Below are 72,089 nucleotides of genomic sequence, written 5' to 3' on the forward strand. Positions count from 1 at the left end.
CCGAAATAATGAAACCTCCATAGCTAATTGGTAGCTTAAGGTGACTACAATTAAAGAGATTGGTCGACTTTGAAGAAACCATCTTTGACGTAGTCTTAGTTTCAATTAATTCGAAGATTGCTAGCTACAACTAAATGGTGATTCAATGTTTGGACATAAAATGGGTTTCCGAAAACATTATTAAGATAGTCTTGATAATATATGTCTAAAACTATGAATCACAAGACATGTAAGTTGTAGAGATCCATCCATCATGGATCTTAGCAAGCTAGTGGGAGCTATAAATGTCTTATGAGAGAAAGATCAAATCATTTGATTTCTCATAAAGATGTAAACGAATCTTTTGTTTACTAGGTTTACAAAAGATTAGTGGGAGTTAATCATATTCCTAAATTTAAATATATATATATATATATATACACATATATGATATATTAATTTTGGAAATGAAAAGAATACTTCTTCATTAAAGTTATGACTTTAAAACATTATATGAAGATAGAATGTTTATGGGAGACATAGTCTATATACATGGGATGGAAATCTATATTGATAGATTTTAGGATATAATTGGATTATATCAAGCCCTAAATATAGACAAAAGATGATAGGAAGTTTCTCATATGATGATGAACTTCAATCAAAAGGACAACTCTAGTGAGACTAAGAAGTTGCTCTTCTCAAAGAGAACGTACTCTTTGACTCCCAAAGAAATAATGCGTAAATAGAATCCTTTATGCATACGCAGAAAGGTGATTTATGTATTTCATATTGTATGAAAAACATTGATATGAGTTGTACCTAGAACGGTATAAGACGATATCAGTGCAAGCCCAAGATCAGAACCATGGCAACTGTCAAGTGAGTCTTTAAGTATTTAAGAAATACTAAAGGATATATTCCTCAAAGATCAAGGAAGAATTAGAGTAACGTAATGGAAGTGTAAATGTATTAGATTATGAATCTAATCCATCATTGGATGTTTCTTCATTATGAATGAAGAGATAAACAGATATCTCTTTATTATGACTAAAGAGATATTTGGATGGAAACATTAAAGTAATGACTTTAGTGTGTTCCATTATGAATGCAAAATATATTGCCATATAGAAGTTTACAACAATGTTGTTTGGATGGGAAAGTTCATTTATGAACTCTCTATTCGGTTCCAACTAGAAAGTGTCTGACACTAATGGGGCGATAGCTCAAGCCAGGGAATCAAGGTCTCATCACGATCCGAACTCAAATGAGAGACTGAACCACATGATTAAGAATCATGTATAATGGTGACGTCGTTATTCTCAAGGTTGCTTTTATGGATAACATATAGATATCCATTGTCTAGGCCTACTACTCAGCCATTTATGAAATGACTACAGAAGAGGTATCATCACTGATGACCAAGCTGATTGGCTCTAGTGCAAGTGGGAGATTATTGGAAATGTGCCTTAAAACCAATCATATGATGATACTTTACGGACATTTCACATGTTAAACTAATCTAATTTAATATCAAGGGCAAAGATTATTGTTTGAGCCGTCTCATATAAATGTTATACGCTTAAACGATAAGTCCAAGGAATATGTGATTGGGAGAATGCGATCTAAAGAAGTTAGATTCATGAGACCATTCTTTCGTAGACACATCCTAAACGTTCCTGATCATAGGATTGCCAATTGGGCATTGACAGTCCGTTAAGATCAGTACGTGCTGTGCTTCTCTCAGGGAGAGTGACTAGTCTCGAGTTATTGGTGTGTTTGACATCAAGACAAGTACGTAGGTGCACAATAGAGAATGAGTTCACTGAACACGATCAACAAAGAGTTCTCATATTCATGTCACATGAGAACTCATGGTTGGGATAATGCAAAGTAGTCCTTTGACCTGAGGCATCATAGTTGTCTTGTGGTTAGGTACTTGATCTTTGATTATGTCAAAGTCACCCCATCCGCGAGTGTCCACGGCATCGTCGGGGTTAAGCCATTTAGCCATGGAGGCAAGTGAATACGCAACAAGGGATCTCTAACCTTCGAACCGTTTGGGGGAGAATACTCTATGATATGATTAAGAATCTCTGGCCAGAGTATGAATGAGATTTAGGAAGTCGTTCCAAATCACATTCAAGGTAATCATATAAGCACACGAATCACATTGGATAGTAGACATGAATAAACTATCAAACCAAACAATGTGGTCAAGAGTATTGTATTAGAGAAAGACCGTATTGCATTTGTAATCCCAAACTGAATAGGTTCTCCACCTCTTCTGATTAGCTTGGGTAACCATGATATGCTGCCAGGTGTCACTCATGGTTTGTGGAAGCCCTAAACGTGTATAATCACTAAAGGGAAAATTGAAAGTAAGTTTCAATTCACAATCGATTTGAAATGGTTTTAACCGCCCACTACCTCGCTAAAAGGAACCTAATGGATCGTACACCGTGTAAGGTGGAGATTGAAGAAACAATGCAGATAAGTAAGAATAATTAAATGGTTTAATTATTTATGGCAATGATGAATTAATATGTTAATTAATCAAACGAATAAATTCGTTAAAGACCTCGGGATAGTTTTGGACCTTAAGGCCCAATGGGCTTCGAACATCAAGCCCATTGAATTAAGTTGTATGACAACTTAATGAATAATGATTCAGAAAGGCCCAATTAGCCCAATAATACCCTAAGGCCGGCCATTTAGAGATGGAGTGAGTTTTGGACTTATTTACAAGTTTGCCACTCCAATGAATTAAGGTATAAATATGACTTTATAACCAAAATTCATTTAGGGTTTTCTTTTGGGGAAAAGGATGAGAACATAAGCTCTCATTTCTCTCTAAAGTGGCCGGCCTCCTTGGGGGGTTTAGCTAGCAATCCTACTACTCCAAGGTCACTCATTTCTTCTCCAATCTAACCTTGGTGAAGAGACTTAGAGGTTCTCAATTTTGGGAACTTGGAGAACCATTTCATCCATCCAAATCCATAGATCTAAGATGCAAGGAATGAAGGCCCTCTCTTTGGGTGATTAGCCTTTGCTTATGCAAAGAGAAATCTACAAAGGTATAATTTCTCAACTAACAAATGTTGTTTTAAGTTGAGTCAAGGTTCACCAATCTACTAGGCTTTGAATTTCATGGTTAATGTTTTGTTTTTTAGTGCATGCAAGCATGATTCCGCCTTTTAATTATTATTGCATGCTATAGATGTTGCTCAAATGAACATGTTTTTCACAATATTTCCTTTAAAATCTAACCATCAAATTCCCGCAGCTGGTCGAGCTTCCTCTTCATGTTTGTAGTATAGTCATATGCGAGCTTGTGCAACTGTTTATTCTCATGCTTAAGCCCTCTGATCTCCTGTTTGAGACTTATCACTTTAGCCGCCAATGATTCAACTTGGCGGGTTCGAGCAAATAGACGTTGGGCCATATTAGACACAGAACCTGCACACTGAACACTGAGAGCCAGAGAATCCTTAACAGCCAACTTATCAGACTCTTTGGAAAGTAGTCTGTTATCTTTAGGAGTGAGAAGGTTCCTGGCCACCACCGTAGCTGTCATATCATTCTTCATCACAGAGTCCCCAACGGTAAGAAGATCAGTAGGGGATAAGAAGGATGGGCACCATATGTTGTCTTGAGAAGGCATGGCTGCCTCTTCGCCAAAGTTCAAGTCAAAACGACGGTCGGATGGGCCAGACATTCTCAGAAATGATGAAGGAGAAATGAGGTGCAATAAATCTCTGAAGTGTAAAAATGAGCGAAAAATTCATGCAAGCAATAACTCTCTGAACGTACTTCTTACACACAATTGGTGCCCCTATAAAAGAAAGGGCAACAGGACCGTTGGTTCAAAAATCGAAGAGGCATCACTCTCAGGATTTCGAGAAGCAGATTTTCCTGAGTAAAATATGTTGACAATCCCCACACACAACATCAACTCCTTGGGTACCACAAATAACTTTGCCAAAGATATCTGACAAAATTTAGACACTTAAATTTTACCCTACTATTACCCACAAGGGTAAAGGAACAACACCACTGCTTGATAACTGGAAAGTCCTTATGTGTGTCAACCTTCATGCTCCGTGGCAAGGCAGACTGGCAAAAATGCCCAACCTTCACTCACATTCGAGAAAATACTCCCAACAAGATTGCTTGCTCAAATATCAAAGACGCACCGCTTTCCGAATTTAGAGAGCCAGACTCCTAACAGGATTACTTGCTCAAAAATCGTAGAGGCACCGCCCTCCGAATCTCGAGAGCTAGACTCCCAACATGATTACTTGCTCAAAAATCGAAGGGGCAACGCTCTCCGAATCTCCAGAGCTAGACTCCCAACAGGATTACTTGCTTAAAAATCGATGAGGCACCGCTCTCCGAATCTCGAGAGCCAAAGTCCCAACAGGATTGCTTTCTCAAAAATCGAAGAGGCGCCGTTCTCCGAATCTCGAGAGCCAAATCCCCGATAGGATTTCTTGTTCGAACACCGAAGAGGCACCGCTCTTTGAACTTCGAGAGCCAGATTTCCTTGGATAAAGCTTGTCTGCAATCTTCACACGCAACATCAGCTTTCCAGATACCACATACCACTTTTTCAAAGTGCTCTAACAAAGTTAAAACACGTGAATCTTGTAGCTCCCACTACAATGCTATGACCGAGAAAGGTAAAAGAACAGCGTTACCACTCGTTTTTGGAACAATTCCTATATATGTCGACCTTCATCCTCCACAGCCAGGTAGACCTGCAAATAAAAAAAAATGCTCAACTTTTCTTCACATTCAAGAGGGAACTCTCAGCAGAGTCTCTCGAAATACTCAGCTTATTTTCCCCCCGATAATACCTCTGCAAACAAGCCACATCAGAGCAAGAGTATCTTATATCATAAAGGTTAAAAGCAAGAGCATCCCATATCATGCTTTTTCCCTGTCTTTTCCTTTAGCCTTGTTCTTACCTGCAAGACAAGGAGAAAGAGAGCAATCAGTCAGCACTTGGTATCAAGCTTCCAGTCAGCACTTGGTATCAAGCTTCCAGTCAGGAACTGACTGCCTGGAACCCCTTACCTGATTACTTATCTGGCATTGCTCTCGAGTACTCATCTTCAACATCTTATGCTTCCAGAAAAGATACCACATCTGCCTGAGGAACAGATAAGGTAAGTGAGAAGGATACAAGGAAGCATATGGAGACAAGCGTAACAGAACACGTGCCGATACATCCACTACTTTGTCAACAGCAAAAGTATCCCATATCATCAGGGTCGAACGTACTCTAGATTTGATGGACTTGTTTTGACCCTCAAATTCTTGATTTGGCCTTATACTCTAGAGGAAACCAAAAAACCCTCCAGCCCAGTTCAAGAATAAGCATGTGGAAAGTTACTTCTTCAAAAGCAAAAGTATCCCATATCATCTCTTCTCATTTTTCTTCTGTTCATCCTTCTTGCTGACTTCAAAATAGGGAGAATGAGAACAATCAGCTAGAACTCGAAATCAAACTTTTGATCTGGGACTGATTGCTTGGAACTCTAATTGCTTACCTTGTCTGTTACCTCTTTCGACAAATCTCCTAGCTTGGCAACTTAGGGGACTCCTAATACATGGTTTGTATCACGCTTGACCAAGCCTGAAACTACAAGTAAGCTTCAAGTCAAATTGAGACATTACCTTGTGCATCTCCACCGGTTAAAGTTACCACCCCTGGATGGAGGAAAAGTACTTCCAGAGAAGATGCCACATCTACCTATGAGACAGATAAGGCAAGTGAAGACGATACCACACTTCGGTACTTAGAAGTTTCGTGATTATTCAACAGCTTGGATCTTACAAGTCCCCGACCGAGGAGCTTCTCTCACTCAAGAACTTAAGGAAGCACTTTTTGTACCATACTTGACCAGTCCCGAAACTACTGAGCACGGGTCAACATTATACCGTCAAGGATCCATAAGAGTTTCCCTCCAACCATAAGGCCAATTATAGTGCGACACGTGTCGACATCAGAAGCCAATCATAGTGCGACACGTGTTAACATCAGAAGCCAATCACAACATGACATGTGTCAATGTCAAAACAAAGCTAGAAACTCTCTTCTATAAGAGGAGATCATTCTCCCACAATATTTCCTAATGTTATTTGTACTAAATCATTCACTAGTACTCACTAAAGGAGAGCTTGAACCTATGTACTTGTGTAAACCCTTCACAATTAATGAGAACTCCTCTACTCCGTGGACGTAGCCAATCTGGGTGAACCTTGTACATCTTGTGTTTGCTTCCCTATCTCTATCCATTTGCATACTTATCCACACTAGTGACCGGAGCAATCTAGCGAAGGTCACAAACTTAACACTTTCTGTTGTACCAAAGTCCTCACTGATTTTGTGCATCAATAACTATCACAATAACCAATTAAACAAGTTCTTCTTCCCTTCACATACTTCATGACATAATCTAGGGATCCCTTGATGTATCTAAGTACCTTCTTTGCAGTTCCATAGTGTTTATTAGTAGGGTAGTGCATAAATCTAGCCAATAGACTTGCGGCATACATTATGTTAAGCCTTGTTGTAGTGAGGTATAGAAGGCTTGCCATAATACTCCTATACATTTCCTCACTCACAGATCCACTTCTATCATCTTTAGTTAGCTTCTCAATTGCTATAAGAGGAATTGTAACAGACTTTGCTTCGTTTAAACCAAACTTACTCAGTAAGGAACTTACATACTTCTTCTGATGAATGAAGATACTTGAGTTGATTTGAATCACTCCCATCCCAAGGAAGTGATGAAGAAGTCCCAAGTCTGTCATCTCATACTTATTTTTCATGTCTTCCTTGAACTCTTCTAGCATTGATTTACAATTGCTAGTGTAGACTATATCGTCCACATAGATAGAGACAATCAAGATATCTTCTCCCCTTGTCTTTATGTACAGTGTTGGTTCACTAAAACTCTTCTCGAAACTACACTGTGAGAAATAGGTGTCAATTTCCCCATACCAGGCTCTTAGTGCCTATTTTAGACTATAAAGACCCTTGTGAAGCTTGTACACCTTGACTTCCTTGCCTTTTACTACAAAACTTTCAGGCTGCTTAACATAGACCTCTTCTTGTAATACTTCATTTAAGAAAGCCGATTTCACATCTATCTGATACAATTTCTAGCTCTTTTGTGCAGCCAAGGCTATTAAGGTTCTAATAGTATCCAACCTAGGAACTGGTGCATAGGTCTCATTGTAGTCCAAACTAGGCTTTTGTGCATAGCCTTTTGCAACTAGCCTTACTTTATTTTTCAACATTGAACCATTAAGAATTAACTTGGTTTTGTAAACCCATTTAACCCCTATAACAGGTTTCTCAATTGGTCTGTCAACAAGCTTCCAAGTACCATTCTTTTCAATCATGAACAACTCATCCTCCATTGCTTTTAACCAAGACTCTTCTTGTTTAGCATCTTCATATTTGTCTGGATCCATGATACACATATTACATTGAGCCAACACTTCATCCAGCTTCCTCCACTTCAGTGGTGTATGATCAAATGCTTGAGTGTGCCTTTCACTTAAGTTTGACATGTTCACAGATTCACCTGAGATAGGTGTCTTAGATTGAACTTTAGAGTCTTTAACACTCAGAACCGTCCTAGATGGAGGTAATGCAGATGATGTAGGAGATAACATCATTTTGTCACTTCTTCATGTGCTTGTGTCACCATAAGTAAAACTTCCAGTAGTCGAAGTAAGTGAATATGAGTTCTCTTCCCAATTTCAAGCAGCTTCTTCATCAAATGCAATATCTCTTGACAAGACTAGTTTCTTTGATATTGGATCAAACACCCTATACCCCTTTTCACATGTTGCATATCCCACAAATACCCCTTTAGACTTTTAGGCTCAAGTTCATGTCTGTGTTCACTTAGAACATGTACATAGCACAGTGCACTAAATACTCTCAGGTGTGCAATTCCTAGTTTCCTTCCAGAATAAGCTTCAAAAGGTGTGACATTGTTCAAAGCCCTTATAAGACATTTATTTGAGATATACACTAATGTATGAACTGCTTCTGCCCAGAGATAGTATGGCATCCTCTTCTCATGCAACATAGATTTAGCCATCTTAATCACAGTTTTGTTCTTCCTCTCCATTACTCCATTTTGCTATGGAGTATATGCAAGAGTGATCTGTCTTTGTATTCCTTCCTTTTCACAAAATAGATTGAATTCATATGACTTGAACTCCTCTCCTCTATCACTTCTCAAACACTTAACCTTGAATCCACTTTGTAGTTTTGCCATAGCTTTGAACTTTTTAAAACAATTGAATGCTTCAGACTTGTATCTTAGAAAAAAGACCCAAGTCATTCTGATAAGATCATCTATTAACATCATGAAATACTTATTTACAGCAACATGAATGAGTTCAAGTGGAGCATTTGCTTTTTGCACTTGATTTCTTGGAAACTCTTCTCTATATTGTTTTCTATATTGGCAGCCTTCACAGACTCCATTATAGTATTCAAGTTGAGGCAAACCATGCATTATTTCCTTGCCTCTCAATTGTTAAAGACCACCAAAATGTAAATGCTCGAGTCTCATGTGCCAAATCTTTATAGAGTGAGTGACACTAGCTTTCAAAACAATGTGATTCTCAGGTAATAGAGTCAACGGATAACATCTGTTCACTTTCTTCTTTACTTTCATAACCAAACATTCCATTGATAGACCATCAAACACACTGCACATTCTACCAAACACCAAGAAATATCCATGCTCATCCATTTGACCAACACTAAGCAAGTTCTCCTTTAAACCAAGGAGGTCTATTGCGTCTCTAACATACTTTCTACCCTTATTTGTATCAATGACCAAGGATCCCATTCCTGCAACATTCACAAAATCTCTAGTTGGCATTTGAACCTTGCCAACTATATTGGTTCTAACATCAACAAGCAATTCCACATTTCTTGTCATGTGGTTGTTACAACCACTGTCAATGTACCACTCTCTATTTACTTTGGTCACAGTAGTTACATTATTGGCATAAAACATATTCTAGTCACTTCCACTTGGTTTGCATTGTTTGCCTTTTGCACTGTTTTAGTTGTAGTACATTCTTTAGCCTAATGCCCAAACTTATCACAATTGAAGCATTTTCCTTTCCCTTTGTATCTGCACTCACCAAAATGGTACTTAGAACACACCTTGCACTAGGGCTTTGTAACCTCTTGACTCATTGATTGAGATGCATTCATATTCTGATAAGTATTCACAGAAGATTTCTGCTGAAACTTTTGTTTAGATTCCCATTTCTTGCCTTTTGAATTCCAGTTTCCCTGAAATCTGGATGAACTAGAATGAATGCCACACTTGTTTTGTTCCTTTAGATTCACAGAAAGTGAAGCAAAAGCTTTCTTAGTGATGTCAACACTGTGCAAATCAAAGTGTTGCTCTTGGCTTTTCAAAATTGCCACAACCTCCTACAATCCAACAGTCTCCAAAACATTTTGTATTCTCAATGACTAGGCATATAGGATTATATGGTTTACTAAGGCTAATCAAAACTTTCTGTAGAAGTTTTTCATTAGACAAAATTTCACCGAAAGTTTTCATCTGATTAATCAAGTCATTAAACCTACTAAGATGCCCCGATAGAGTTTCATCATGACGCATTCTAGCATATTTGAATTCACCTCTCAGATTTTGCAATTTCGTAGACTTTACCTGATCACCACCATGGTACTCTTCATACAACAAATCCCATGCCATCTTTGTTGATTCAGCATTGGCGATTCATGGAAAGATTTGATCAAAGATTGCATTCTGAATGATTCCCAGAGCCTTTGCGTATTTCATCAACACAACAACCATTTTTTCATCTCCTTCATCCTCTGATGATCCTTCAACCTTCTTCTTCTTCGAATCAAATATTTTAACTCCTTTCTCCACTAGATTCCACAACCCATGTGATTTGGAAATCATCACCATCTTGATTATCCAGAACTCGTAATTCTCATCAGAGAAAATTGGAGTTCTCACTTCCGAGCCTCCAGATCCAAACATCTTTGGTCTGAATAAATTGTTTTCTCTTCTTAGATGGTAACAGCAACTCCGACGACCTTCATCGAGCTTCGAGTGAGCTTTGATTTAGCTCAACCAGTTCACAGATTTACTCCCAGGCTTAGATGATCAAACCTAGCTCTGATACCATGTTGTGATTTGTTTTAGAGTCTGGTTATAAGATAAGCAATCGAAGAATAAAGAATGAACAATGAACAAAGAAGAATTTCAGAAATGGTTTCTTACTCTCTGCAAAATATTGCAGAGCATATTCAATTGCTTCTCTCTCTACAAAATCACTCATTCGATGCTTAACTAATCGTTAGAATCTAAGATGGATTTTCTCTCATTACAAAGCAATCTCAACCCTTCATCTAGCTAGTTGCTAGGATCATTACACCTGGCATTATTAGCCTTACTACTATATAACTTCTCATTTGGTATTTTAACTTAAGTGCATACACGCATTAATACAAAAACTTATTCCTAATCATCTATAGACTTACAAATCAACAGTTGTGAGTTTCAGCAGCAAAAAGGCAACAACTGCAACATGAAAGCAGCAACCCAAGCGAGAAGGCAGCAGCCGCAGCAAAGAGGCATCAAAAGCATTGAGGAAGCAGTATTTGCAACGTAGGGCCAGCAGCGTAACAGAAAACAGGCAGCATGCAATAACAGCCAGTGCAGTTGCATTGGTGAAGTCATAACAGAAAACAAACAAGACACAATAGCATGCAGTGTAGTCGCAGTGGTATAGTCGCAACAACATGCAACATAGAAATTGTCTAGCGGCACGGAGCAGCAGGCAACAGTGCAGTCTAAAAGCAGTGTTGTCGTGGCAGTAGATAGAAGTATAGCAACCAGTGGAAGAACCAGTGCAGCAAGAATAGCATAAACACGCAAAAAATAGTAGTAAAGTCCAAAAAGTAGGAAGCCGCCATTAATGGTGAGAAACTATAAGCATAGGCATTAAGACAGTGTGTTGGAACCTAAATTGCTTATGGTTCCAGGGATTGAAGGTAGATTGTGGAGCTCCAACGGATGAGAGCTGCTAAGTCGAAGAATGAAGAAGAAAAAAAAAGGTTTTAGAGCTAACGACTAGGTTTTTATTTAAAGCTTTTGTGTGTGTACATGAGTGACAAGTGTACACTCCAGATTAGATCACTTAAAACCCCAATGAAGGGCTAGGATAAAATCTGGAGTAGAGTAGGTGAAAGTCATAGTACATTTCTATCCCCTAACACAATTAAGAGAGAAGTTTGTGAGTTAGCAATGTACCAAAACCCTACAAACATTCCCTATATAAATGAAAATATGGCTGATACAATTGCACAGTCTTGTAGTCGTTAAAACCTGCAACATTCCTTATTCCATTTTGTCATTTCAAATCCCTAAGAAAACTAACCAAAACTGTGATACAAAACACCAAGAAACAAACTTATTCATGGCCTCAGAGCCTGGTTGTTAATCTTTCTATTTTCTTGGTGTTTTCTGTGCATTTTGGTACCTCTGGGAGCACTCAGACAGTGTCTACAACCCCAAGATTCAAGCTTTAAGCCTGGAAAGGAAAGGATCCAGTAGCAGTGAGCTAAAAGCTCCTGTATTTGATGGGGAAAACCATGATTTTTGGAGGATAAGGATGACCACCATCCTCAAGTCTTATGACCTCTAGGATATGGTTTAGTAATGGTATGAGCTACCTGAGGTGGAGATTAGCAAATGAAGAAACTACAAAGGGTGCTTGGGAGGTTTTACAACAAGAATACAGAGGAGACACCAAAGTAAGAAAGGTAAAGCTTTAATCCATTAGAAGAGATTTCAAGTGTACAAGAATGAGGGAAAATGAACTTCTAAACGGCTGTTTCTCTAGGTTGTTTGATGTTGTGAACTAAATAAAAACCTATGATGAAGAACTACCAAATGAAAGAGTTGTCCAAAAGCTGTTGATTAGTTTGAGTAAACCCTACAATTCAATAGTAAATGTTATTGAAGAAACTAAAGACACATAAACTCTTAGTGTGCAAGATTTGATGGCATCCTTAAGAGTTTTTTAGGAAAGACTCGAGAGACATGCTGATTCTACCACTGAAAGAGCTTTTCAATCTCTCAATATCGGTTCTAGTAGTCAAGCTAGTGCAAACAAACATAAATCACAGTGAAAAGGCAAGTCCAAAAGATGGGAAGGAAATAGGTATCAAAACCCTAGACCTAACTATAGCAGCAACACCAATAAGGGTCCCAAAACCAAACAATTATGTAAACATTATGACAAATCCTATTTTGGGGAGTGCTGGTTCAAGGGCAAGCCTAAATGCCACGAATGGAACAAGTTTGGGCATCTGAAGGATTGCAGATCAAGAAATGTACAACATGTGAACTGTTCAAATCAAGTGGAAGAAGAGGCAAATGTGTTATGTGCTTTCAGTGCCAAAGCTAATAAAAACACTGAAGTATGGTACATTAATAATGGCTGCAGCAACCATTTGCCTACACATAAGTCACTACTTATTGACATTGACATTGACACTCGCTTCACTGGAAAAGTAAAAATGGGAAATAGGAACATTGTTAAAACCATTGGGAGAGCAACTCTAGTTATTGAAACCAAGAAAGGGATAAGATACATAAGGGAAGTTATGCTAGTGCCTGGATTGGATGAAAACCTACTTAGTGTTGGTCAAATGATGGAACATGGTTATTTCCTTTTTTTTGGAGGAACTGTGGTTGATATATTTGATGACAGGATTTTCTCAAATCTGGTAACTATGGTGGACGTGAAAAACAGAAGCTTTCCACTCATTTTGAGGTATCTTGAAGAGGTGGCAAGGAAAGCAAGTGAGACAAGTTCAATGAAGCTATGGCACAAGAGACTTGGTCACTTAAATATGACAAGTCTTCAAAATCTGCAAAAGTATGAAATGGTGCAAGGCATATCAGAACTGGATTACTGTAGTGAAACTTATGAAGGGTGTGTGTTTGGAAAACATCACAGAGATCCATTTGAAGTTAGCAAAGCTTGGAGAGCAACTATGTCACTCAAATTGATCCACATTGATGTGTGTGGCCTATGCAAGCTACAACAATAAGTGGAAATAGATACTTTCTAACCTTCATTGATGACTACTTAAGGATGTGTTGGGTGTATTTCATAAGGTTTAAATCAGAAGTGTTCATAATTTTCAAGAAGTTCGAAGCAATGGTGGAGTATAGAGTGTACACCAGATAAAAAGACTAAGAAATGATAGGGGAAGAGAGTATACCTCTCTGAAGTTCAATGCATTCTGTGAAGATGTGGGATTGGAAAAGCAACTCACTATGGCATACTTACCACAACATAATGACATTGCAGAAAGGAATAACAGGACTATAGTCGAAATGGCTACGTCAATGATGCATGAGAAGAATATACCATATTCCTTTTGGGGTGAAGCAGTGAATATTGCAGTGTACTTATTGAATATGTGCCTTACCAAAGCACTAGACAAAAAGACACCATTTGAAGTTTTCAGTGGAAGATATGAAGCATCTAAAGGTATTTGGCTCAATGTGCTATGCTCACATACCACAACAACTAAGACAGAAACTAGAGAAATCAAGCAACAAATGTGTTTTTACGGGCTATGGTACCAGTGAAAAAGGGTGCAGGGTCTTCAACTTGTCAACTCAGAAGATAAGTCTATCTAGGGATGTTATCTTTGATGAGGACTCCACATGGAATAGGGAAACAAGTGTAGAAGAGAATGATAATGTCTCTCTACAACTTAATCTCAATAAGAGGGAAACTAGATAGCCTATTGAGACCTCAATTCAAGAAGAAGTCACAGAGAATAGTGAGACACATAGGACTCCACAACAAGCAAGTATGAGTCCATAATCAAGTCATTCATAAATTACAACACCAAGCTCAAATCTAGTGAGATTAAGGAGCCAGGAAGAGATACATGCTACTTGCAACTTTTATGTAGTTGAACCAGAGACTAATGAGGAAGCTGAGAAAGAAGTCTTGGAAGAAGGCAATGAAAGAAGAGCAATAAATGATAAAAAAGAATGACACTTGGGAACTGGTGAATAGACTAAGTGATAAGCTTGTGATTGGAGTGAAATGGGTGTATAAAATGAAGCTAAATCTAGATGGTTTTGTGCAAAAGAACAAGGGCAGATTGATAGCTAAAGGATACTCACAGAAACGAGGTGTAGACTTTAATGAAACTTTTGCTCCAGTAGCAAGGTTAGACATTATAAGGACCTTAATTGCCCTAGCAGCAAAAAGAGGTTGGAACCTACATTAACTGGATCTGAAATATGCATTTCTAAGTGGAGTGTTGAAAAGGAAGTGTTTATGGAACAACTTCAAGGGTTCATAAGTGAAGAATTCCCATATAAGGTGTATAAGATAAGGAAGGCACTCTATGGCCTAAAGAAAGCTCCAAGGGCTTAAAATAGTGAGATTGACTCTTATTTCACAGAGAAAGGGTTTCAAAAGCCCTAGTGAAGCTGACTCTTATTTCACAGATAAAGGGTTTCAAAAGCCCTAGTGAAGCTACCCTTTACAGCAAGATAGAAAACAAAAAGACACTCATTATATCAATCTATGTGGATGATGTTGTTTACACTGGAGATGATGAAGCTATGATTGCAGAATTCATAGAAGAAATGATGAAGAGGTATGAGATGATAGACCTAGGTCTCTTACATTGCTTCCTTGGCATTGGGGTAATTCAAGAAGCAAATTGCATCTTCATTCACCAGAAAAAATATGTTTAAACATTGCTTGAGAAGTTTGGTATGAAAGGTCGCAAACTTATCTCTACACCCCTAATTGCAAATGAGAAGCTCAAGAATGATGATGTGAGTGAAGCTGTGGATTCAAGTCTTTACAAAAGCATTATCGACAGTCTATTGTACCTAACTACAACAAGGCCTAATCTAATGTTTCCAAAGAGTCTACTTTCAAGATTTATACAGAATCCTACCAAGACACACATGGGGACTACTAAAAGAGTGCTGAGATATGTGCAAGGGACACTTGACTATGGAATCAAGTATGAAAAGGGGAAGTCAACTATCTTAATCAGATTTTGTGACAGTGATTAGGGTGGCAGTGAGGATAATTGCAGAAGCACATCAGGTTATGCATTCACTTTTGGTTCAAGAGTTTTCTCTTAGGCATCAGTGAAACAACAAACATCACCCCACGGTGGAACATAAGTATTATCTATATATAAGGATTTTTTTTTAAGAAAGGGGGACAACTGGTGACAAGCCACGGTTATCCATCCATTTCGAGCCTAGAGAGGCTATGAGGAATCTCACTCTACCCGTGGCCACAGTCAAGCAGACTTACCAACTCAGAACATCGAACCCGGGACCTCCCACATTTTCTATCTTTTTGGGTAGCCACAGTTCATGCTCTTACCGCTGGGCCACTTGCTATGGCTCTATATATAAGGATCTAAAGAGCGCTTAAATGCATACATATGCACTTTAACGGCGACACACACACACACACACACACACACATAAATAACAGATGTTATTGACATTTTAAAAATTCATTTTACACTCCAAATATGTGTATTTTTGTGTCTAAATATAGAAACTTTGAACTATCAAATGAATCTTTTGCAATGTCAATAATTGCTCCTATATCTATACGTATAAATAAGAAATTCTTCTCTTACCCAGAATTAAGTTTATAACTTTTATAGGTATATTTTTTAGCTTCTAAGAGCAAGTTAATTTGGATTTATCAGTATTGTCACTTCTAAACACATTTCCTGTAGTACTTTAGCTTATATAAAACATAAGCGAGAATCTTAGTTTGACCAATTGGATACATAGTCTACAGCGACAAGGATGTATTGGTTGTTGAAAGGAGAGGGAAACAGACCCATAAAATCGATTCCCCATACGTCAAAGAGCTCCACAACCAATAAACTCTGTTGTGGCATCTCGTTTCTCTTTAATATGTTGCTTAGCCATTGACACCGATCACCAGTAGAACAAAACAAATATGCATCCTTGAAGAGTGTAGGCTAGAAAAGTCCACTTTGTAGAACCTTAGCAGCTGTCTTACTCAACCCAAAATGTCCTCCACATGCGTAACTATGGCAAAATTTAAGAATGCTTTCTTGTTCCAGAGCAGGCACACATCGTCGTATCACTTGATCTAAGTAGTATTTGTAGAGATATTGATCGTCCCAGAAATAAAACGTCACTGTAAAGAGAAACTTCTTTCTTTATTGAGTGCTCACATCAGGGGGTAGGACTCCATAGATAAGATAATTGGCGATGTCTGCATACCAAGGGACAACATCCTTGATGGCAAAAAGCTATTCATCCGGAAAACTGTCATTTAAGGGCAGCACGTCCTCTTCTTCATCTTGGACATGTGGGAGGCGAGATAAGTGATCTGCTACAACATTTTCCACTCATTTCTTGTCTCGAATGTCCAAATCAAATTTTTGCAGGAGCAACACCCACCAAATAAGGCGAGGTTTTGCATCTTTTTTTGCTAATAGGTACTTGAGTGCTCCATGATCAATGTATACAATCACTTTTGAGCCAATGAGATATGATCAAAACTTCTCCAAAATAAAGACTACAATGAGCATCTTTTTCTCTGTAGTGGTGTAGTTTAATTGCGCATCATTCAAAGTTTGACTTGTGTAGTAGATGACATGAGGAAGCTTCTCTTTTCTTTGTCCTAAAACAGCACCCACTGCGTAATCACTAGCATCACACATTAGTTCAAAAGGTAAGCTCCAATTCGGAGCTGTGATAATAGGCACAGAAGTGAAAAGTTGTTTCAAAGAATTAAAAGCAAGTAAACAATCAGCATTAAACTCAAATTGAGTATCTTTGGCAAGGAGATTGCACAATGGATGACTAATCTTGGAAAATTCTTTGATGAAGTATCGATAAAATCCGGCATGTCTAAGGAAAGACCTCACTCTTTTCACAGATGTAGGGGGCGGCAATTTAGCTATCAAGTCGATCTTTGCCTTGTCAACTTTAATTCCCTTGCTCGATATTAAGTGGTCTAACATAATTCCCTATTTAACCATAAATTGACATTTCTCCCAATTCAAAACAAGGTTAGTTTCCTTACATCTTTCCAACACCAATTTCAAATTTGCCAAACAATGATCAAAAGAAGAACCATAAATAGAGAAATCATCCATAAAGATTTCAATAATTCTTTCAACCATATCTGAAAAAATGCTTATCATGCACCGTTGGAATGTGGCTGGAGCATTGCATAAACCGAATGGAATACGTTATATGCAAAAGTTCCATAGGAGCATGTGAAAGTTGTCTTCTCTTGGTCATCTAGAGCAATTGCAATTTGAGTATAACCTAAGTAACCATCAAGAAAACAATAATGTGAGTGACCTGCTAACCTTTCAAGCATTTGATCAATTAAAGTTGAAAGAAAGTGATATTCACAAGTAGAAGAGTTCAGTTTGCGATAACCAGTGCACACTCTCCACCCAGTTGTCTGCCTTGTTGGTACCAATTCATTGTCTTCATTCTTAACCATGGTGATTCCGCTTTTCTTTGGAAGTACTTGAATCAGACTAACCCACTTGCTATCAGAAATCGGGTAGATCACACCAACATCTAAGAGCTTCAAAATTTCTTTACGCACGACCTCCTTCATGTTAGGATTTAATCTTCGCTGTGCTTCTATGGTTGGCTTGGATTTCTCTTCCAAAAATATTGGATGCATACACATGGTTGGGCTTATGCCTTTGATATCCGCAATAGTCCATCCCAAAACCGTTTTATACTCTTTTAACACATTTAACAGCTGCTTCTCTTCGCAATTATTAGGTCAGCTGCAATGATCACTGAGAGCAATCTTGGATTCACCAAGAAAAGCATACTTTAAGTGCTCAGGCAATAACTTAAGTTCCAATGCAGGAGCTTACTCAATGGATGGTAATATATGAGGCACTGCTGGTCCTAGAGGCTCCCATGCTTGCTACCATTTTGATGCATGAATAAGGGATGAGTTTAGAGCTGCAATTACATCTATGGTTGCCTCTCTTTTCATATTTAAATCTGGATATTCAATGCATGTCTTCAACAAATCTATAGAGACATTCTTCAAAAAGTTGGCATTGACAATGGGAGCAATAAGCTCAAAGCTGCTACACTCTTCTAAGTTTGCTTGTAACTTAAGTGCTTTAAACATCTTGAATTCTATGGATTTTCCTTGAACTTGCAGCTTGAGTGTGCCTACTTTGACATCAATTAAAGCTCTAGCGGTTGCAAGGAAAGGATGACTAAGTAAAATAGGAATGTTTTGGTTTTCCTTCATATCAAGCACAAGGAAATCTGCTGGCAAGATGAATTTGTCTACTTTGATCAAAACGTCCTCAACAAGGCCTTTGGGATAAGTCATTGATCGATCAACCAATATCAAAGAGATGGATGTTCTTCGTAGTTCTCCAATACCTAGTTGTTCATAAATAGAAAATGGCATGAGTTTAACACTGGAACCAAGGTCTAAGAAAGCTTTATTAAATTAAAAATCACCAATAACACACGGGATAGTAAAACTCCCTGGATCCTATAATTTTGGGGACATCTTCATGATCAAAACCTCGCTACAACAATTTGTAAGCCCAATCTTCTCATGGTCTGTAAATTTCCTCTTGTTTGTGCAGAGACCCTTCAAAAATTTTGTGTACGATGGAATTTGCGCTATAGCATCAAGTAATGGAATGTTGATTTGAACCTTTTTAAATTGCTCCAATATATCTAACATATGCTTGTCATTTCTCTGCCTCTGAAATCCCTGTAGGAAAGGCATATGAGCATCATAATTCTTCAACTTTGGAGCAGAAGTAGGATCAGCAAGTGGTTAAGAAGTTAGTGGAACTGCTTCTTTGTCATTCTCTTCTTGGTCCTTTGGTTCTGCGATTTCTTCCCTTCTATTATAAAGTTTACCATTCCTCAATGTTCTAATGGCATTAACTTGCTCCTTGCCTCTTGGATTAGCTTCGGGTTGACTTAGGAAACACCCCGATTCTCTTTCACTCATTGCAGCAGTGATTTGACCTACTTGTGCTTCCAATTTGCCAATGGCTTGACTATTTACTTGCAACCCTTGTTGGAAAGCCTGTTATCCTTGTTGGAACGCTTGTTGGAAAACTTGTTGCCCTTGTTGGAGTGTTTGTAAAACTTGAGAGGTGGTTTGTTGATATTGCGTATTAGTTTGAACCATCTGAGCGAAAGTTTCTTCCCAATAAGGTATCTTGGTTTCTACAAGGGATGCTCCTTGTTGCCATGGCTTGGATCCTTGGTGAAAATTATTCTTCCAAGCTAAATTAGGATGATATCTCCACCCTGGATTATAAGTATTTAAGAATGGGTCATTTCTTTGACGGTTAAACTTGTTGACTTGATTAGCTGCTTCAACTTTTGGACAAGTACCACTTTGAGGAAAAAGATGAGTAGGATGGGTATGATCAGCAAAATCCCACGTGGTTCTGTATTCTTTGAAAACATATGCACCACACCATCTAATTTCCTTGATAATGCAGCCACCTCATTAGATGAACTTACTTCATATGCAGAATTCCAAGTTAACTATCTACTATCCCATTAAGATGAATTTGCAACAACATTCTTACTGATAGTAGTAACTTGCTCTGGTTCTTTACCCAATTTATTACCATCAGCTACAGCATCCAATCTATGTCGACATTCATCACTCAAGTGTTGGTATACGTATAAAATTAGTTGCCATGGTAAAAACTGATAGTGTGGACAACTAATTATCAAAGCTTTAAATCTCTTCCATGCTTGAAAAAGTGGTTCTCCCTTGTTCTGCCTAAAGTGAAATATGTGATCCCTCAACCTTTGAGTTCTAGACTGAGTGTAAAACTTTTGAATGAACTTACTAGAAAGTTGAGCCTAAAATGTGATTGATCTCGCTGGCAGAGTTTTGAACCAGGTTTTAGCATCACCCGTGCGAGAAAAAGGGACAAGCTTTAGGCGAATGAACTCGTCAAAGACACTTTTAATATTCTGTGTCCCACAAATATCCAGAAAGTTATCTACATGTTCACTAGCATCTTGATTCTCATCACCAAAATACTTAGGCAACATGTTAATAACATAATCTTTCATCTTGTTTGTACCATACTTGATCAATCCTGAAACTACTGAGCACCGGTCAACGTTATACCGTCAAGGACCCAGAAAAGTTTCGCTCAAACTAAGGGGCCAATCACAGAGCGACATGTGTCGACATCAGAAGCCAATCATAGCGCAATACGAGTCAACATCAGAAGCCAATCACAACACGACACGTGTCAATGTCAGAATGAAACTAGAAACTCTCTTCTATAAATAGAGATCATTCTCTCACAATATTTCGTAATGTTATTGGTACTAAATCATTCACTAGTACTCACTAAAGGAGAGCTTGAACCTATGTACTTGTGTAAACCCTTCATAATTAATGAGAACTGCTCTACTCCGTGGATGTAGCCAATCTAGGTAAACCACGCACATCTTGTGTTTGCTTCCCTGTCCCTATTCATTTACATACTTATCCACACTAGTGACCGAAGCAATCTAGCGAAGGTCACAAATTTAAAACTTTCTGTTGTACCAAAGTCCTCACTGATTTTGTGCATCAACATTTGGCGCCGTTTGTGGGAACGACACTTATTCCCACTCTCTTCAGATTTGTTAAGCTAGAATTTTTACACTTTTTTGTTACCAGGCATCCCTCATCAACATGGGGAGCGAAGGAAGCCACAACATGCAGAATGACACTCCTCTTGTACTTGGTGCGAGGCAACGAAAGAAGGAAAGAAAGAGGGTTGCTCTTCAAGCTAAATTCGATGAGCTAGAAGCTCAGAACAACAGGATAGCAATGAAGAATGAGGTCCTCCAAGAGCAGTATGAGAAGCTCTTTGAGACGCTCCATGAAATTAGGCGTACTCAAACACGCGAGCTCGTTACCCCTGTGGACATCAACCATTATCTGGGTGCCCCCTAACACGGAGGGTCACCTTTCTTCGACATGGGTATCCCTGATGAGGAGCGAGCTAATCATCAAAACATTTATCTACATGAGACTTCTCTCAACCAGCTGCTTTGACCCAAAGCAGGAGAAGTGGAGGAAGACACCTTCTTACAGAAGGAGTGGAAGGATCGAAAGCCGTCTCGACTGTCGAGATTTCCTAAAGCAACGTCGAGACAATCTCATCCATGTAAGCTTGAAGATCAATGACCCAAGGGTCTCCGAAAGACTCGATCCCCTCCCATGTCCCAAGCCGGCTACCAATTTGGGGAAGGGGCAACAAGTCTTAGAGAAACACGAAGGTATAGGGGACTTAGAGATGTTCCGACAAACATACCTTGGAAGTCAGTACGGCAAGTCTACGGAAAAATTACATGCTCTTGATCAAACCTTCATACTTCCAAGAGGAGATGGAGATTTACGAAAGAAAGCTCTAGTGCTACATGACTCCACTCAGGACCCTCTTGTCCTACAGCTTCTTAAGGAAGTAAACAAGTTGAAGGCCGAACGACAAGCTGAGATACCTGATTGGAACCAACCTAGGCCTGGCCCTCTTACAAGGAGGATCCTAGACACCCCTCTCCAAGCAAAGATAAAGCAGAAGCTTGGCTTGCAACTCTATACTAGAAAAAAGGACCCGATTGCACACCTTAACCTTTTTGAGTCCATCGAGGCATACCGGATACAAACCAACAAAGAGCGATGTCTTCTCTTCCCCTCTACCCTCTCTGGTGGAGCTCTAAACTAGTATTGTTGTCTTCCACCTGAGACGATAGATGATGAGTCAATATTATATTATATATTTTACCCTATTCTTAGTATAATTTGGTAATTATTTTGGTAGAATTTTGATACTTTGCTTTATATTTTCAATATAGGATATTCGACATCTTCTGGAGCAAAACATGATCAAACAGATGAATTTTGGAACAATTCAAATTGGAGGACGTTTGTGTGTCTCTTGGCTTATTTTTGTCAAAATTTTGGATTTTCCTACCAAGCGGTTATTTTCTGGCGATTAAATGAAGGAGCAGTGCGCGTTGTTGAAAAGTGACATTTTTGGAATTAAACTGTGTTTTTGGAGCCCAAGATGACATCAGATGGGTTCGTGGCCTTCTGGAGAAGTGTTCAAAATATTCCAAGCTTTAAATCCAGCTATTTTGAGCCAATTTTGGAGCTAATATGGGGCCAGAACATGGCTGTGCAGATTTCTAGGCGAATTTACCAAGCTAATTTAGGATTATGTTTCCTATTTTATTTCAATTTATTTAGTTTCCTAGTCTTGTTCTAAGACCTTTGACTATGAGGATTTTATTTAGAGTAGTATAAATAAGCCTTTTGGCAGACCTAGGGTTTCTCTCGAAGAACCTACGCAAGATTTGAGAAGAAGATTTTGGGAAAAACTTAGAGAATTCAACACTTATACTTTCAGGTGTTTCCATTCTTTTTCTAGATTAATATAAATATGTTGATTTTAATTATGAATATGCGTAGCTAATTTTCTATTGCTAGGGTGAGGCCATGATCCTTAGCAAGAATATGTAGTTTCTTTTTAATTTTTTTATGAATTTATGCATGCAAGTTTTGGATTGTTGATCATTGTGCTCTAAACTATCTATTTGTCTTAGTGATTCACGATCATTAGGATAATTAGAAAAGTAATTTGATGCAATTTTGGTGGAGGGTTGTCTCTAAAATTGACTAAGGCTTCTTGTGGTTAACATGTGTAACTATTTAGGATGGACGACACGTCTTAGGAGTTATATGGTTTTTCAAAAGGTTTTCACAAAACTTAATGAGTGTTGCATGTTCATATTCGATTTGGACGCCACGGACGGGTTGCATGATTAGATATACGCTCTATGTTAGGGGTTCCAAGTATGGCATACTTTAGAAAACCTAACCTTCAAAATATGCATGTGTAATTCATAAGGAAGTAGAAGAACTACATAGGATTGTTAGGGTGACGGCAGAACCCTAGTATTTTCTCATTTGAATTCTAAAAATTGTTTCCTTTTTCTTTCTCTAAAAATTGCAGATTTTTAATTAGCGTTTTGTAATTAATTTCGTTTTTCTTAATTTAAATCGTTAAATCACTCTTTTCTCATCTTTGTTTTTAAATAGTTAATTAAAATTTTGGTTTTTCATAAATTGTTTTAAATAATCGCAGCGGAAAACGACCTTACTTGAGCCGATTATACTACAGCAACCATGTTCTCTTGCAAGTATTTTGTATGATTTTATCCCTACTTTTGTAGTTGGTAAAATATCTATCAGTAGACTCATTTCAGAAATTGAGGAAACTGTTTGTTTCTCAACACATTTTCCAAACCGATCGCTTGCACTATGTGGATGACTTGTACACTATTCGCCAGAAGCCAGACGAGTCATTACATATATATGATGGCCGCTTCAGCCATGAGTATTCCCGTTGTGCTGAAGCAGACGACAAGACTGCCCTCAAAGCCTTCACGGCAGGCCTACGTGACTGTTTCTTTAAGTACATGATCAATGCCAACACTTGGAAGACTTACTCTGCGATGATGGCCCAAGCTTATAACCATGCCTCCACCGAGGCAAGAACATACCAAGGGAAACCCCCCACAGCCACCCTTTATCAACAAGTAGGGAGTGGAAGCCAGATCCAACCAAATGAGAAGACTTCGACCTTCCAAACGGCAGCAGTGCCTCCCCCTGCCTTACTTAATATTTCGCCAAGTCAACTGACATATCAATCTCAGGGCAAAAGGAAAGATGTCCATCCTCACCAGTCTCATTTTACTAAAAGGAGAAAAAGACACTATCGCGATAACCAAGGGTATCGCCAAGATAATGCCTGCCCCCAGGCAGTCAACATAGTGGGCCAAGCACGTGTCAGGACAGGCCTTACCCCGAGGTATAAGACATACACACCTTTGAACGCCACATGCGTGGCCATTTACCCCAGCATAGCACACATGATACCGAAGCCAATGACAAGGCAGTCGGGTTACAATCCCACGAAGAACACGGGCATATTTTGCTGCTACCACGAGTATAATGGCCATGACGGCGAAAAGTGTATCACCCTTCATGATCATATTGAAGCTTTGGCACGTGAAGGAAAAATTGATCAATTCCTCATTCACCCTTCAAGGGGTAATCGTAACCAAAGCCAGGTCAATGTGATATATTCCATAAGTGGTGGCACACCCATATCTAAATCTTCCAATAGGGCTATGAAAAATAGTGAACGAGCTTTAAGGTCTGGCCACCAAGTGTTTCACGTGGAAGACATCAGGGGAGGCAAGTATCAAAAGCCTAACTAGGATCCAATATGTTTCTACCCTGAGGAAGAAAGAGGTATCATCTACCCTCACAACGACCCACTGATTGTGGAGGCTCACACAGCCAACTTTGAAGTAAGACGAATCCTGGTAGACACAGGGGTTTCAGTCAATATCATGTTTGCTGAAGCTTTCAGGGCACTTAATATAGTTGAACACTTGCACGATCGCTCAATTTCTCCTTTGTAAGCTTCTCCGGTGATATCGTGCAACCTATACATTTACCTTTCACCATTGGTACATGCCTTTACACAGCTACCATTACCATTAACTTCCTGGTAGTTGATTGCCCAACGGCATAGAATGTCATCTTCGAACGCACATGCATCACTGATATCAAGGCTATGGTATCCACACATATGTTGTTAATGAAATTTCCAACCCCTTATGGCAATGGTTACATCAGAGAAGATCAACTTAGTGCACGGTCATGTTACAACACTTTGATCAAGAAATAACACCTACTTGTGCCCAAGGAAACCTTTTCTATACATGACCAAGTCATAAAGACCAGCTCGGACGAAGCCAACTTGGATCTTCACGGTGGTAACAATCAACCCAACGATCCTCGAGATGACTCTTTCACCCAACAAGCACAACCCGCTGAAGAGCTGGAGAAGGTTTCTATATCAAAAGATTATCTAGATCGCATGGTGAAGATTGGCACCACCTTGTCACCACCCATTCGATTGGCATTAATCTCTTTTTTGCAAGAGAACACTGAGGTCTTCGCCTGGTCATACGAGGACATGCCAGGCATCTCTCCCGATATCATATGTCATCGCTTGAGTATTGACCCCAAGACCAAGCCGGTGAGACAGAAGCGAAGATCTTATGACGCTGAACGATACGAAGCAATGAAGGCGGAAGTTGAAAAACTTAAGGGCATAGGCTTCATCCGTGAATGTGGTCCTTGTTAAGAAAAATCCAACCAAAGAAAGTCTCTTGCTCCAAAAGGTCTTGTGGAGAATGTGTGTCGACTACACCGACCTAAACAAAGGATGCCCAAAGGATAGCTTTCCTTTTCCTCTCATTGACAGACTTATAGACTCTACGGCAGGGTGTGAACTCCTGAGCTTCATGGATGCTTACTCAGGATATAACCAAATCCTCATGAACCCTCCGAACCAAGAACACACAGCGTTCACTACTGACAGGGGACTATATTGCTATAAAGTCATGCCCTTCGGCCTAAAGAATGCAGGAGCAACTTATCAGAGACTAGTCAATTCAATGTTTATTGAACAGATTGGGAAGAGCATGGAAGTTTACATTGATGATATGCTAGTCAAGAGCAAACATGCTAACCAACACATCGCTAACCTATCTGAAACTTTCACCATTTTGAAGAGGTATCGAATGAGGTTGAACCCTAACAAATGTGCCTTCAGCGTAAGCTCTAGCAAATTCTTAAGCTTCATGATAAGCCAACGAGGCATTGAGGCTAATCCTGAGAAGATCAAAGCAATCCTGGACATAAAGGAACCGGTAACTTCAAAAGACATCCAGAGCCTTACTGGCAAAGTGGCAGCCTTAACTAGGTTCATCTCTAAGGCCATAGACAGATGTGATCCTTTCTTCAAAGCACTTAAGGGAAGTAAGAAGCACATTACATGGACTCATGAATGTGCCGAAGCATTCAAGAACCTCAAAGACTACATGAGTAAAGCCCCTCTGCTCTCCAAACCTGAGGTTGGTGACACTCTCATTATCTATCTGTCTGTATTGGCTTTAGCAGTAAGTTCCATTCTCATTCGAAAGGATGGTAATTTTGAATGGCCTGTCTACTATGCTAGCAAGGCCTTATAAGATGCAGAGACACGATACTCCAACATTGAGAAATTGGCTTTAGCATTGGTCATGTCTGCTTAAACACTTCGCCCTTACTTCCAAGCACACTCCATCATCGTGCTTACCAATCATCCTCTTCAACAGATACTCCAAAATCCTGACACTTCGGGGCGAATGATAAAATGGATGATAGCATTAGGTGAGTTTGACATCTCCTACCAACAAAGCTAGCTGAGAAGGGCCAAACAATGGCAGACTTCATCGCTGACTTCACATATCCTGTTGACATTGTTTCTACGCCTAAAGAAGTGGTTTCAATACCCTCAGAAGCTCAGAAAATATAACCAACAGCCCCAGCATGGAGTCTATATGTTGATGGCTCGTCCAACCAACAGGGTTATGGAACAGGACTAATCCTTACGACCCCTGACAAAGTGGCGATGGAGTATGCTCTTCATTTCAAGTTCAAAGCGTTAAACCATGAGGCCGAATATGAAGCCCTCATAGCAGGCTTACATTTGGCCAAACACCTTGGGGTTAAATGAATTGATATCTTCAGTGACTTCCAATTGGTGGTTAACCTGGTCACCAATAACTTTAACGCTAAGGATAACTCCATGGCAGCATATCTAGCACAAACACAATTGTTGCTCAAGCACTTCCACTACCAGATCACCCAAATTCCTCGAGCGGCAAACAGTCATGCAAAAGCTTTGGCTCGCCTCACCTCGCCTCAGCGGTGGTAGACAAGATTGGGAGAAAAATCCAGGTCAAATTGTTGGCAGCACCAAGCACCATGGCTGCAGAAGTGTGCAACTTACAACAAGGGGATAGTTGGATTACCCCGATTTATAGATTCCTTGCTCATGGCACCCTTCCAAATGACAAAGTCCAAGCTAAGCAGATTTGATACAAAGCTACCCGTTACTTGATCATTAATGACCAACTCTACAAGCGGGGTTTTAACCTACCAAACCTAAGATGCCTTACGCCCACAGAGGCGGAAACTGTCATTCGGGAAATACATGAAAGAGTCTACGGAGATCATGCTGGATCTCGATCCTTAGCACATAAGGCTTTTCGCCAAGGATATTACTGGCCAACACTCCACCAAGATGCCATCAGAATATCCCACTCATGTGATAAGTGTCAACGCTACGCAACTATTCCTTACTCCCCTCCTAAACCGCTCACTTCTATGATCAACCCTTGGCCCTTCACCCAATGGGGACTTGATTTGATCGGCCCAATGCCTGCAGGGAAGGGCAAGGTTCGCTATGCAATCGTTGCAGTTGACTACTTCACAAAGTGGGCCGAAGTAGAACCCTTGGCAACCATTACTAAGGCAAAAATAGAAGACTTCGTATGGAAGAATATCCTTTGCAGATTCGGCATTCCCAATGTGATAGTCACCGATAATGGGCGATAGTTGGACAACAATAAGTTCAGGATGTTTTGCTCTAAGTTCAACATCAACTTATGTTTTGCCTCCCCAGCTCATCCCTAGTCTAATGGACAAGTTGAAGCCATCAACAAAATAATCAAGCAAACTTTGAAAACCAGCTTGGAGAAGGATAAAGGTTATTGACCAGAATTTGTACCCTAAGTTTTTTGGTCATATCGCACTTCGTATCCGACATCAATAGGAAAAACCCTATTCTCACTTACCTTTAGTACAGAGGCAGTTGTCCCAGTTGAGCTTGAGCAAGTAACGTTCCGAGTCCAAAACTACGTGCAAAGCGAAAATGACAAACAACTTACCCTCAACTTAGATCTAGTCGAGGAACACATAAACCAGGTTCACTTGAGGAATGTCGCCTATAAGCAGCGCATCTCCAACTACTATGACTCAAAGGTCAAACCTCATTCTTTCAAAGTGGGGGACTGGGTATTGAAGAAAAGATTACTCTGCGATAGAGTCCCGAGTGAAGGAACACTTAGTCCAAACTGGGATGGACCGTTTGAAGTTGTTGGCATCAGTCGCCCTGGCTCCTACAAGCTTAGAAGCTCTGATGGCAAGACCTTTGGCCATCTATGGAAGGCTGATCACTTGAAGTACTATTACAAGTAAACTTACATTGTACAAGTGTTAAGCTTCAGCCGTTCGGCATCCTATGTAACGAAGACTATTTGGCATGAATTCAATAAAGAGTTGATTTAGACAACTCGGTCCTAATCCTCTTACATTCCTAGCAATGAAAAACTCATGTTTAAAGCTTCAACATGAATGCTTCCAACATGAAACTAAGTCTAAGTATATGTCAACAAGACTATACAACACATTCCAATACATTTATACATTCCAACACATTCCAACACATTCATACATAAGCCAACTATGCTTCGAAAAGGTTCAACATACTTATGCAAACAAGCCACACCAGAGCAAGAGTATCTCATTTCATCAGGGTTAAAAGCAAGAGTATCCCATATCATGCTTTTTCCCTGTCTTTTCCTTTGCCCTTGCTCTTACCTGCAAGACAAGGAGAAAAAATACAATCATTCAAAACCTGAAATCAAACTTCTGATCTGGAACTGATTGCCCGGAATCTTTGCATGGTTGTTTGCCTAACATTGTTCTCGGGTACTCATCCTCAACTATTGTCAAGGTCACGAAGTTCTTTGGTAAATACCTCATAACAGTTGATACGATATTGACGCTTTACACTGAAGCTGCCACGCATGGATAAGTCGCTGAGAAGTAGTGCTCTAAAGGACCATTTAAATGCAAAGGTTGCATTCCACTCCTCCATCGGGGACAAATGCTGTAAGAGATTGAAGCAGAAGGATCAATGATAAGCTGGAACAGATCACTACAGCACGATGCCCTTCTTGCAGAACCACACAACCTAGACAGAGGAGTCTAAATCAAATCCAAACCCAGCATCGCTGCCCTATCCGAAGAACTCGAGAAGCTTCAACAACCTTTCGCTGACACTATCGCCAAGGAGCAAAGCTTCCCCATACCATACCCACTACTTTGTCGATAACATAAGTATCCCATATCATTAAGGTCGAATGTACTCTAGATTTGATGGACTTGTTTTGACCCTCAAATTCTTAAGTCGACCTTATACTCTGAAAGAAACCAGAAAACCCTCCAGCCCAGTTCAAGAATAAGCATGTGGAAAGTTACTTCTTCAAAAGCAAAAGTATCTCATATCATCTCTTCTCCATTTGCTTCTCCTTATCCTTGTTGTTGTTTACGACACAAGGAGAAAGAGAACAATCAACCGGAAGCCGAAGTTGAACCTCTGATCCAAGTTGCTTGCTTGGAAGTTTGATTGCTTACCTTGTCTGTCACCTCCTTCGGTAAATCTCCTAGCTCAATGACTTGGGGGACTCCTACTATAGGGTTTGTACCATACTTGACCAAGCCCGAAACTACAAGTAAGCTTCAAGTGAAATTGATACATTACCTTATGCATCTTCATCGATTAAATATACCACCCCTGGATGGAGGAAAAGTACTTCCAGAGAAGATGCCACATCTACATATGAGACAGATAAGGCAAGTGAAAATGCTACCACACTTCGGTACTTAGAAGTTTCATGATTACTCAATGCTTGGATCTTGCAAGTCCCCAACCGAGGAGCTTCCTTCACTCGAGAACTTAGGGCAACATTGTTTATACCATACTTGACCAATCCCAAAACTACTGAGCACCGGTCAACGTTATACCGTCAAGGACCCAGAAGAGTTTCCCTCCAACCAGGAGGCCAATCACAGCGCGACACATGTCGACATCAGAAGTCAATCATAGCGCAACATGTGTCAACATCAGAAGCTAATCGCAACACAACACGTGTCAATGTCAGAATGAAACTAGAAACTCTCTTCTATAAATAGAGATCATTCTCTCACAATATTTCCTAATGTCATTGGTACTAAATCATTCACTAGTACTCACTAAAGGAGAGCTTGAACCTATGTACTTGTGTAAACCCTTCACAATTAATGAGAACTCCTCTACTCCGTGGACATAGCCAATCTGGGTGAACCACGTACATCTTGTGTTTGCTTCCCAGTTCCTATCCATTTACATACTTATCCACACTAGTGACTGGAGCAATCTAGCGAAGGTCACAAACTTAACACTTTCTATTGTACCAAAGTCCTCACTGATTTTGTGCATCAACAGATCTTATAAGAAGAAGTAGCATCAAGTTCAGGATAAACTTTACATGATTGTCGAGAAGAAAATTATGGCATAGAGAAATCTTGAATGGTTCGAGGCGCACCACCATTATTGTCGTTCACAGCCATCTCTTCTTGTTCTTGCTTCTCCCTAGCCTTCTCTTTTCTTCGTTCTCTTTGTTCCTTGCAAATTTGCCTGAGCTTTTGTTCAATCTCTGGTTCGAATTCCACAAGCTGATTTTCTGAGGAACGAGTATCGATCATTCACCTACAAGGAATCAAAGAATGATTTCAGTAATATGCTTGCAAATGTGTCGCAAAGAATCTGGTGATGATGAATATAATCAACAATTGATTTAAGTGAACACAAAGAAAAAGTAAATCAGAGAAGTCCAATTCCTAATAACTCACGGATTACAAACAAAAGACTCCAACTGGAAGACTAGAAGACTCAGGGTGGTATAGTAGAATGAGAAGACAAGAGAAGGTATCCAAATAGAATATGGTAACCGAATACAAATAGTCAAACAAGGAGAAAGTCAAATTGACAATATGTGACCAACGATTTTTTTATTTTTTTATTTTTTTATTTTTTTTATAATGTGAAAACAAAAACAAGATAAAGAACAGAAACAAAGGTAAAAATAAAATATAAGAAAATAAAATAAAATCAATTAAGTAAAGTGTAATCAACAAACCAAGTTGGGATTAAGGGGCAATCCCCAGCAATGGTGCAAAAAACTTGATGTGTATTTAAACTAACCTAAATAATAGATTAATTTAATTTAAACCAAATTAAACTCGCAAGCGCACGAATCAATTGTAGAAATAAATGCAAATACGAGGTCGATCCCACAGAGATTGCTTTTAATACCAATTCAACCAGTTGATTACGTGAAACTTAACTTAACTAGGAAACGAATGATTGACTAATTGATTATGAAAAATAATTAAAACTTCAACTTAAAATTAAACTAGGAATATGAATAATGAAAACACGCAACGAATGAAAGTTTGAAAGAAAGTAATGTGATGAAAGCCTAAGGTCATGAATCCACCAATAACAATCCTATTCCCTTTTCTTCAAGCCAATTACTATCACCATGCCAATATTTAAGGTTGTTCTTTCTAAGATATGAATTAATCCTTGGTTAGGCATCAACTCGTGTTTCTATACGCGTGAAAACTATAGCCTATCAGTTAGACATACATTTAAACACATAAAAGCCCATTAAGCACTGAAGAATTATGTCAACCAAGTAGGACTAGTTTGATATTGGTCATCCTCACTAGTTTGTCTACTCTCCTAAATCTTAGTTCCAATAAACCTAATTGATATTGGTCATCCTCTTAGATTTATCTAGTTATCTAGAAACAAGTTCACAATGATGGCCAATCACAAGAACGTTCGAAACTAGAATAGATTAAGCACAAAATTAAGAACTAAACATGGCATGTAATCGAATAATAATCAACAAGATATTTTGGAAATAATCATGTCATGGCTTCATCATAAACCTTAGAAAAATAGTTTAGTTACACATAGTCATAATAAAAATCACAAAAGAAATCATGGAAAAGATAAAACCCGGAAAAGAATGGTGAAACACGCTAGACTTCCTTCCTTCCTTCCCTTTGGACGACTTTTCTCTTGTTCCGTTCCCCCTTTTAGGTAGCCTAGAGCACTCTATTTATTCTAATAAAATCCTAAAGAGTCAGTTAAAAACTATCCTAAAAAAAAACAAACTCCTAAATAATCAATGAGAGAAACTAGGAAAGAATCCTTCTTGGTTTGGGAAACACGTCATCTGATTTGCACGCCAATTTTAGGGTCAATTTATCTTCTGGAAATTCTGTAAAAATATGGAAACGTAGCTTAATCTCTTATCTTTCCAAGCATATATTGCACGCCACTAGGAAAAATCGGGAAAGCCTCATTCTCCCACAGCTGCGCAGTTCTGACGGGAAAGTTACTCATGCGGGATTGATTTGTAAAACTTGAACGTTTGGCTTCATGGAAAATTATGAAATTTGGATACAACGATCTTCCGCCTCTTAGCTTCCTTCTCCAATTGGCCTTGCATCAAAAACAGAGACAAGGAAAGTAATAAGGCTCTTTTAAGACCAATTCCTTAACAAAAATTAGGGATAATTAACATGAAAACGTAATAAATAATGCACCTATCAAGTGGCTTGCCACCTCTGTTTTGTGGCAATCGGCTAAAAACTCGCCTAGGCTTGTCGGGGCATATCTAGTCGACTGAAATCTTGCTTGAAATTTTCTGGGCACCCGAAGTCGAAGGCTGGGCCCTGTTGCAGCGCCAGCCCTCTGATTTTTTTTTTTAGTTGCAGAGGCGGCGTCTTCACGAAGAAGATGATTGCATAGAAAAAAAATGGGATTTTCTATTTTTCTTAAGACTTGGCTCAACGATGTCGTTTTGGCCAAGTCTAATTTTTTTTTTTTAAATTACAACCCCCAGCCCCCTTCTTCCCCATCCCAAATCCCGATTCCCATCTTCTCATTCACAGTTCACCCAATCCCTCATTCCCAATTCCACAATTCCCCAATTCCTCAAGCCCTAAAGTCCCAATTCTTCAAACCCTATATATATAAGCAGGGTTATCTACGGAACGCTTGGTATACGCCTCCACCTTAATATACCATTAACCATATTTTTAAATATGGACGTCGATAGGCCATCAATATTGATATTGCAAACATACGGTTGTTAATATGTGAATAAGGTGATTGATATAGTTTTCGATATCTTGTTCCCACACTGCAAGCATAAAGCTCGATCAATTGAAAATTTAAACTGTAACTGAGTGTTATTTAGCTAGTAAAAATAAATCTTGTGTATCAAGAGAACTGACAACTTAATTAAACATTAAAATTCCAAGCTTCGATTACTGGTATGCATTCTTCGATCTGTACAATACTGGGCACCTTAAAGTTACAGCTACATATCGAAATAACTAGCTATCACTATACTATTGAATAAAAGGACAAAAAGAAAAAAAGGAAAATGAAGAGAAATTAAAAAAACATAATATATAATTAATAAGATGGATCAAGTAATTAATTAATTTAGTACCATCGATATTATTCTTATGTACCATTTAATAACTCCGCGGTGGTGGCAAGACACCGCATTACCTCAACCTGAGCTCGCAGAGACACGATATAATCTAGGGTTTCCACAACCAAAGAGAGCTCATCCATGGATTCTCCTCCAGGAACAAGACTCTTGAGCACTTGTGTTTTCTTCCGGACCAATCTCTTGGCAATCGAATGGGTTTTTGCTAGGTTATGTTTCCTCCGCAACACAGTTCTAGTACATACCCTCCGGCTTTTCTTCAAGATCTTCTTGTGCATCACTGACGACAGTGATCTCGAAGCTTTCGTTCTCCCACAGTGCTCGGACAAACGACCACCACCACCATCACCACCACCCAGTGTACGCTCAACGAAGATTCTGTTATTGTCGCCGTTGCTGTGGGTAGCATTGGCTATGACGGCGCGGCTCCAAAATGTAGTTCCATTTCTAGTAGAAGCCATGGCTATATCTGCTGATAACTTGATAGCCTTCTTTCTGTCTAAGTTGGTCATCTTCTTCTTTGAACAGGTGGTGCTGCTATTGCATACTTGGAGACCCTTTATCCATTTCTTCAGAAATTCTTGCTTGATACAACAAGAACTGAAATTGCGCATTCTGCAAAATGTGCGGAATCAAGAATTAGGTTTTTGTAAGAACAATATATGATGCGGTAATATTTAGAAACACAAATACCTTGGTTATGAAAGAGAAAAAAAAATGTATGCTAGATTTCTCTTCTATTGGACAGGGATAGGAGAGAAATTCATGGGAGGTCTATATGAATATGACAGACAAGTTTTGCAGAGCGATGCAGTTCTTCTATAGATCCAAGAAAGTTTGAGAGAGAGAGAGAATGAGAAGGAGAAGAATGCGCAGAAACCCCTTATTTATGTGGTGAAAGGACGGGAGGTGTGGGACTTTGAGAGTAAGACACAGCACATGGAAGCACATGGTGGGAATGACCCACCACTCAAACCCTAGCTAGAGATTATGATAGAAATTGGGTCTCGGAATAAATTTTATTAAAAATAGGAAGACTTTGAATATGGTCATTAACTATAAATATTCTTTGATTGAAACCTTGTTGGTTTTCAATTTTTTATCAAAGTCCCTGAAATTAATGTGATAATTTATTTTTATATACGTTACTATATTTTTTAAATTAAAAATTAAAAATTTTAGTTGTTTATATAAATGAGATTTTAAATAAAAAAACTATAATTTGTGGGATTAAAAATATTAAAATATAAATATACTATTTTGGGTGTGTGTGTGTATAAATGGGTACATTCATCAAAATTAAACAAAAAATAATTGTATCAAAACATGGGTACATCTTCAAAATCACAAAAAAAAAAAGGATATTAGGCTTAATAACATTAATAAATTTCTTCGATTAAGCTTGACATGGATACATTTTAAAATCAAAGAAAAAAGAATGTACCCATATAAGTTTAAAAATGAATTAGAAAAAATTGAATAGATTTTATATAAAAAAAGGGTACATTTTACATATAACAAATTGGTATATTTAAGAATGAGTACATTTTAAGATTAAAAATTTGAAAAAAATTACATGAATGGGTACATATAATTAGCATGGGTACATTTGGCAAAATAAAAAATGGGTACAAATAAATTTTAAAAAAATATATGGGTACAAATATAAATAAAACTTTAAAAAATATGGGCACAAAAAAAATTAATATATGGGTACAAATTAAAACTAAAAAGAAAATTGGTACAAATTAAAAAAGTGTTACAAATTAAAAATGGGTACAAACTAAAACTAAAAATATATGATAAAAATATGGTCATAAATATAAATATACTAATTGTAACATTTTTAAAATTAAATGAATACATTTAGAAATAAAAATATTTTATTATCGAAATATTTAATGATGTTATTAATCCTCAAGGACCTTGATCAAAAATTGAAAAGGAATAGGATTTTAATCAATGGAGTAGCAAAATGAAGAATGAGAACCTAATTTCTCTTTAAAAATAGGGTGTCTTAGATTTTGCCCTTTACAATTCATGATTCCTAGATAAAAACTCATCTACATATAAACGTCCAATAAAAGCCCAAATTTAAAATCTGCAGCCACATCGGAACACTATTGACGTACTAATACAATTTATTTATACCCATGCCACTTTCCCAAATCCCTAAATTTATTACAAATTAAAAGTTGTAGAAAAAGTGAAATAAAATATACAAACTGTTGTATTGCATTAATTGTATCCATATCATACCAAAAAGTTACCTTTTTGTGATATATATATTGCATTAATTGGGAAGTAAATTAATTTATTAAAAAAATTATACTAAATCCGTATTATATATTTTCAATCAAATAACACTTCTCTAACTTGTAGGTAAATTATTTTTCATGTATTGTTACATATATTAGTCACATTTCATTGTTGTATAAGTATAGGTATGACATAATATTTTTCAATATAATACATCAAATTATATTTCTTCTTGTTACAGGTAAATTATTCTCCATGTATTAGTGAAAAAAAAAGATATTATATTACACACGGGTTATAATTTTTTGTAGGTAAATTATTGGAAATTAATTTGTAGGTAGGTAAATTAATTTGTTCCAATTATATACTACACCTAGATTATATATATATATATATATATATATATATATATATATATATATATATATATATATATTTTCTTTTTTTTTGAGAAAACCTAGATTATATATTTTGAATCAAAGAACATTTTTATATACACGGTAGGTAAATTATTTTTCATGTATTATTACTTATATTAGCCTATTAGGGACGTTTTTTGGTAAAAATATATAAAGTAATATGTATATGATTGTTTGTAGGTAAAAGATAAAATCAAAAGCATGATCCAATTCCTAAGTTAATGCAATATTTTGTTATTGGTATACTGACACACCCCGACCTAAATCGAGGCGTGTTGGCCGTCACATGAGGATGACGTAGCCATGTGCGCAGTGCGAAAGTGATAATGATATGAAAATGTGAGTAAATAAAAACCAACTAGCTAACTTAGACTAGATAAATAAATAAGTGCACATGGAGGTACTTAAGGTGTAGATACACATATTCAGAGTATAAGTAACCTAGATGCAGTCTATCTAGCTAAATATTAATTATACAAGACATGAACGAAATTCCTACATTATTTGAAGTTTGTTAGAACTACCGAAGAGCCCTCGTAAGCCACCAACAAGTACGCCTAATAGAACATAGAGGGGCGCAAAACAAAAAATGTGAGTGGGCAAAAACAGAGCTTTTTGAAACCATTTCTCCTTCCAAAAATAATAACTCACTCACCGTAAAAACCATATAATTTCTCATAAAATAATAATACATATGTATATAGAAATTAGGCTTGAGAGCAATGAAAACCAAAGTATGTGTCATGTCAAGTATCTCAGTAATAAATGTGTAAGCTAGGTGATGTGAATCAATATAAAATGACATGTTAGCAGTAGTCACCTAACGTGACCTATACGACTAAACCTATAGCTCATAAACCAATTCCTACACACGAGTCGGAACAACCTATTGTGGTATGTACGACATGCTAGGTGTAAATAAGTACGCTCAAGTGCTACGATCACGCGAAGGCTGTGCAATGAATTGCAGGTCATCTATGAGTCGAAACCACCTAATATGGTATGTACGACAGGCTGGCACCAAACTTGGATCCAAGGTGAGCGTACGGTGTGGGAGGTGAACGATCACGTGAAGGCTATGCCCTGGCCTCTGGCGGGAGCACTAACATCGGGGTGTAGGATAATGAACTCTAAATGCATCTACGCATAACCATAAACACCGCAACCACTATCATCTTACAATACTCACCTGAAGCTTACCTAGCCTCCGCAGCATTATACAATATTATGCATACACATGCTAATACATATACTAAAATGAAATGCAAGTATGACATGGCACTTAAAACATAATTCCATTTAAATCATTTTCTGGGCGAATGTAAAACGTATATACATATATATATATATATAGAAAATCAAAAGCCCACTCACTGGTATGTAGTAAGGTCGTAACCCCCGAGTCTCGCCTGGACGATTGCAACACAAAACAAATTTTCAAAATTTATTTTTCTCCCCCATTTTGTTATGGCAAATACAAAGGATGTTAAATGAATGATATGCCAATTTCATTAAACAAAAGAAATTGATATGTCAATTGAGTTCAACAAAGAAATATCCAACCACAAATGAAGTGTATAAGAACCAACAACAAAGACATCAAAGAAGTTGAGGCACAAGGTACAATTCTCGGTACCAAAATATTAAAACCAAAGGAGCATGTCAATGTAATCTATTCAAATCACCCATTTGTTTAGGATAGCCAACAATAGCTAAGCCGAGAGTAGCACTACAATAATTACAAAAATATGGAGTTTCAAATTACAATTTAAGCACAAATGTTTAATAACATAGCAAAAGAAATTAAACTCCCCCAAGATTAGTGTTCTCCTAAGAAAGCTACACTTGAAACCACACTCCCCCATAAGATGTGCTCTCTAAACAACCTACTCTCATAAACTACATTCCCCCATGACCAAGAATTCCTCAGAATGAGACAATGTGTTCGAACGCAGAGGAGAGCCAGAGGCATTAGTTTTAGTAGCCACATCTTCATTTGCAACAATACTAACTTCATCCTCATCATCAGAGTACGTGAACCAGATATGCTTGGTCTTAGGAGTTGGAGGAGAATGAAAGGGTTGAACCTTATGAGAAGAGACTCATTTCCCTTTTGCAACATAGATTGCTGCCATTTTAGCTGCCACCACACCACAGTGACCAGACAAATTAGCAGCAAAGTATGAAGGAAATGATGGAGCCACATTATAATGAGGAACCAATTTTGGAGGACGCATAGATGGTTCAGGTGCAAACGATGAAGGGTTCAAGGATAACTGACTTAATGACTAGGCATGGGGGGAATGACTGATGTGTGGTGAAGATGTTGTTTGACCCATTGAGGATTGAAACAACACGAATTGTTTTCGAAGAGAATTAAATTCAGACTCAAGGTGGGCAATCTTTCTTTCCTGAGTGCATTAGAAGGAGGAGAGGACGAAGATCACCCAGAGCAATGGCAAACATCACATTGCTCAGGTTCATGAAACATTTATCCAATTCCTTGGTGGACCTAGAACAAACATCATCTTTATAAAATGGGACATCAACACGCTGACAAATGAGAGCTATGAGGCAAGCATAAATAGTGGACCCACGCTGTTGTTTGCTTGGATGCTTGGTCTTAGACATAATTGAACGGAAAATGAAGAAACCAAATGGTACATCGGTTAGACTCATCATATCATATAGGACCCTAACAGCTTCTAAAGTAGGATTTCCATTGATTAAGGTTCCAAGAACATTTCTACGCAGAAAATCAGACCCCAGTTTATAGAAAGGCTTAAGACTCAATTTTGACACTTCATTCTTAACCAGAAGTATAAAAGAGTCTAAGTAAGCTTGACGATGGTAGGCATCATTGTCATAATGACAAGTGATCAAATCAAAAGAATGCATCTGGATGCGTTGGAGATATCTAAACCTAGGATATCACAAATGAAATTGGAATCAAAAGGAACATATACACCACGAACATAAACTTGACTCCCAAAATCTGAAAACTTGGAGGGAACATTGGCATAGAACTCTTGAACCACTGACAAATTAAAAGTGGGAGGAGGAGAATTTACCTTACATAGCTTGTAACGGTCTATGAGATCATTAAAAATTATGGCATCTCCAATGGGAAGATCATCCCAAACAACTTGACATTCTGAAACAACACTTCTAGCAACTACCACCTTATAGAATTTTGCAGCCCGAGTTGTAGAAGAGGTTAGAGTGACAGATGATTCAAAAGCAATGGCTGTAGCGTTCACATATTGGGATCGAGTTTGTCAATGAGGAAAAGAAGATTGAGAACAGGAGTGACAAAGTGATGCCTGACTTGAGGACATATAGGCAAAGATTCTTAGTGACAGGTGATCGGAGTTAGACAGATAAAAGGGTGCACGGACGAAAACCAACGACACAAGTGACGGTGAATGTAAAATCCTAGTGTGGTTGAGAGGGTAAATGCCTAGGACTTTGTGAAATAATCTGAAACATAGAGATGATATCAACGATTGGGATTAGAAAGGTTAAAATATAACATACAAAGACAGGAATACCATTAATGAACGTCTTTTTTCTGATGAGTTCCAATGATTGGACAGGAAAAAAAAACAAATACCCATTTTGAGAACAATTTAGTACCAAAAACAACGATCCATAGAGAATACCACACTCAAGACCAAAAAATAACACACAAAAAATGAGCACAATCTTGGTACCATTAATCTATAGCTAAATAGACATTTCTCACAAAGAACATAGAAGAAAAACAGCTCTAATATCTATGCTTCCAACCAAATGAGTTAAATTTAATTAGAGACTTGAAAAGGAATATGATATGCAGTGCTATAGACATAGTTCTTCAAAGTCATACATGAACAGTAAATCATATATTAACACAAGTTCATACAACAACCCAGATGTGCCAAGGTATGGGAATGGGATTGGAGATAGCCATCTTTAAATCATAACTTCATTCCACTAAGCTCAAAATTAATTTGAAGGTTAACCAAACTTTTAATAATTCATTAAGTTAAAGAAACAACACTTGGAACACAAATTAAGCTAAGGAGCAAGACACAAAACTACACACAAGGGAAAGCCAAAGCTAGATGAAACTTTAAGAGGGCATATGATGGTGAAACACCCATGTCATTTGATGTGATTGGTGCAAGAAGTATTTGAAGCACCCTAATAACACTTTTGAATAATTTATGACTAGTGGGAGTGAGTTGATGACACACAACATTCTATGTGAGAGCACATTTGTAGGGAAGAATGATTTAGATTCCTCGTTTTGGATAAGCTTTTGAGAAGATTGCTCATAGATGGTGATAATGATGCTCAAATCAATGATTTTTCTTTTGTGTGAACCATTGAGCATGAAAGCAAGATAAAACCGGTGGTGTTTTACACTGGAATTGATACTTAAACTCTATTTATGGAGTAAGTAAAGTCATTACAACCTAATCAAGACCAAAGTAAGCTTATCTCCACAATCAAAATAAGTTTTTGCTAAATGAAAAAATGATTTTTCAGAGACTATCAACCATATTAGGGAAAACCTTTGACAATACAGTGAAAATATTATTCAAGTTTAATCCAAAACCTATTACCCACGTATGACAATTAAGAGATTCAAGACGAGAACAACAGAATTGACTGATGAGAAGATTGTATAGACACAAATAATATATTAAACTACACATGCAATATAAAAAGATTGGAAGCATAGTTGTTCAACCTATTCAATTGATGGCAGAAAGAGCAACAGGCCATCAAAAATTTTTATGCCATTGATTGTCCGAAGTTCTTGTAAGATAGTTAGTCAACTACTTTGTAAATGATACCACGATTAAAGCACATGCTTTCTTTCCATAAACTCATCAAAAAAATGAAATTGAGTTTCAAAATTATTTATAGTTAAATGCAAGACAGGGTCATTCCAAAAAATCAATTTCACACATAAGAACACAATGAAAACAAATGGCCAATAGTTTCACACCAAAGTTATTCAACATATATAACATCTACAACAGAATATCACAAAGAAACAAGACATGATAGAGAGAAACATACTTTTGATTTTTAATGCAACTAACAATCGAGATTGTCTTCATCTTCCCATAAAACACCATTAGAGTTTGATTAGTTGAGATCATTTCAACTAGATAAGGCGTTTTGGAAATTCCAGAGTAGGTGACCCCTATGTGAGACATCATAGAGTGTTTTTTCAAGTTACATAATTCACAAAAATAATATTGAGAGAATAAGAGATGTGGTTGCCCCCTTGGAACCCAAGATATATCGGTTTCTTTTTTCCAATTTGTAACCTTTAGGAATGACAAGAGAGTAGCAATTATGCTTTGATCTTGGAACAATTAGCATGTTCTTTCTATCTTTACCAATAACTTCGCAACATATCTTTGAGAAACAAACTTCAATAGCAACATCATCACACAACTGGCTGATATTCAAAAGGTTTGTTTTCAACCCAGTCACATAATAGACATTTTCAAGCTGGGGAAGGTTAGGAATCTTAACAACACATTTTCCAGTAATGTGGGCCATGCATCCTCCACCAAACTCAATCATATTGCTATTAGCAGGTGCAAGTAATAGGAAGGCATCTTCATCACCAGTCATATGACTGGAGCACCCACTATCAAGGTACCAAACATCTGGTTTAGGAACATAAGGTGCACAGTGAGTTACCAGACATTTATCGGAGACCTTTTGAAAACAACTTGGACATGACTTTACATTGCTAAAGCTAGAAGAATCAACCATTCAAGCCATTTTGTTGACTTCCAAGACTAGTTGATCAACTTAACTTCCCAAGTCATTTTTTTTTTCTGAGTATAGTTTTTGAAATTTAGGCTGAATATAGCCAAGTCCACCACAATGATGGAAAGTGGGAATAAATCTTGTATTTGAAGAGGTACAGACCATAGAAGTTATAGGCAAAATCTCCTCCATAACATGAGAGTTTACGCTTATTGAACATGAACCATTTTCCACCAAATTAGGAGCATTCTTGGTACCATATGGACTTCCAACACGTAGAACTTTGTTGGATCTTTCAGTATTAAGAGTCAGATAATCCGCTTTGTACATAGCCTTATTCACCTAAGATGGTAGCTTCAAGTCGGTTTCATGAAGCATTTCATTATTAGACCTCAACTCATGAACCTGTTGTAGAAATCTTTCTTGAGATATCATCAATTCTTGAACTTGAGCTTTAAGACAGGCAATAAGATCATCTCTTTCATCTTTATTAACACAGATAAGAGCCATTTTATTCAGACCACAAGCAGAGCTTTAAGTAAAATAACCTTCATATTTAACTCTTCCTTGACCAAATGGAAAGACTCAACTTCTCCTTGTAGCTCAGACACATTCTCGAACATCTCAGTATTTTCCAATTTTAAAACACAAGTCTTATCAAACAAAGAGTCATATATGTAAGACGTATCATGATACAATACTTATTCATAAACATTCAAAACATTATCATTGTCACTACTAGAGGCTTCTTTTACAGATACAACAATGACAACACTTTTTCTTTATCTTCTGATGACTTGTCAGAATAGACAGAGTCTCCATCTTTACTGTCACTCCATGTGGCCATCATGGCCTTGTCATGTTTCTGACAAGACATTCTGTTGTTTGCACACTCAGCAGCATGTTGTCCTCTTCCACCACATTCGAAACACGGTTTAAGAACACTTGAAGAAGACTTGTCCTTCCTATCAACAAACCTCCATTGATTTCGTCTAGAAAAGAACCTATCATTATGTTGACCAAATGGATTGCTTCATGACTCCCCAACCTTTTTAACATCTTTTCCTTTGTTCTTGAGATTCATTCGGAATTGTTTAACAAATAAGGCAAGATCGTCATCAGGAGATTGATCACATGATTCATTCACCGCTTGAGATTTATCAACACTTTGAAGAGAAACATCTTTTCTCTTATTGGACTCACCTTCATCCATGTCCAGCTCCATCTCATGGGTGATGAATTTACCAACCAACTTTCCAAGCTTAATCTCATTCAAGTCTTGAAATTCTTGTATAACAGCCTTGTTTGCTTAAAATCTCCTAGGCAAAGTTCTCAAGATTTTTTGAACAATTGTTGTCTCATCAATAGGTTTTCCCAACCCCAATGCCTCATTAGTTAACATTTAAACTTTCTCATAAAAAACCGAGGTCTCAGACTCCAACATTCTCAAATCTTCAAACTTTGAAAGAGTTATTTGGAGTTTAATATCCTTCACTTGTTTGTCACCTTCATGTATAGTTAGGAGTTTGTCCCAAACTTGTTTTGCAATGGTGCAATAACGAATATGAGTAAACTGAGTTGGTGAGATGGCTGAAACAATGGCATTCCATGCTTTTCTATTAGCCATAACTGAATTAATCTCTCATTCAGTCCACTCACCCTTGGCCTTTACTATAGATTCTTCATCGACTATCCTTGAATGAGCCTTCCATTCAAAAGTAAGTTAATCCACTGCAATTAGATCTTGTGCTTTTAGAAAGATTTGACACTTCTTGCTCCATGCAGCATAGTTCGGTCCATCAAAGAACGAAGGAGAATTGCAAGATCTTGGAATACGATCACGATCCATGGTGAGATTCCACTCAATACCGGTAGCCCCAGAGATCACTATATGTATATCTAGAGTAAAGCTCTAAAATTAATTGAGATTGTTACCAGGTGGAATAGCATGCAATTTAAAATCTATATATGTGCTTGTTTGACTAGTCAGCTACACTCTTCAACTAAGATCAAATATGTTAGTTTACTCACACCAGAAATAGTTAAATTAAAGCTCAATATACTACAATGTTCTAAGCAGTTAACTAAGATCCATTTTAGTATACATTTTAACTCTGACAATCTTAGTTGCATGGACTTATCTCTTTGAACATATATTATAAGCAAAGGGTAAGATAAGTAAAGTAGAAAAGCAATAAATTGCACGAGATGTTTTTGGTCGGCAAAATCCACCTCTAGGTTAAAAAACCTGGGACTTTCCACTGATTCCAATCCACTAATGAAAACAAGATTCATACAAAATAACCACACAAGCTTTATTCCTAGATCCTAATATACAGAACAACTTATACCTTTGTGCAACCTTGCCTTTCATGAGATGGACTCTTTTCATCTTCACGAAGTGGCAGCTCCTCCTGAGCTCTTTAGCTGGTGGCACCAAAATCAAATCAACATATGCAACTGATGATATGATGAAGTTGATGCAAATCAAGATTCGATGTCTAGTCAGCTCTACTAGTCAAACATTTGAAAGATGAAACTAACATAAATAAATAAAAATGTCAGTTCAAAGATTTGAAACTTTGAAATACTTGACCTGAAACAAAGATCAAAATCAAAAAAGCAATGCTACCCTAATATGCAATGATGTGGGTGTTTAGTGCATGCATGTGATTTTGTGGCTAGGGTTTTCGTGTAAGAACCTAGGGGTAGCTCACAGCTGAAAACAACCCTTATCAGAAAGTAAAAATCTCCTAGCCAAGTGAAAATGAAACCCTAGATGAAGTTTTTATAGTGGGCTTTGTTTCAGACAAGAAAGGGAACAAGAAAAGACATGTGTCATGTGCAAACACAATCTAAAAAAGATCTAGGGTTGAAAAACACTCTCGGGAAAAAGGCTGTCAAAAAGCCCATGTGAGTTGTCTTAAAGTGTGTGCCTAGTTCATGTGAAAGCAGCGAGAAGTTTTGACAAGACAAAACTACTAGACATAATGAACTTGAACTAATGGCATGAAATGTGTATGAGTGAAAAAACCTTTGATGTGAGAAGTTAAACTCTTGAGATGAATATTTGCAGGAGCATGATCCCGGAGAAGCATTTAAACCTTAAATCAAAATAGAGCATGTGTGGTACAATTTACAACATTTGAAAAGGGAAGCCAAACAATAAAACTAGACTTCACAATCTCCCCCTTTGGATTTCCTTGACAAAATAACACAAACGCTATAACTAAATTCACTCAACCTCACTCAAGAGAACACAAAGGACGAATCCTGCAAAGAAGTACTCTTGAAAAAGAACAAGTGAAAATTTATCATGGTTAAAGCAATGAGAAGGAAGTAAATTGTTTAGCACATTGTACATGATTGCAACACAAAACAAATTTTCAAAATTTATTTTTCTCCCCCGTTTTGTTATGACAAAGACAAAGGATGTAAAATGAATGATATGCCAGTTTCATTAAACAAAAGAAATTGATATGTCAATTGAGTTTAACAAAGAAATATCCAACCACAAATGAAATATTTATCTCAAGAGCTTAACCTTTCACATCAAAATGTTGAATGCACCCCACATTAAATTTTAATACCAAATGATTTATGTATCCTACTATGCAATGACAATTTTGACCTTGTTAGGTTTTAAAAAAATAAAAAATTTCTAAATACACCACAAATCACTTTTATTATTTATCTTCTTCTACTATCTAAACTCCTCCCAGCCTCCATTTTTTTATGGTTATTTTCAACTAGGTTTGTCTTACAGAATAGAAAGTAGATAGCATCTAGGAAGCATGAATACTACAAATTGGATGAACACAGATATCCAAAAGCTATAAAATTTGTTAGCAAACCATAATTTTTCATATGAAAAATGCCTACAAATTCGTAAAAGCTTTTGGTTTCATTACACAGGTCAGATATTGCTTTGTAAGATACTACATCAAAGCACAACTTAAAAGTTCACATGTATCAAAATCACCATCGAAAATTAATAGACTACACAGGCAAGCCCTTGCCTGAACAACATAGTAGAACTAAAAAGCAAAATAATAACACATTTAATTTCCAAGATGTTAGAGCGTGATTTGAATGGTGAAGCAGTGACTCACTAAGCCGTTTAAAAATGAAAGAAAAACAATAGAGTAGAATGAAAAACAAAATCCTAAGACGTTTAAAAATGAGTGTTATAAGATTTGAAAAATGTGGGGTGTATAGAAAATGTGGGGTATATAGAGAAAATATGAGGTGTATGTTGAGAATGTGGGGTATGTGGGTATTATGGGTGACACACCCCGACCTAGAATGTCCATTAAGATTCCGAATCGAGCTGTGTTGGCCGACACCTGGAAGGTGACGAAGCCATAAAGTATAGTGACGGAAACATCCCACATCGCCCAGGGGAATGGATCATTTATGCCTTATATGTATATTCCCATCTCTTCCTACCACAAGGCCTTTTGGGAGCTCACTAGCTTTGGGTTTCATCGGAACTCCGAAATTAAGCGAGCAATATCGTGCTATGGCAGAGTCGAGCAATATCGGGCCACGGCGAAGTTAAACGAGCAATATCGGGTTCCATGATGGGTGACCCACTAGGAAGTTCTCGTGTGAGTTCCCAGAAACAAAACTGTGAGGGCGTGGTCGGGGCCCAAAACGAACAATATTGTGCTATGGCGGAGTCGAGCCCAGGATGTGGTGGGGGCCCGGGCCGAGATTTGACAATGGGGAAGTATGTGGGGTTTATTAAGATAATTTTTAGTTAAAAAAGCAAATGTGGCGTGTATTAAGTATGTGGAGTTTATTCAACAATACGTGGGTGTTAATATAATAATTGAAAATGACAATTAACTATATGGAATTTAATCTAGCTAGGGAATTGGACGTCTCTCACATGGAAATTCTAAATTCTGACTTTTTTTCCTTCTAAATTTATTTTCCTTATCCAAATATAGTGGAATTTTTAAATTTGATATTTTTTTATTTATTTAGAGAATCCGTCAATAAGTTCTACTATCAAACCAGTTTTTTAGAGTGAAGATTTGTAGTTGAAAACTATGATTTCAAAAAGAATCATACTTTTCTAGTTCAAATTTTAAGTAGAATACCAAACGGGTCAAGAAAGTAAGAATTATTAAGACTAATGTCTTAAAGCGAACAGGCTTAAATTTACTCGTACCTCTTCTACAAATATATGCTTGTAAGTTAAATAGAATACATGATGGTAAGTATTAAACAGAATTGCATCTTTCTCTCGTCTCTTTCGCAAGCCTGTCCCTGACTTCCTTGCTCTTTGCAGAAAGAGGGGGTGACAACGATTTCTTCTTAGACGCCGAATGAAGAGGCCAGAATTCTGAGAATATCCACTTTAGCTTCAAGGAGACAAATGTAATTAAAAATCTCTTGGAACATGATTTCTGGTTTCCTGTTAATAGCACCGCACCCGGGGATGATCGTTTGGAGCTCCAAAAGACTCCTTTCTACAGAAGATTTGGTGGCCTTGGAGCTTCTAACAAAAGAAAGCCTTAGCTTTCTCTTCTTAGACCCAACTCTCCATGGAACTCTTGAGCTCCTTGTTCTCATTTTTGAGAGAGAGAGAGAGAGAGAGAGAGAGAGAGAGAGAGAGAGGATGTGTTCGTGAGGGGTTAAAGTGGATGTTTATATAGGCCAATATCAGAGGGTCGAGACTTTACATCAGTCATCGTCCATGTATCATTCTAAATCTTTCATAAGTTGTGGTTATTTCAGCACTACAAGAAAAAGAAACAACATCTACAGAGAAAACGCACTTGGAATTGTTTGTCATGCTTTTAACAATAGCTACGCCAACAATAATTAACTAATTAAAATTAAGAATGCATATAAGTTATTAAAGAAAGATGTACCAATCCGCATTTTCCTAAATTCCCTAACATCTTAACCCTCCTAAATGTTTTTATAACTTGTTTTACCCTAGCTAGGATATATCCCGAATTCGTATTGGTGATATGATCAACATATTGTTGCATGCATATAAAGGTGGAAGAGCTCATCCTGATATCTTATATAAAAGTACTGGCCATTTCATACTTAATTCAGTAGTCCCTAACTTAATAATTTTGAGGACTACAAGACCAAACATTTTTCACACTGAAAGGGAACACATATTTATTCATAACAAGACAATCTCAACAGTTGGGACAAATGTTGGAGAAAAACAACCGATCAAAGTATAATCAATCAACCATCCATTCAGTCAAAGCAAGACACAATGGAAATTATTGGGTAAAATGTGAAAAATCTGAATGATTGTATGAGCATAAAACCAAACTTTACGTCAATGACTATTACATATATGTAAAATATCAGCTACATTGCGGACTCTGGACTCATGCAGACCGCTTGGCAATAAAAAATTTCAACTTCATCACCACGAATAATGAGAAGTCAGCTTGTGGTAACAAAAAAAAAAAAAAGAAAAAAAACCACCTGATTAAGTACGTAGACAAGAGAACCAGACGGACACGGGAAGCCGAGCTCACGTTTGCTCTCACTCATCAAATGCAAGAGACCGGTGCGGCCACGATAAATTTGCCGAGACTCCTCATTCAACAGGTTGGCCATTTAACTAATACCTAGCAAGGCTTGATGAAAGGGTAAGCTCAACAAGGGTAGATAAAAATTGATCATGTAGGATCAATGATGAGATAACAATTCCAATAATCAAACGGCTAATTGACTAGGTGGAAGAGATAAAGGGTCTCAAACTAACCAATCATGGGACGCCACACGTTCCCTAATGATTCATCTTCAAGCTTAATCCTACCACTATATAAGGACATGACCTTCAACCAGGTAACTGTTTCTTTACCAAAAAGCTCAAGTTGTTCACTCATTCTCTAAGCCTAACTTAGACATTAAAAAGTCCTTGGCTCACAACACAACCATGTGACAAGGACTAATTAACCTTAAGTACATAGTTGTTTTTTCTACCGAATGATTTCTTAAGTTGGGAAGAAACTTCAATTATTGGGTCTAATTATCCATATAACCAAGTGAGAAGTGACCAAGTTAAAATGCCTGATCAATCATTCATCCATGATGTTGTGGATGTATTATACACCATGGACACCATTCACTTGACTTTCTTGCTCTCTTATTAGAGTGTCAGCTTCCAAAGTGCCGTGCATATATGTATATCGACATTAAAGGTCTTTTCCTAACGTGGGGATTCTTGATAGAAACCAACAAACCAGCCAAGCCCAGATAAGGATTGATGGATTTATATAGCATTATTATTGTCATCCATTTGCATGTGGGGAGAATGGTTCCAAGTTTAAACTGTTTAATGCCACACACGTGCAGAGTTGATAGGCGACTCTGGTGGGTACTCCCCTAATCTCCTTCGGCAAATATATGTTTTCATTTGGATTCATAGACTTCTCTTTGTCCTTGTTTGGAAATATGTGGTCACTATATTTCTCCCTTTTAGGTTCAATATGCTTCTCCTCCTTTACCCTTCAGTTTGCATTATTGTAGGTGCATGGTTGTGGAGCATGCAGTTTGATATATTCATGCCACAACTACCATCCACCCTCTTTCTACAATAATGCATACAGATAACGAGAGTTTAATCCTAGATAACCATTTTTTATTAGAACTAAGTATAAGATTAAATATTGAATGTCATCCTTTGACTTTATAAGCAATTTAGCAATTTTTTATATATTACAAAAATCGGCTAATTTCAACCCTAATTTTGTTCAGTTCTAATTTCAAGACTAGTTTTAATTTGAATTCTAAAATCTAATTTTTAGTTGGAGTCATATATGTACATAAAGAAAAGCTTTTATTGCATGTGTACATACATACTTGAATATGTTTATGATCATGATTATGTAGTAAAGTTTTCATATTTGTATAATTGCATTTTGTACCTGTGGCTTATACTTAATATATAGATAACAACGTCTCTGCATGTTGATATGTCTAGAGGGCCAGATAGATATATGTACCTATTCAATTACATATATATTTGTGTGCTTACAAACTTACGCACGTATGTATATATTTGTATAAAAGTACATTTGTGGCGTATTTTTGTTTGTTTGCGTGAGTTTTGGTTGTATAAGTATGATTACAAAACTTTTTCCTTTTGAAATTTAAATGTAGTATATACTAATACACATGCTACGTTAACATTATGACCCTTCTGTATATCTTCTAACCCACATATTTACATCAACTATGCGCAGCCAGTATGAGGTCATTAGTTATCCTTAACCTTATGTATATTTTTTTGTTTATTGTATTTGACTCGTATAAAATGTCCTCCTCTTACTTATATTTTCTTTTATCATATTTGCTTGCCTTTTCTCTTTTCTTGTGTGTGACTCTATTGTGCACACCATGTACTCAATGAAATACCTTAGTTGAAAAGCCTTGACAATCTTCCACATTACTCCATGGTGTCCTACATCCACCAACAACAAGCCTTTACAAATAATAGTAGTTTTCGACATATGTTGGCATAAACTTTTGGCATATGTTGACAGATACCTACTAGGTGCTCTACGAAATTGTCCAATGAAGCTTTTTTTGATTGATATTGTGACCTCATCATTTAAAAATTTTGACTATACCACTGGATAAAATGTTTTTTATTTATTTTTTCTTTCTAATGTGTACATTTTGAAAATTAACATATTCTACTATTACTATGATATTCTACTATTACCATAATACTTTGTATCATAGAATTCCCATTAAGAAAAACTAAGTCAAAAAATTATTTTTGTAACACCCCTCCGAGTAGTGAGTACTGAATAATAATAACCTTATCATAAGTCGACCATCGGATATGGATATAGGGCTTATGAGATGGCTCCTGCCGATGAATGAAGATTCTCTTTCGATATTTTTGTGAGAATTTTAGGAATCATTTTATCATATTCGTTCATCATACGTCTTGCGATCAGTTTTGTTAAATGCTGTTTTTGTTCAATTTTAAATAAAAATTCAAAATAATTTATAATCACATAATATAGATAAACAAACATGGATCAGGATTCTCTCCTAAGCAAAGGGTGAGAATCCTCCTGACCAAGCCCATCGAGCCGTTGAAATTTTATCTAATGGCTACAAACAAAGAGTTCCTCTAAAAGTTATAATAATTGTAGTCATTTGATAAAATTTCAACAGCCCAATAAGCTTGATCAAGAAAATCCTCACCCTTTGCTCAGGAGAGGATCTTGATCCAAACAAACATGATGAAATGATGCCCGAAACTATCATGATGAGGATCCGGATATGATCCTATTGCCCTGCGGAATCAACATCAGCATTAGCTGGTATTACATGTCAGATTAAACATCACACGTGAATGGTTGATGTGACACCACGTTAGTGTGTGATTGCTTAAGCCCATACTTCCACGTGGGGGAAGGTACTAGGTATCCATCTACAAACCAATGGTCTTTAGTCTCTGCTGCCGTACTAAATTGACGAAAACATAATTGGGGGAAAAACGTACATTCAGCGTCACCAACTGATTTGATTTCATAATACATTGTTTTGAATAATACATTATTTTTTAAATTTGTTTATTTGATAATATTATATGAGAAATGATAAATATATCTAATTTTTAGATTCTCACCAACTCTTATTTGATTCTCACAATTGTTTTTGTTTAAGTTAATTAATTTGATGGCAAAAACAAAAGAATGTGTGAAAAACTAAAAAATGTGTCTTAAAATCATTACTTTCTTTGTGTAAATTGCCCTCTAATAAATTTTATAGGCTTAGTTTTAAGGGTAATTTAACCTAAAATATTGTAAAATTCCAAGGTTCATACCTAAATTTTTTTTTTCATCCCACTTTCATGCTTAAAGTTTATACTTTGCAACGCTTTCATAATTCTATTAGCTTTTCCATCAGGGACTCAGTTAATTGAAGACGTGGCACACTATGGGACTGTGCACAAATGTGACATTGTGGGCTCCACGTGGTCATATGAAACAATTAAAAAAATTAAATGTTTTTTTGCCCACTCCTTTCTCCAAACATTCTCCGTCCAAAGTTGGGTTCTTCCTCTGTACCAGCGACTCCTGGATCCACGTCTTCTAGCAGCTCGAGGAGGGGTAAATATGTTGCATCCTCAATTAAAGGGCTAGTAGCCTTTGAAAATCCGTTGCGCCCTTAATTAGAAGGCTAGTATCCATTCGAAATCCGCTGCGCCCTTCAACCAATTTGTTTTCTTCTTCTTCCTCTTCTCGTTTAAAGGGTAGGTAGCTCTTTGAAATCTCCAATTTTCTCACTCGGTGTTTCGGGGCTTTTTTGAAATCAGCAGTAGTGGTGATGGAGAAGACTTGCGGAAGGACCCCATTATGCTTGCATTTTTGTACTAGGGTTAGTGCATGTTCAAGGTTTTTCGTCAACGTTGATGTGAGGCGACGACAATGGAGTCAATTGCAGCGGCACAAAAGGAGAAGAAGGAATTGTGAGTCTGTCAAAGCGTTAGACGAATATGAAAGGAAGGAAATCGATGAAGAGGATACCTAAAAAGCCGAATCAGCAATAGGTTGCGAAGATTTGCCGGGGAAGGCATTGGTGGAGAGGAAAGGGTGCATAGGTGCTTAATTGGATTAGGAGGAAAGCGAGAAGCAAAGGCGAGGCAAGTTCGATGAACCTCGCCATTGGTGGAGGAGGAGAAAACGGAGGAGGTGGCGGTTCAAAGTGTTTGTTTCCCTAAAAATGTTGATCTGATGGGAAAGTAAGAAGAGAGGAATTTGAGATTTTAGGAAGCAGCTTTGAAATGGTGGAGGAGAAATGAATTTGAAAGGAGGAGACTTCAGGAAAGGAAAAGAGAGGATGGTCGAGAGTGAGGCGGAAGGGAAGAGGCGGATTCAAATCTGGACAAGTAGAAGGAGTAAAGAAACGGGGAGTGGAACGATACACATAGGCGGAAGCGATCACACACTGCCACATGTTGGAAGCCGTTGCATGCTATCACACACCGAAAGCCGTCATGCCCCAACTAAAGCAGCCGTGCAACCAAGCGTCGACGGGAATTTCCGTTAAACTTGGCAAACAAATTAACGTTGACGGAATATTTTATCCCCTTCAACCTCTTGCCCATTTCCGCATCATCATTAATCGGCGTCTTGTTCGCCGTAATCTGGGTACGTCAGTCAAAAAATTTCCAAAAATTGTCAAGTGATCTAAACTTAACCAAAATTCACAACCTAGCCTAACTTGGGGGCGTACAATTTGAAAATCACCTTGTTAGCCAAAAGATGGCTAGAAAGGATCGAACTTGGTCGGAGAAGTCTTGCCTCGAATTTTGAAACTTAGAAACAATATGATTTCGAGGATTGATCATTTGAAACTGAGCTTTAGGAAGCTAGGGAGTTGAATGGTGGTTGCCAACTGCAAAACGCGAAAAATTCTTGTCGAAGCTCTACAAAATTCACCAAACAACAGATATGTAAAGGTTTTGTTCGAAGCACTCGATTGTATAGCAAATTGTCACAAACAAGGGGTCCAGAAGTTACATGCAGCTAGGCTTGGCAAATGGGTCATGTCTGTCGTGTTTGTGCTGTTTTTGTGTAACACCTGTTATCTTAATGGGTCATGTCATGTCACACCTGTTATCTTAACAGGTCAAGTCACTTTACCCAACGGGTAAAGTGACCCGACCCGTTAAGAAAAATATATTTTTTTCTTAAATTTGCACATACCACACATTGCCACATAAATATTACTTGAAAACATGAAAACACATTTGTCATTTAAGTACTACATCTACACTCGAAAATAAGAGCCTAATAAAAAAACATTCATACACTATTAGTCTATTACAAAATATTAAATGTGCAAGGATATGCAAAATGAAAGAGTTTTTGCTTTCAAGGTTGTGAAGCCTTTCTCAAAAATTTAAACCTTGCCAACGGAACTCAAAGCTTGCATGTTATTCCTTTTACAAAATCCTCAATTTTCATCGATCATCATGGGGAAATTGTATTGGAACTTTGGCTTGATCTATTGACTTTAAGAGTTATGTTGATGATGTTTTTAGTAAGGTTTTCTACGTCAAAAGTCTCTTCCGCATAAACTAAGTATAGAAAAACCAAACATTAAAAACCATTCAAATTATGAGAAGTTTACAAAAATAATTATGAAAAGAAATAAAACAATAGTACTATACCATATAAAAATATATTACCTCCTTTTCCAAATAGCTAATCTCGTGTGCACAACAAAGCTTGAACTGTTTCTAGTAACAATGAACTACGATACTAATCTTGTACTCTACCCCAATATTAAATGCAGATTCTGATGTAACAGTTGAAATGGAAATTGTTAACACATCTCGTGCTAACTGAGAAAGTATCGGATAATGAAAACGCTCCATTTGCCACCTAGAAAGAACATCTATGTCTACTTTTCTATCTATTCTTTTATGCTCCAAATACTTCTGCAATTCATTTTTTTCGATTGAACTTGAACCATCGTAATTATTAACAAAATCCTACATCATAAAAAATAAAAACGAAAACATAATAAGAATCATGCATCATGTCCATTTAAAATATAATATCAACATTTTTTTATAGTACTACTACTACAAATATATAAAGTAAATAAAAACAAACTTAGGTTACCTCAAAGAGAACATCTCCAGATTCTATTTGATGATTACGCACTGAATTCACTAGAGTATTTGAATTATCAAGATGCGAAAGTTTTTCCAAGTACACACCTGTTGATGCACAAAATCAGTGAGGACTTTGGTACAACAGAAAGTGTTAAGTTTGTGACCTTCACTATATTGCTCCGGTCACTAGTATGGATAAGTATGTAAATGGATAGGGACAAGGAAGCAAACACAAGATGTACGTGGTTCACCCAGATTGGCTAAGTCCACAGAGTAGAGGATTTCTCATTAATTATGAAAGGTTTACACAAGTACATAGGTTCAAGCTCTCCTTTAGTGAGTACTAGTGAATGATTTAGTACAAATGACATTCAGAAATATTGTGGGAGAATGATCTCCTTTTATAGAAGAGTTTCTAGCTTTGTTCTGACATTGACACGTGTCGTGTTCTGATTGGCGTCTGATGTTAACACGTGTCGCGCTGTGATTGGCTTTTGATGTCGACATGTGTCGCACTGTGATTGGCCTTCTGGTTGGAGGGAAACTCTTTTGTGTTCTTGATGGTATAACGTTGACCGGTGCTTAGTAGTTTCAGGATTGTTCAAGTATGGTACAAACAGTGCTCCTTTAAGTTCCTAAGTGAGGGAAGCTCCTCAGTTGGGGACTTGCAAGATCCAAGCCACTGAATAATCATGAAACTTCTAAGTACCGAAGTGTGGTATTGTCTTCACTTGCCTTATCTGTCTCATAAGTAGATGTGGCATCTTCTCTGGAAGTACTCTTCCTCCATCTAGGGGTGGAATCTTTAACCGATGGAGATGCACAAGGTAATGTATCAATTTCACTTGAAGCTTACTTGTAGTTTCACACTTGGTTAAGCATGATACAAACCATGTAGTAGGAGTCCCCTAAGTCGTCAAGCTAGGAGATCTGCCGAAAGAGGTGACAGACATGGTAAGTAATCAGAGCTCCAAGCAATCAGTCCCAGATCAGAAGTTTGATTTTCAATTCCTGCTGATTGTTCTCATTCTCCCTATCTTGCAGGCAGCATGAAGGATAAAGAGAAGAAAAAAGAGAAGAGATGATATGAGATATTTGTGCTTTTGAAGTAGTAACTTTCCACAGGCTTATTCTTGAACTGGGCTGGAGAGTTTTCTGGTTTCCTCCAGAGTATAAGGCTGACTCAAGAATTTGAGGGTCAAAACAAGTCCATCAAATCTAGAGTACGTTCGACCCTGATAATATGGGATACTTTTGCTGTTGACAAAGTAGTGGATGTATCAGCACGTGTTCTGTTACGCTTATCTCCACATGCTTCCTTGTATCCTTCTCACTTGCCCTATCTGTTCCTCAAGCAGATGTGGTATCTTTTCTGGAAGAATAAGATGTTGAAGATGATTACTCGAGAGTAATGCCAGGTAAGTAATCAGGCAAGGGGTTCCAGGCAGTCATTTTCTGACTGGAAGCTTGATTCCAAGTGCTGACTGATTGCTCTCTTTCTCTTTGTCTTGCAGGTAAGAACAAAGGCAAAGGAAAAGACAGGAAAAAAGCATGATATGGGATACTCTTTCTTTTGACCCTGATGATATGAGATACCCTTGCTCTGGTGTGGCTGGTTTGCATAGGTATTAGTAGGAGGAAGAAATCTGAGTATTTCGAGAGGCGTCGTTGGGAGTGCCCTCTCAGATATGAAGAAGGTTTGAGAATTTTTGCAGGTCTGCCTATCTGTGGAGGATAAAGTTTGACATATACAGGAGTCTTCCTAACAACAAGTAATAATGCTATTCCTTTACCCTTCTTGATCATAGCAATGTAATGGGAGCTACAAGCTTCACGTGTTTTAACTTTGTCAGAGCATTTTGAAAAAGTGGTATGTGGTATCTGGAAAGCTGATGTTGCGTGTGAAGATTGCAGACAAGCTTTATCCAAGAAATTCTGGCTCTCGAAGTTCGGAGAGCGGTGCCTCTTCGATTTTCGAGCAAGTAATCCTGTCGGGGATCTGGCTCTCGAGATTCGGAGAACGTTGCCTCTTTGATTTTTGAGAAAGCAATCCTATTGGGAGTCTGGCTCTTGAGATTTAGAAAGCATTGTCTCTTCGATTTTTTAGAAAGTAATCATGTTGGGAGTCTGTCTCTCGAGATTCGGAGAGTGGTGCCTCTTCGATTTTTGAGCAAGCAATCTTGTTGGGAGTGTTTTCTTGAATGTGAGTAAAGGTTGGGCATTTTTGCCAGTCTGCCTTGCCACGGAGCATGGAGGTTGACACACATAAGGACTTTCTAGTTATCAAGCAGTGGTGTTGTTCCTTTACCCTTGTCGGTAATAGTATGGTAGCTGGACCTTCAAAATTTATGTGTCTAAACTTTGTCAGAGATATTTGGCAAAGTTATCTGTGGTACCCGATGAGCTGATGTTGCGTGTGGAAAGTGGTGCCTCTTCGAAATTCGGAGAGTGGTGCCTCTTCGATTTTTGAACCAACGACCATGTTGCCCTTTCTTTTATAAGGGTGTAAGAAGTACATTCAGAGAGTTATTGCTTGTAGGAATTTTCCCTTTATTTTTGTACTTCAGAGATTTATTGGACCTCATTTTCCTTCATCATTTCTGAAAATGTCTGGTCTATCCGACCGTCGTTTTGACTTGAACTTTGGTGAAGAGGCAGCCATGCCTTCTCAAGACAACATATGTCGCCCATCCTTCTTATCCCCTACTGGTCCTCTTACCGTTGGGGACTCTGTGATGAAGAATGATATGACCGCTGCGGTGGTGGCCAGGAACCTTCTCACTCCCAAAGATAACAGACTACTTTCCAAACGGTCTGATGAGTTGGCTGTTAAGGATTCTCTGGCTGTCAGTGTTCAGTGTGCAGGTTCTGTGTCTAATATGGCCCAACGCCTATTTGCTCGAACCCACCAAGTTGAATCATTGGCGGCTGAAGTGATAAGTCTCAAACAGGAGATCAAAGGGCTCAAGCATGAGAATAAATAGTTACACAGGCTTGCACATGACTATGCTACAAACATGAAGAGGAAGCTCGACCAGCTGCAGGAATCTGATGGTTAGATTTTACTTGATCATCAGAGGTTTGTGGGTTTGTTCCAAAGGCATTTATTGCCTTCGTCTTCTGGGGCTGTACCGCGTAATGAAGCTCCAAATGATCAACCTTCAGTGCCTCCTCCTTCTAGGGTTCTGCCTAGTACTGAGGCTCCGAATAATCACCCTCTGATACCTTCTTTTTTTGGGGCTCTGCCGACTGCTAAGACTTCTCCTGAGCAACTTTTGTGAAGGCTCCCTCTTGTTTGTTTATTTTGATTCATGTATATGTACATATTTGTAACTTATCGGAGATATCAATAAACAAGCTTTGCTTCATTTTAATGTATTGTGTTAAATACACCAAGGCCTTCTTCACTAAGTTCTTTGAATTTTTTCTTTTGTTGAAGCTTTGTGAGTGTAGCATGTATGTTGAGGTAGTGCTCCCTTAATTTCCTGAGTGAGGAAAACTTCTCGGTTGGAGACTTGAAAAATCTAAGTCACTGAGTGGTCGTGAGACTTCCAAGTATCAAGGTGCAGTAGTATATGGTAAGAGTCCCCTAAGTCTCCGGTCGAGGGAGTTGACGAATGAGGCATTTCCTTTCTAAGTGGTAGCCCAAAACTCCTCCTTCATATATATTTATTATGAAAGTTGTTAGGCCCAAAGAAGAGGAAGCCTAGGCAATTTTATTTTATTTTTTTCTAATTTTTTTTTTTGAATTTTTGAATTTCCGAATTTCCAAATTTTCGAATTTTTTAATTTTTGAATTTTTGAATTTCTGAAGAAATATATATATATATATATATATTTAAGCTTTGTAGGTGAAGCTTTGGTGTTGAAGCTTTGCAGGTTAAGCTTTGAGGTTGAAGCTTTGTTGGGTACCATGAATTGATTTTGCTTCACACTATTTTGATCAAGATAGTGTGAAGCTTTCATGTTGAAGCTTTTGTAGGTGAAGCTTTTGTAGGTGAAGCTTTTATGGGTGAAGCTTTTGTGGTGGGTGAAGCTTGTGTTGGTGAAACTTTTATGGGTGAAGCTTTTGTGGGTGAAACTTTTGTACTGGGTGAAGCTTTTGTAGGTGAAGCTTTTGTGGGTGAAGCTTTTGTGGTGAGTGAAGCTTTTGTAGGTGAAGTTTTTGTGGTGGGTGACGCTTTTGTGGGTTAAGGTTTTGTGGGTCAAGCATTTGTGGGTGAAGCTTTTGTAGCTAAAACTTTTGTAGGTTAAGCTTTGGTGAAGCTTTTGTGGGTGAAGCTTTGTGGGTGAAGCTTTGTGGGTGAAGCTTTTGTAGGTGAAGATTTTGTATTGAAGCTTTATAGGTGAAGCTTTGGAGTTGAAGCTTTGTAGGTGAAGCTTTTGTGTTGAAGCTTTTATAGGTTAAGCTTTTGTGTTGAAGCTTTTATAGGTGAAGCTTTGGAGTTGAAGCTTTCTAGGTGAAGCTTTGGAGTTAAAGCTTTGTAGGTGAAGCTTTTGTGTTGAAGCTTTGTAGGTGAAGCTTTTGTGTTGAAGCCTTTGTAGGTGAAGCTTCGGAGTTGAAGCTTTGTAGGCAAAGTTTTGGAGTTGAAGCTTTTGGTTGGTACCATGAATTGATTTTGCTTCACACTATCTTGATCAAGATAGTGTGAAGCTTTTGAGAATTTGTAGTTGTCCTCCATTGATGAAGCTTTTGTTGGTGAAGCTTTTGTGGTGAAGCTTTGTTGGGTACCATGAATTGATTTTGCTTCACACTATCTTGATCAAGATAGTGTGAAGCTTTTGAGAATTTGTAGTTGTCCTCCATTGATGAAGCTGTGTTGAATTTCCTAATAAATTGAATTTGCTTCAAACAGTCTTGATCAATAGTGTGTGAAGCTTTCTACGAGTTGTAGTTGCCCTTCATTGATGAAGCTTTTGTTGGCACCATAAATTGGTTTTGCTTCACACTGTCTTGATCAATAGTGTGTGAAACTTTTGAGAATTGTGGTTGAACTTCTTTGATGAAGCTCTTATTGGAACCATAAATTGGTTTTGCTTCACACTATCTTGATCAAGAGTGTGTGAGGCTTTTGAGAATTGTGGTTGAACTCCTTTGATGAAGCTCTTGTTGGCACCATAAATTGGTTTTGCTTCACACTGTCTTGATCAAAAGTGTGTGAAGCTTTTCAGAATTGTGGTTGCCCTCCATTGATGAAGCTCTTGTTGGCACCATAAATTGGTTCTTCTTCACACTGTCTTGATCAAGAGTGTGTGAAGCTTTTGAGAATTATGGTTGCCCTCCATTGATGAAGCTCTTGTTGGCACGTTTTGCTTCACACTATCTTGATCAAGAGTGTGTGAAGCTTTTGAGAATTGTGGTTGCCCTCCATTGATGAAGCTCTTGTTGGCACCATAAATTGGTTTTGCTTCACGCTATCTTGATCAAGAGTGTGTGAAGCTTTTGAGAATTATGGTTACCTTCCATTGATAAAGCTCTTGTTGGCATCATAAATTGGTTTTGCTTCACACTGTCTTGATCAAGAGTGTGTGAAGCTTTTGAGAATTGTGGTTGCCCTTCATTGATGAAGCTTTTGTTGGCACCATAAATTGGTTTTGCTTCACACTGTCTTGATCAAGAGTGTGTGAAACTTTTGAGAATTGTGGTTGAACTTCTTTGATGAAGCTCTTGTTGGCACCATAAATTGGTTTGACTTCACACTGTCTTGATCAAGAATGTGTGAAGCTAATGGGAATTGTGGTTGGCCTCTATTGATGAAGCTCTTGTTGGCACCATAAATTGGTTTTGCTTCACACTGTCTTGATCAAGAGTGTGTGAAGCTTTTGAGAATTGTGGTTGCCCTCCATTGATAAAGCTCTTGTTGGCACCATAAATTGATTTTGCTTCACACTGTTTTGATCAAGAGTATGTGAAGCTTTTGAGAATTGTGGTTATGCTCCATTGATGAAGCTCTTTGCTTCACACTGTCTTGATCAAGAGTGTGTGAAGCTTTTGAGAATTGTGGTTGCCCTCCATTGATGAAGCTAATGTGTTCACCTCCTTCCCACTCTTTTTTTTTTGTTTTTTTTTTTAGGGGGAGAAGGGGTGTTGCAAGTTTGAAATTTGAAAACTCACTAGCTTGTGTGGAAGTTTGAAAACTTTCCATGTGGGGTTTTCTCTTGGTTTAAATTTTGAAATTTGAATTTCTTTGGCCATGTTGAACCCTATAAGAATGATAAGTTTCCACTCTTTTCATTGTCTTCATTTGCTTATTTTGTAGTGATTTTTGGAGACAGAGTGCTCTTATAGTTGAGAAGGATTCCAGCATTGCTTTGTACCATCTTCAGGTTGGTAGTCTTCTCCACTAGATCGCATGCTTTCATTCTTGTTGAATTGTTTGAGTGTTCATGTATTTGGTTGAGAACATAATGAACTGATTGAGCTTTTCTCCATGCCCTAGGAACTTTCTTATGTTTTGATCTTTCATGTGGTGATAGAGTTTGTTTTTGTTTGTTGTAGATGTTAGAGCTTGGAAGTCCTAGTGCTGGGGACTCCCCTAACTCTAACTCTAGGTTTGAGCTTGCAATGTTGGAGTATTCAGGGCCTTTGTTGGAGTCTTGTACAAAAAATTCGAAATTGGGTGATCTTCGCAATTGTCAAGCCTTAGCCAATATTGGTTCTTCCTCCTTCATGTCAATGGGTGAGGGGGTTGTTTGTGACGCTATACCCATATTTCGCTCTGAGTTCACAGTAGACCATTTAGTGCAAAGCTTGTTAGATAGCGAAAAGCAACTTGAGGCCCTAAGGCAGTCATGTAGTATCCCCCATAGTGTAGGAATGCATTTGGTGCATCATGAAGAATTGTCCTCTGAATCGCCCAAGGGTCATGTTATGTTCTATACCCAGATATTATTGACTTTAGGGGTGAAGCTGCCTTTGCACCCGTGGTTGCAACAGATGCTGTCTTTCATTGGATATGCGCCTGGTCAACTCTACCCTGGTTTTTGGGATACCTTGATTGGGTTTTATATTATTTGGATGGAATATGGGTTAGGTGAGCCTTCCTTTCATCAGTGGCGATACTGCTATAAGATGTGCCCCGTGAAAGCATGCACTTAGTATGCCGAGTGTGCATGTCGGAGTGAGATAGAGTTTGGTAAGAAAAAGGCATACTGTACTTGGAAAAACCGTTGGTTCTTTCTTTATAATGATTGGGAGTATGCTAAAGGTGTCACGCCTGAGCGACGTGTTCATACTCACTTCCAGACAATAAGTTGTAATGTATCCATTGTTTGCATTATTTGCTATTTGTTGTGATTTTCTCTTGCTTCTAACATTTTTTTTTTCATGTAGTGACGTGAGGGACCATCAAGCTGTCTAGACAGGAGCTAACTGACGTAGAGAAGGTGTTGAGGGTGCCCAAAGAGGATAGACATTTGGGCAAGCCTCGACCCTTATTTCGAAAGTACGGTTTTCATCCCCTAGTGTCAAAGTGCCAAAGACGAGCAAGTAAGTTGTGTCTTTCATTTCGCCCCCTCTTTCTTTTACAAAGTTGCATTCCTTACCTTGATTTTTCTTGTTCAGTGGAGAAAGTGGGCAAGAAAGGGGAGACTAGTGCCAAGAAAGGGAAAGCATCCATGTTAGTTCCCGTAGATGACATTTTGTTTCATAAGGGAGCTCGTAAGCACCGGGTGAGGCCAACCCCTAAACCTAAGTCGCAAGAGGAGCTCCTCAAGATTGCTGCCTCAAAGAATGCTGAAGCTGAGGCCATCGGGTGTGCTGCTGTTATAGTTGCAAGGGAGGAGAGATGACTGTTGCCTCCTCTTTCTACCATCAATCCCATATGCCCTCAAACCATGGAGTCTACTGACCAAGAAGGTGGCCCTAGCTATAGCCGTAAGAGAAAGTACAAGGAAGAGGTTGGCAGCATTCATTGGAAGAACTTGAAGGTTGCCATGCAACCAAGTAGTTTTAGTATGTCAATAATTGCCTAGCAGGACGTCGATCCACTGTTGATGAGCTTGGCGAGCCGCTAGATGAGAACGAATCAGATCGTGACCGGATGATGAGGCTATCTTCTTATGTAAGTGTTACCCTGTCATTTCTTTCCTTTCTCCCCTCTTTTTCCTGGTAGTGACGATCATCTTGTCATGTAAGTCATGACTGAGTACGATGACAGATTACGAGAGGTCGAGCGATACAAGGCAGAGTTTAAAGAAAATAAGCAGCTTGTGAATGATGCCAGAAAAATGAGCAAAGCTTTGGCTGATGCCATCCGCCTTAAGGATGAAAACTTTGAGAGTTTGAAGAGGCGGAATGGTGAGAACGTAAGGCTCAAGAAACAATTGGAAGTGACTAAGGAACAGTTGAAGACAACTATCCTTGAGGTTTCCAAGGTTAAAGGGGAGTTGGATAGGGCCTTGGTTGAGGTTTCTGGGCTGAAGAAGAGTATCCCAACTGAGAGGGATGCTACTATGTAGGAGTTCTTAGGTTCCTAGGCCTTTCACGATGCCTTTAGACCTTATTGCATCCGGGCAGCTAATTTTAAGAAAAGGAAATGGATGGCCGTACTTGAGCGTTACGACAATGGAAGCATTATCCGAAAGTACCGTGATGAGATGGATGAGTACCGACAAAAGGGTGAAGCCTTCGTCCTCATAATTGATCCTTGTAGTGATGATGACTCTGATAATGAGGCTAGTATCAGTAAGTAGTCTTAGGAGAGTGAGGATGGTCTTGGAGATGCTGAGGAAGGTGGTGATGGCGATGGGGTTGAAACACAGAGTGATATTGTCAGGGGTTCGACCTCAGATGAGGATGACTCATAGTGCCATTTTTTTCTGCATGTACTCTGGATGTACGAGTTTGTTGTTTGTGTGGCACGTGCCATGTACTCTGGATGCACAAGTTTGTTGTTTGTGTGGCTTGTGGCATGTACTCTGGATGTACTAGTTTGTTGTTTGTGTGGCATGTGCTATGTACTCTAGATGTACTAGTTTGTTGTTTGTGTGGCTTGCAATAAGACTTTGTTGGTGAATATAACTCTTGTTGGGCATAAGTGCCCCCCTAGTTGAGGTGTCAAGCTTGAAGGTTTTTTATTATTTGTGAATGTTAGGAGTTCACATGTACAAGTTGTACCACTCGTTTTCTGGTAGGTGGAATGAATGGTGAGTTGCTTTCATCACTTGGTTAGTGGTACGAAGGTGAGTTCCTTCATCACCTTTCATCACATTTCATCACCTGGTTGGTGGCATGAAGATAAGTTCCTTCTTCACCTGGTTGGTGGCATGAATGGCAAGTTGCCAAATGATATTAGAGTACGGGTTGTACATTTCATCACCTGGTTGGTGGCATGAAGGAGAGTATGGGTTGTACATTTCATCACCTGGTTGTTGGCATGAAGGAGAGTACGGGTTATACATTTCATCACCTGGTTGGTGGCATGAAGATGAGTTCCTTCTTCACCTGTTGGTGGCATGAGTGGCAATTTGCCAAATGATATTAGAGTACAGGTTGTACATTTCATCACTTGGTTGGTGGCATGAAGGAGAGTACAGGTTGTACATTTCTTCACCTGGTTGGTGGCATGAAGATGAGTTCCTTCGTCATATTTCATCACCTGGTTAGTGAGAATAAGGGCAAGGTGTTGAGGTACGTTGTAGCAAATGTCGAACGACACAAAGTATGTTGAACCTTTTCGAAGCACAGTTGGCTTATGTATGAATGTGTTGAAATGTATGATTGAACGAATATACTGTGAAGCTGTTCGTTTATTTGTATAGTCTTGTTGACATATACTTAGACTTTGTTTCATGTTGGAAGCATTCATGTTGAAGCTTTGAACCCGAGTGTTTCGTTGCTAGGAATGTAAGAGGATTAGGACCGAGTTGTCTAAATCACCTCTTTATTGAATTCATGCCAAATAGTCTTCATTACATAGGATGTCAAATGGCTGAAGCTTAACACTTGTACAATGTGAGTTTACTTGTAATAGTACTTCAAGTGATTAGCGTTCCATGGATGGCCAAGGGTCTTGCCATCAAAGCTTTTAAGCTTGTAGGAGCCAGGGCGACTGATGCCAACAACTTCAAATGGTCCATCCCAATTTGGACTAAGTGTTCCTTCACTTGGGACTCTGTCGCAGAGTAATCTTTTCTTCAATACACAATCCCCCACTTTGAAAGAACGAGGTTTAACCCTTAAGTCATAGTAGTTGGAGATACGTTGCTTGTAGGCGACATTCCTCAAGTGAGCCTGGTTTCTATGTTCCTCGACTAGATATAAGTTGAGGGTAAGTTGTTTGTCATTTTTGCTTTGCACGTAGTTCTGGACTCAGAACATTGCTTGCTCAAGCTCAACTGGGACAATTGCCTCTGTACCAAAGGCAAGTGAGAATGGGGTTTTTCTTGTTGATGTCCTATACGAAGTGCGGTATGACCAAAAAACTTGGGGTACAAATTCTGCCTAACAGCCTTTAGCCTTGTCCAAGCTGGTTTTCAAAGTTCGCTTGTTTATTTTGTTTATGACTTTAACTTGTCCATTAGACTGGGGATAAGCTGGGGAGGCAAAACATAAGTTGATTTTGAACTTAGAGCAGAACATCCTGAACTTATTGTTGTCGAATTGTCACCCGTTGTCAGTGATTATCGCATTGGGAATGCCGAATCTATAAAGGATGTTCTTCCATACGAAGTCTTCTATTTTTGCCTCAATAATGGTTGCCAAAGGTTCTACTTCGGCCCACTTTGTGAAGTAGTCAACTGCAACGATTGCATAGCGGACCTTGCCCATCCCTGCAGGCATTGGGCCGATTAAATCAAGTCCTTATTAGGCGAAGGGCCAAGGGCTGATGATAGGAGTGAGCGGCTCGGGAGGGGAGTGAGGAATAGTTGCGTAGCGTTGACACTTAACACATGAGCGGGATATTCCGATGGCATCTTGGTGGAGTGTTGGCCAGTAATATCCTTGGCAAAAAGCCTTATATGCTAGGGATCAAGATCCAGCATGATCTCCGTAGACTCCTTCATGTATTTCCTGAATAACAGTTTCCGCCTCTGCGAGTGTAAGGCATCTTAGGTATGGTAGGTTAAAACCCCACTTGTAGAGTTGGTCATTAATGACCAAGTAACGGGTAGCCTTGTATCGAATCTGTTTAGCTTGGACTTTATCATTTGGAAGGGTGCCATGAGCAAGGAATCTATAAATCGGGGTAATCCAACTATCCCCCTGTTGTAAGTTGCACACTTCCGCAGCCATGGTGCTTGGTGCTGCCAACAATTCGACCTGAATTTTTCTCCCAATCTTGTTTTCCACCACTGAGGCGAGGTGAGCCAAAGCATCTGCATGACTGTTTGCCGCTCGAGGAATTTGGGTGATCAGGTAGTGGAAGTGCTTGAGCAACAATTGTGTTTGTGCCAGATATGCTGCAATGAAGCTATCTTTAGTGTCAAAGTTGTTGGTGACCTAGTTAACCACCAATTGGGAGTCACTGAAGATATCAATTTGTTTAACCCTAAGATGTTTGGCCAAATGTAAGCCTGCTAGGAGGGCTTCATATTCGGCCTCATTGTTCGACGCCTTGAATTTGAAACGAAGAGCATACTTCATTGCCACTTTGTCAGGGGTCGTAAGGACTAGTCCTGCTCCACAACCCTGTTGGTTGGAAGAGCCATCAACAAATAGACTCCATGATGGGGCTATTGTTTCTTTTTTATGAGCTTTCGAGGGTAATGAAACCACTTCTTTAGGCGTAGAAACAATGTCAATAGGATATGTGAAGTCGGCTATGAAGTCTGCCACTGCTTGGCCATTCTCAGCTGGCTTTGGTTGGTAGGAGATGTCAAACTCACCCAATGTTATTGCCCATTTGTTCATTCGCCTGGAAGTGTTAGGACTTTAGAGTATCTGTCGAAGAGGATAATTGGTATGCATGATGATGAAGTGTGCTTGGAAGTAAGGGCAAAGTTTTCGAGCAGACATGACCAATGTTAGAACCAATTTCTCAATGTTGGAGTATTGTGTCTCCGCATCTTGTAAGGCCTTGCTAGCGTAGTAGACAGGCTGTTCGACATTACCATCATTTCGAATGAGAACAGAACTTACTGCTGAAGCCGATACCAACAGATAGATAATGAGAGTGTCACCAACCTCAGGTTTGGAGAGCAGAGGGGCTTTACTCATGTAGTTTTTGAGGTTCTTAAATGCCTCAGCACATTCAGCAGTCTATGTAATGTACTTCTTACTTCCCTTAAGTGCTTTGAAGAAATGAGCACATATGTCTGTGGCCTTAGAGATAGTTAAGGCTGCCACATTGCCAGTAAGGCTTTGGATGTCTTTCGAAGTTAGCCTCAATGCCTCGTTGGCTTATCATGAAGCCTAAGAATTTGCCAGAGCCTACGCCGAAGGCACATTTGTTGGGCTTCAACCTTATTCGATACCTTTTCATAATGGTTAAAGTTTCAGATAGGTTGGTGATGTGTTGGTTAGCATGTTTGCTCTTGACTAGCATATCATCAACGTAAACTTCCATGCTCTTCCCAATCTGTTCGGTGAACATTGAATTGACCAGTCTCTGATAAGTCGCTCCTGCATTCTTTAGGCCAAAGGGCATAACTTTATAGCAATATAGACCCCTGTCAGTAGTGAAGGCTATGTGTTCTTGGTCCAGAGGGTTCATGAGGATTTGGTTGTATCTTGAGTAAGCATCCATGAAGCTCAGAAGTTCACACATTGCCGTAGAGTCTATAAGTCTGTTTATGAGAAGAAGAGGAAAACTATCATTTGTGCATCCTTTGTGTAGGTCGATGTAATCGACACACATTCTCCATAAGACCTTTTGGAGCAGGAGACTTTCCTTGGTTGGATTCTTCTTAACAAGGATAACATTTGCTACCCACGTTGGATAATTGACTTCACGGTCGAAGCCTATACTTTTGAGTTTTTCAACTTCTGCCTTCATTGCCTCGTACCGTTCAACGTCATAAGATCTTCACTTCTGTCTCACGAGCTTGGTCTTGGGGTCAATACTTAAGCGATGACAGATGATATCTAGAAAGATGCTTGGTATGTCCTCGTATGACCAGGCGAAAACCTCAGCGTTCTCTTGCAAAAAATAGATCAATGCCAACCGAATGGGTGGTGAAAGGTGGTGCCAATCTTCATTATGCGATCCGGATAATCTCTTGAGATAGAAACCTTCTCCAACTCTTCAGCAGGTTGTGCTTGCTGGGTGAAAGAGTCGTCTCGAGGATCGTCGGGTTGACTGTTGCCACCGTGAAGATCCAAGTTGGCTTTATCCGGGCTGGTCTTTATGACTTGGTCATGTATAGAAAGGGTTTCCTTGGGCACAAGCTGGTGCTATTGCTTGACCAAAGTGTTGTAACATGACCGTGCACTAAGTTGATCTCTTATGATGTAACCATTGCCATAGGGGATCGAAAATTTCATCAACAACATATGTGTGGATACCATGGCCTTGAGATCATTGATGCTTGTGCGTCCAAAGATGACATTATATGCCGTTGGGCAATCAACCACCAAGAAGTTAGTGGTAATGGTAGCTGTGTAAGCGCCTGTACCAATGGTGAAAGGTAAATGTATGCTCTCTAAAGGTTCCATGATCAGTGGGTCATTGTGAGGGTAGATGATACCTCTTTCTTCCTCAGGGTAGAAACATATTAGATCCCAGTTAGGCTTTTGATACTTGCCTCCCCTGATGTCTTCCACGTGAAACACTTGGTGACCAGGCCTTAAAGCTCATTCGCTATTTTTCATGGCTCTATTGGAAGATTCAGATATAGGTATGCCGCTACTTATGGAATAAATCACATTCACTTGGCGTTGGGTACGGTTATCCCTTAAAAGATGAAGGAGGAATTGATCAATTTTTCCTTCACGTGCCAAAGCTTTAATGTGATCACGAAGGGTGATACACTTATCGTCGTCATGGCCGTTATGCTCGTGGTAGCAGCAAAACATGCCTGTGTTCTTCGTGGGCTTGTAACTCGACTGCCTGGGCATTGGCTTCTGTATCAGGTGTGTTATGCTAGGGTAAATGGCCACGTATGTGGTGTTCAAATGTATATATGTCTCATACCTCGGAGTAGGGCTTATCCTGACACATGCTTGGCCCACTGTGTTGACTACCTGGGGGTGGGCATTATCGTGGCGATACCCTTGGTTATCACAATAATGTCCCTGACTCCTTTTACTAAAATGAGACTGGTGAGGATGGAAATCTTTCCTTTTGCCCTGAGTTTGATATGTCTGTTGACTTGGCGAAGTATTAAGTAAGGCATCGTTGCCGTTTAGAAGGTCAAGGTCTTCTCATTTGGTTGGATCTGGCTTGCACTCCCTACTTGCTGATAAGGGATGGTTGTGGGGGGTTTCCCTTGATATGTCCTTGCCTCGGCGGAGGCATGGTTGTAAGCCTGTGTCATCACCTCAGAGTAAGTCTTCCAAGTGTTGGCATTGATCATGTACTTAAAGAAACAGTCACGTAATCCTGCCGTGAATGCTTTGAGGGTAGTTCTATCGTCTACCTCGGCACAACGAGAATACTCATGGCTGATGCGGCCAGCATACATACGTAATGACTCGTCTGGCTTCTGGCGAATAATGTACAAGTTATCCGCAGAATGCAAGCGATCGGTCTGGAAAATGTGTTGAGAAACAAACAGTTTCCTCAATTCCTCAAATGAGTTTACCGTCTCAGGTGGAAGACGACAATACCAGTTTAGAGCTCCGCCAGAGAGGGTGGAGAGGAAAAGAAGACATCGCTCTTTGTCGGTGTGTATTAGGTATGCCATGGTGGACTCAAAAAGGTTAAGGTGTTCAATCAGGTCCTCCTTTCCAGTATAAAGTTGCAAGCCAAGCTTTTGCTTTGTGTTTGCTTGGAGAGGGTGTTGAGGATCCTCCTTGTAAGAGGGCCAGGCCTAGGTTGGTTCCAATCAGGTATCTCAGCTTGTCCTTCGGCCTTCAACTTGTTTACTTCTTTAAGGAGCTGTAGAACAAGAGGGTCCTTAGTGGAGTCGTGTACCACTGGAGCTTTCCTTCGTAAGTCTCTATCTCCTCTTGTAAGTAGGAAGGTTTGATCAAGAGCATGTGATTTTTCCCTTGACTCATCGTACTGACTTCCAAGGTATGTCTGTTGGAACATCTCTGAGTACCCTATACCTTCGTGTTTCTCTAGGACTTATTGCCCTTTCCCCAAATTGGTAGCCGGCCTGGGACATGGGAGGGGATCGAGTCTTTTAGAGACCCTTGGGTCATTGATCTTTGAGCTTACATGGATGAGATTGTCTCGACGTTGCTTTAAGAAGTCCCGACAGTCGTGAAAAATAGCTTTCGATCCTTCCACTCCTTCTGTAAAGAGGTGTCTTCCTCCACTTCTCCTGCTTCGGGTCAAAGCAGCTGGGTTGAGAGAAGTCTTATGTTGATCAATGTTTTGATGATTAGCTCGCTCCTCATCAGGGATACCCATATCAAAGGAAGGTGACCCTCCGTGTTGGGGGGCACCCAGATAATGGTTGATGTCCACAGAGGTAACGAGCTCACGTGTTTGAGTACGCCTAGTTTTGTGGAGCGTCTCAAAAAGCTTCTCATACTGCTCCTGGAGGACCTCATTCTTCATTGCTATCTTGTTCTTCTGAGCTTCTAGCTCATCGACTTTAGCTTGAAGAGCAACCCTCTTTCTTTCCTTCTTTCGTTGCCTCGCACCAGGTGCAAGAGGGGTGTCATTATGCGTGTTGTGGCTTCCATTGCTCCCCATGTTAGAGAGGGATGCCTGGTCAAAAAAGAGTCTACGAATGATGGAAACCACCTTGACAAAGCTGAAGAGAGTGAGAATAAGTGTCGTTCCCAGATGACGCCAAATGTTGATGCACAAAATCAGTGAGGACTTTGGTACACAGAAAGTGTTAAGTTTGTGACCTTCGCTAGATTGCTTCGGTCACTAGTGTGGATAAGTATGTAAATGGATAGGGATAGGGAAGCAAACACAAGATGTACGTGTTTCACCCAGATTGGCTACGTCCACGGAGTAGAGAAGTTCTCATTAATTGTGAAGGGTTTACACAAGTACATAGGTTCAAGCTCTCCTTTAGTGAGTACTAGTGAATGATTTAGTACAAATGACAATTGAAAATATTGTGGGAGAATGATCTCCTTTTATAGAAGAGTTTCTAGTTTTGTTCTGACATTGACACGTGTCGTGTTGTGATTGGCTTCTGATGTTGACATGTGTCGCGCTGTGATTGACTTCTGATGTCAACACGTGTCGCACTATGATTGGCCTCCTAGTTGGAGGGAAACTCTTCTGGGTCCTTGACGGTATAACATTGACCGGTGCTCAGTAGTGTCGGGATTGGTCAAGTATGGTATAAACAACACCAAAAAGAACATTCAGTTTGTAATTAACCTTTGTAAATTCGACTGAACTCACATCATGAAGCTTTGTGTAAGCCCAATCCACAAAATGCAATTTATAATGAGGGTCTAAGATGATTGCAATTGCCAAAATCAAACTGTACTTTGACCAATACTTTACAAACTTCCTGTACATGTAAGTCCCCATCTTATTCATGAAACTTTCACAGTCATTCATGGTTGCCTTAATTTGAAGTTGGATTACAAACACCTTAGGGAAGAACAAATTTGATGTGGGATACTTTGTCCCAGAGAATAAGCACGTAACCTCATAAAAGTACCCCAAAAACTTGGAAATCTTCATTATTTTATCCCACTCTTCAGAAGAATGACAACTACTAAAATTGGAATCACTCAACCCTAAATGAATCAAAGCATATCGATAAAAAATTGCACTATCTAGCATAATATAGGTTCAGTTCCATCTGGTAGGGACATCTTGTCTCAAACTTCTCCTACTATCCAATATCACTACTTGTCTAACACATTCATAAAACTTTAGTTTCATAGCCTCAGAGCCTTTTATATACTTGATGCATTCACGAATCTTTATCACCGAATAATCAATTTCTTTAAGTCCATCTTGGACCATCAAATTCAAAACATGAGCACAACAACGCATATGAAAGAAGTCACCATTCATCATGAGAAGACAAGGATAACATCCAACCTAATGCACAATGGACGGCTGAGATTAAATCTTAGCCGATCCAATGGTCACCAATTTTTTAAATTAAATTATATATACATATATATATATATAATTATTATAGTTTTTAGGGGTATAAAATTGACACACCCTGACCGAGATCAAGGCATGCTGGCCGTCACGTGTGGGTGACGTAGCCATGTGCACAGTACAGAAGCGATAAAGATAAGAGTTATGAATAAATAAAAACCGAAAGCTACTAAAGTGCACTAATAAACAGTAAATGCTAGGAGTGAGATACAAGTGTAAATACTCCTATTCAGAGCATGGAAAGTCTAGGTGCAGTCCAGTAGGACAAGTACTAATTATACAATACCATAAGATGTCTTACAATTATATAGATATGTCAGAATCGCCGAAATCCTCGTACCCAGCCACAACAAGCTTACCTAAAACCTGGAAGGGCGCAAAACAGAAAAAGTGAGTGGGCAAA

The 72,089-nt window shown here is 38.6% G+C and overlaps 2 protein-coding genes, 1 long non-coding RNA gene and 2 pseudogenes across 3 annotated transcripts; 2 read left to right on the forward strand and 3 right to left on the reverse strand.

Moving 5' to 3' along the window:
• Positions 1-17,274: 17,274 nt before the first annotated feature.
• On the reverse strand, positions 17,275-17,784 carry LOC126609281 (uncharacterized). The gene has a single exon (XM_050277237.1). It carries the CDS (start codon positions 17,782-17,784, stop codon positions 17,275-17,277), a length of 510 nt encoding a protein of 169 aa, XP_050133194.1.
• Positions 17,785-19,812: 2,028 nt separating this feature from the next.
• LOC126609444 (small nucleolar RNA R71) lies at positions 19,813-19,919 on the forward strand (annotated as a pseudogene).
• An 11,911-nt stretch (positions 19,920-31,830) lies between these two features.
• LOC126607171 (uncharacterized) lies at positions 31,831-32,869 on the reverse strand. Its single transcript, XR_007617509.1, has 2 exons — positions 32,530-32,869; positions 31,831-32,425 (listed from the first exon to the last, which is right to left on the reverse strand). It is a non-coding gene; the product is annotated as an uncharacterized LOC126607171 (long non-coding RNA).
• Positions 32,870-33,229: 360 nt separating this feature from the next.
• Positions 33,230-34,320, reverse strand: LOC126607170 (transcription factor IBH1-like 1). The gene is made up of 2 exons (XM_050274661.1): positions 34,140-34,320; positions 33,230-34,061 (listed from the first exon to the last, which is right to left on the reverse strand). Exon 2 carries the CDS (start codon positions 34,058-34,060, stop codon positions 33,458-33,460), a length of 603 nt encoding a protein of 200 aa, XP_050130618.1. The 5' UTR covers position 34,061; positions 34,140-34,320; the 3' UTR covers positions 33,230-33,457.
• Positions 34,321-62,159: 27,839 nt separating this feature from the next.
• LOC126609282 (uncharacterized) lies at positions 62,160-63,350 on the forward strand (annotated as a pseudogene).
• The last annotated feature ends 8,739 nt before the right edge of the window (positions 63,351-72,089 follow it).

This window comes from Malus sylvestris, chromosome 16 (assembly GCF_916048215.2).
Source record: "Malus sylvestris chromosome 16, drMalSylv7.2, whole genome shotgun sequence".
Classification (NCBI taxonomy): domain Eukaryota; kingdom Viridiplantae; phylum Streptophyta; class Magnoliopsida; order Rosales; family Rosaceae; genus Malus; species Malus sylvestris.

Bases quoted from the DNA above. Each gene is read 5' to 3' on its own strand.
- LOC126609281 (XM_050277237.1), bottom strand. From the start codon at position 17,784: ATGTGTATGCATCCAATATTTTTGGAAGAGAAATCCAAGCCAACCATA.
- LOC126607170 (XM_050274661.1), bottom strand. From the start codon at position 34,060: ATGCGCAATTTCAGTTCTTGTTGTATCAAGCAAGAATTTCTGAAGAAA.